Source organism: Coregonus clupeaformis, unplaced genomic scaffold (assembly GCF_020615455.1).
Source record: "Coregonus clupeaformis isolate EN_2021a unplaced genomic scaffold, ASM2061545v1 scaf0907, whole genome shotgun sequence".
Taxonomy (NCBI): Eukaryota; Metazoa; Chordata; class Actinopteri; order Salmoniformes; family Salmonidae; genus Coregonus; species Coregonus clupeaformis.
This window is the reverse complement of record NW_025534361.1, coordinates 52174-124262: the sequence shown is the minus strand read 5'-3', so window position 1 is coordinate 124262 and position 72089 is coordinate 52174. Positions and strand designations below refer to the sequence as shown.

At 46.6% G+C, this 72089-nt stretch overlaps 1 protein-coding gene across 1 annotated transcript; it reads right to left on the bottom strand.

Moving 5' to 3' along the window:
* Positions 1-29523: 29523 nt before the first annotated feature.
* LOC121562017 (WD repeat-containing protein 93-like) lies at positions 29524-66209 on the bottom strand. Its single transcript, XM_045217076.1, has 9 exons — positions 65949-66209; positions 65564-65753; positions 55041-55105; positions 52412-52490; positions 51848-51997; positions 50057-50243; positions 42125-42195; positions 30535-30624; positions 29524-30239 (listed from the first exon to the last, which is right to left on the bottom strand). The coding sequence occupies exons 1-9, from the start codon at positions 66207-66209 to the stop codon at positions 30067-30069; spliced, it is 1266 nt and encodes a 421-aa protein (XP_045073011.1). The 3' UTR covers positions 29524-30066.
* Between the last annotated feature and the right edge of the window lie 5880 nt (positions 66210-72089).

Sequence of the window (72089 nt, the reverse complement as noted above, 5' to 3'; positions counted from 1 at the left end):
GCTGATGGTCTGACAGATAGAAGACAGGAGAGACAGGAAGTTATGGAGGGAGGGGAACACCCTGGAGCTGATGGTCTGACAGATAGAAGACAGGAGAGACAGGAAGTTATGGAGGGAGGGGAACACCCTGGAGCTGATGGTCTGACAGATAGAGACAGGAGAGACAGGAAGTTATGGAGGGAGGGGAACACCCTGGAGCTGATGGTCTGACAGATAGAAGACAGGAGAGACAGGAAGTTATGGAGGGAGGGGAACACCCTGGAGCTGATGGTCCGACAGATAGAAGACAGGAGAGACAGGAAGTTATGGAGGGAGGGGAACACCCTGGAGCTGATGGTCTGACAGATAGAAGACAGGAGAGACAGGAAGTTATGGAGGAGGGGAACACCCTGGATCTGATGGTCTGACAGATAGGAGACAGGAGAGACAGGAAGTTATGGAGGGAGGGGAACACCCTGGAGCTGATGGTCTGACAGATAGAAGACAGGAGAGACAGGAAGTTATGGAGGGAGGGGAACACCCTGGAGCTGATGGTCTGACAGATAGAAGACAGGAGAGACAGAAGTTATGGAGGGAGGGGAACACCCTGGAGCTGATGGTCTGACAGATAGAAGACAGGAGAGACAGGAAGTTATGGAGGGAGGGGAACACCCTGGAGCTGATGGTCTGACAGATAGAAGACAGGAGAGACAGGAAGTTATGGAGGGAGGGGAACACCCTGGAGCTGATGGTCTGACAGATAGAAGACAGGAGAGACAGGAAGTTATGGAGGGAGGGGAACACCCTGGAGCTGATGGTCTGACAGATAGAAGACAGGAGAGACAGGAAGTTATGGAGGGAGGGGAACACCCTGGAGCTGATGGTCTGACAGATAGAAGACAGGAGAGACAGGAAGTTATGGAGGGAGGGGAAACAGCCTGGAGCTGATGGTCTGACAGATAGAAGACAGGAGAGACAGGAAGTTATGGAGGGAGGGGAACACCCTGGAGCTGATGGTCTGACAGATAGAAGACAGGAGAGACAGGAAGTTATGGAGGGAGGGGAACACCCTGGAGCTGATGGTCTGACAGATAGAAGACAGGAGAGACAGGAAGTTATGGAGGGAGGGGAACACCCTGGAGCTGATGGTCTGACAGATAGAAGACAGGAGAGACAGGAAGTTATGGAGGGAGGGGAACACCCTGGAGCTGATGGTCTGACAGATAGAAGACAGGAGAGACAGGAAGTTATGGAGGGAGGGGAACACCCTGGAGCTGATGGTCTGACAGATAGAAGACAGGAGAGACAGGAAGTTATGGAGGGAGGGGAACACCCTGGAGCTGATGGTCTGACAGATAGAAGACAGGAGAGACAGGAAGTTATGGAGGGAGGGGAACACCCTGGAGCTGATGGTCTGACAGATAGGAGACAGGAGAGACAGAGTTATGGAGGGAGGGGAACACCCTGGAGCTGATGGTCTGACAGATAGGAGACAGGAGAGACAGGAAGTTATGGAGGGAGGGAAACACCCTGGAGCTGATGGTCTGACAGATAGAAGACAGGAGAGACAGGAAGTTATGGAGGGAGGGGAACACCCTGGAGCTGATGGTCTGACAGATAGGAGACAGAGAGACAGGAAGTTATGGAGGAGGGGAACACCCTGGAGCTGATGGTCTGACAGATAGAAGACAGGAGAGACAGGAAGTTATGGAGGGAGGGAACACCCTGGAGCTGATGGTCTGACAGATAGAAGACAGGAGAGACAGGAAGTTATGGAGGGAGGGGAACACCCTGGAGCTGATGGTCTGACAGATAGAAGACAGGGAGACAGGAAGTTATGGAGGGAGGGGAAACACCCTGGAGCTGATGGTCTGACAGATAGGAGACAGGAGAGACAGGAAGTTATGGAGGGAGGGGAACACCCTGGAGCTGATGGTCTGACAGATAGAAGACAGGAGAGACAGGAAGTTATGGAGGGAGGGGAACACCCTGGAGCTGATGGTCTGACAGATAGAAGACAGGAGAGACAGGAAGTTATGGAGGGAGGGGAACACCCTGGAGCTGATGGTCTGACAGATAGGAGACAGGAGAGACAGGAAGTTATGGAGGGAGGGGAACACCCTGGAGCTGATGGTCTGACAGATAGAAGACAGGAGAGACAGGAAGTTATGGAGGGAGGGGAACACCCTGGAGCTGATGGTCTGACAGATAGAAGACAGGAGAGACAGGAGATTATGGAGGGAGGGGAACACCCTGGAGCTGATGGTCTGACAGATAGAGACAGGAGAGACAGGAAGTTATGGAGGGAGGGAAACACCCTGGAGCTGATGGTCTGACAGATAGAAGACAGGAGAGACAGGAAGTTATGGAGGGAGGGGAACACCCTGGAGCTGATGGTCTGACAGATAGGAGACAGGAGAGACAGGAAGTTATGGAGGGAGGGGAACACCCTGGAGCTGATGGTCTGACAGATAGGAGACAGGAGAGACAGGAAGTTATGGAGGGAGGGGAACACCCTGGAGCTGATGGTCTGACAGATAGAAGACAGGAGAGACAGGAAGTTATGGAGGGAGGGGAACACCCTGGAGCTGATGGTCTGACAGATAGAAGACAGGACAGGAAGTTATGGAGGGAGGGGAACACCCTGGAGCTGATGGTCTGACAGATAGGAGACAGGAGAGACAGGAAGTTATGGAGGGAGGGGAACACCCTGGAGCTGATGGTCTGACAGATAGAAGACAGGAGAGACAGGGAAGTTATGGAGGGAGGGAAACACCCTGGAGCTGATGGTCTGACAGATAGAAGACAGGACAAGTTATGGAGGGAGGGGAACACCCTGGAGCTGATGGTCTGACAGATAGGAGACAGGAGAGACAGGAAGTTATGGAGGGAGGGGAACACCCTGGAGCTGATGGTCTGACAGATAGGAGACAGGAGAGACAGGAAGTTATGGAGGGAGGGGAACACCCTGGAGCTGATGGTCTGACAGATAGAAGACAGGAGAGACAGGAAGTTATGGAGGGAGGGGAACACCCTGGAGCTGATGGTCTGACAGATAGGAGACAGGAGAGACAGGAAGTTATGGAGGGAGGGGAACACCCTGGAGCTGATGGTCTGACAGATAGGAGACAGGAGAGACAGGAAGTTATGGAGGGAGGGGAACACCCTGGAGCTGATGGTCTGACAGATAGAAGACAGGAGAGACAGGAAGTTATGGAGGAGGGGAACACCCTGGAGCTGATGGTCTGACAGATAGAAGACAGGAGAGACAGGAAGTTATGGAGGGAGGGGAACACCCTGGAGCTGATGGTCTGACAGATAGAAGACAGGAGAGACAGGAAGTTATGGAGGGAGGGGAACACCCTGGAGCTGATGGTCTGACAGATAGAAGACAGGAGAGACAGGAAGTTATGGAGGGAGGGGAACACCCTGGAGCTGATGGTCTGACAGATAGAAGACAGGAGAGACAGGAAGTTATGGAGGAGGGGAAACACCCTGGAGCTGATGGTCTGACAGATAGGAGACAGGAGAGACAGGAAGTTATGGAGGGAGGGGAACACCCTGGAGCTGATGGTCTGACAGATAGAAGACAGGAGAGACAGGAAGTTATGGAGGGAGGGGAACACCCTGGAGCTGATGGTCTGACAGATAGAGACAGGAGAGACAGGAAGTTATGGAGGGAGGGGAACACCCTGGAGCTGATGGTCTGACAGATAGAAGACAGGAGAGACAGGAAGTTATGGAGGGAGGGGAAACACCCTGGAGCTGATGGTCTGACAGATAGAAGACAGGAGAGACAGGAAGTTATGGAGGGAGGGGAACACCCTGGAGCTGATGGTCTGACAGATAGAAGACAGGAGAGACAGGAAGTTATGGAGGGAGGGGAACACCCTGGAGCTGATGGTCTGACAGATAGAAGACAGGAGAGACAGGAAGTTATGGAGGGAGGGGAACACCCTGGAGCTGATGGTCTGACAGATAGAAGACAGGAGAGACAGGAAGTTATGGAGGGAGGGGAACACCCTGGAGCTGATGGTCTGACAGATAGAAGACAGGAGAGACAGGAAGTTATGGAGGGAGGGGAACACCCTGGAGCTGATGGTCTGACAGATAGAAGAAAGAGACAGGAAGTTATGGAGGGAGGGGAACACCCTGGAGCTGATGGTCTGACAGATAGAAGACAGGAGAGACAGGAAGTTATGGAGGGAGGGGAACACCCTGGAGCTGATGGTCTGACAGATAGAAGACAGGAGAGAGGAAGTTATGGAGGAGGGGAAACACCCTGGAGCTGATGGTCTGACAGATAGGAGACAGGAGAGACAGGAAGTTATGGAGGGAGGGGAACACACCTGGAGCTGATGGTCTGACAGATAGAAGACAGGAGAGACAGGAAGTTATGGAGGGAGGGGAACACCCTGGAGCTGATGGTCTGACAGATAGAAACAGGAGAGACAGGAAGTTATGGAGGGAGGGGAACACCCTGGAGCTGATGGTCTGACAGATAGAAGACAGGAGAGACAGGAAGTTATGGAGGGAGGGGAACACCCTGGAGCTGATGGTCTGACAGATAGAAGACAGGAGAGCAGGAAGTTATGGAGGGAGGGGAACACCCTGGAGCTGATGGTCTGACAGATAGAAGACAGGAGAGACAGGAAGTTATGGAGGGAGGGGAACACCCTGGAGCTGATGGTCTGACAGATAGAAGACAGGAGAGACAGGAAGTTATGGAGGGAGGGGAACACCCTGGAGCTGATGGTCTGACAGATAGAAGACAGAGAGACAGGAAGTTATGGAAGGGAGGGGAAACACCCTGGAGCTGATGGTCTGACAGATAGGAGACAGGAGAGACAGGAAGTTATGGAGGGAGGGGAAACACCCTGGAGCTGATGGTCTGACAGATAGAAGACAGGAGAGACAGGAAGTTATGGAGGGAGGGGAACACCCTGGAGCTGATGGTCTGACAGATAGAGACAGGAGAGACAGGAAGTTATGGAGGGAGGGGAACACCCTGGAGCTGATGGTCTGACAGATAGAAGACAGGAGAGACAGGAAGTTATGGAGGGAGGGGAAACACCCTGGAGCTGATGGTCTGACAGATAGGAGACAGGAGAGACAGGAAGTTATGGAGGGAGGGGAACACCCTGGAGCTGATGGTCTGACAGATAGAAGACAGGAGAGACAGGAAGTTATGGAGGAGGGGAACACCCTGGAGCTGATGGTCTGACAGATAGAAGACAGGAGAGACAGGAAGTTATGGAGGGAGGAAACACCCTGGAGCTGATGGTCTGACAGATAGAAGACAGGAGAGACAGGAAGTTATGGAGGGAGGGGAACACCCTGGAGCTGATGGTCTGACAGATAGAAGACAGGAGAGACAGGAAGTTATGGAGGGAGGGGAAACACCCTGGAGCTGATGGTCTGACAGATAGAAGACAGGAGAGACAGGAAGTTATGGAGGGAGGGGAACACCCTGGAGCTGATGGTCTGACAGATAGAAGACAGGAGAGACAGGAAGTTATGGAGGGAGGGGAACACCCTGGAGCTGATGGTCTGACAGATAGAAGACAGGAGAGACAGGAAGTTATGGAGGGAGGGGAAACACCCTGGAGCTGATGGTCTGACAGATAGGAGACAGGAGAGACAGGAAGTTATGGAGGGAGGGGAACACCCTGGAGCTGATGGTCTGACAGATAGAAGACAGGAGAGACAGGAAGTTATGGAGGGAGGGGAACACCCTGGAGCTGATGGTCTGACAGATAGGAGACAGAGAGACAGGAAGTTATGGAGGGAGGGGAACACCCTGGAGCTGATGGTCTGACAGATAGAAGACAGGAGAGACAGGAAGTTATGGAGGGAGGGGAACACCCTGGAGCTGATGGTCTGACAGATAGAAGACAGGAGAGACAGGAAGTTATGGAGGGAGGGGAACACCCTGGATCTGATGGTCTGACAGATAGAAGACAGGAGAGACAGGAAGTTATGGAGGGAGGGGAACACCCTGGAGCTGATGGTCTGACAGATAGAAGACAGGAGAGCAGGAAGTTATGGAGGGAGGGGAACACCCTGGAGCTGATGGTCTGACAGATAGAGACAGGAGAGCAGGAAGTTATGGAGGGAGGGGAACACCCTGGAGCTGATGGTCTGACAGATAGAAGACAGGAGAGACAGGAAGTTATGGAGGGAGGGGAACACCCTGGAGCTGATGGTCTGACAGATAGAAGACAGGAGAGACAGGAAGTTATGGAGGGAGGGGAACACCCTGGATCTGATGGTCTGACAGATAGAAGACAGGAGAGACAGGAAGTTATGGAGGGAGGGGGAACACCCTGGAGCTGATGGTCGACAGATAGAAGACAGGAGAGACAGGAAGTTATGGAGGGAGGGGAACACCCTGGAGCTGATGGTCTGACAGATAGAAGACAGGAGAGACAGGAAGTTATGGAGGGAGGGGAACACCCTGGAGCTGATGGTCTGACAGATAGAAGACAGGAGAGCAGGAAGTTATGGAGGGAGGGGAAACACCCTGGAGCTGATGGTCTGACAGATAGAAGACAGGAGAGACAGGAAGTTATGGAGGGAGGGGGAACACCCTGGAGCTGATGGTCTGACAGATAGAAGACAGGAGAGACAGGAAGTTATGGAGGGAGGGGAAACACCCTGGAGCTGATGGTCTGACAGATAGAAGACAGGAGAGACAGGAAGTTATGGAGGGAGGGGAAACACCCTGGAGCTGATGGTCTGACAGATAGGAGACAGGAAGTTATGGAGGGAGGGGAACACCCTGGAGCTGATGGTCTGACAGATAGAAGACAGGAGAGACAGGAAGTTATGGAGGGAGGGGAACACCCTGGAGCTGATGGTCTGACAGATAGAAGACAGGAGAGACAGGAAGTTATGGAGGGAGGGGAACACCCTGGAGCTGATGGTCTGACAGATAGAAGACAGGAGAGACAGGAAGTTATGGAGGGAGGGGAACACCCTGGATCTGATGGTCTGACAGATAGAAGACAGGAGAGACAGGAAGTTATGGAGGGAGGGGAACACCCTGGAGCTGATGGTCTGACAGATAGAAGACAGGAGAGACAGGAAGTTATGGAGGGAGGGGAACACCCTGGAGCTGATGGTCTGACAGATAGAAGACAGGAGAGACAGGAAGTTATGGAGGGAGGGGAACACCCTGGAGCTGATGGTCTGACAGATAGGAGACAGGAGAGACAGGAAGTTATGGAGGGAGGGGAACACCCTGGAGCTGATGGTCTGACAGATAGAAGACAGGAGAGACAGGAAGTTATGGAGGGAGGGGAACACCCTGGATCTGATGGTCTGACAGATAGGAGACAGGAGAGACAGGAAGTTATGGAGGGAGGGGGAACACCCTGGAGCTGATGGTCTGACAGATAGAAGACAGGAGAGACAGGAAGTTATGGAGGGAGGGGAACACCCTGGATCTGATGGTCTGACAGATAGAGACAGGAGAGACAGGAAGTTATGGAGGGAGGGGAACACCCTGGAGCTGATGGTCTGACAGATAGAAGACAGGAGAGACAGGAAGTTATGGAGGGAGGGGAACACCCTGGATCTGATGGTCTGACAGATAGGAGACAGGAGAGACAGGAAGTTATGGAGGGAGGGGAACACCCTGGAGCTGATGGTCTGACAGATAGAGACAGGAGAGACAGGAAGTTATGGAGGGAGGGGAACACCCTGGAGCTGATGGTCTGACAGATAGGAGACAGGAGAGACAGGAAGTTATGGAGGGAGGGGAACACCCTGGAGCTGATGGTCTGACAGATAGAAGACAGGAGAGACAGGAAGTTATGGAGGGAGGGGAACACCCTGGAGCTGATGGTCTGACAGATAGAAGACAGGAGAGACAGGAAGTTATGGAGGGAGGGGAACACCCTGGATCTGATGGTCTGACAGATAGGAGACAGGAGAGACAGGAAGTTATGGAGGGAGGGAACACCCTGGATCTGATGGTCTGACAGATAGAAGACAGGAGAGACAGGAAGTTATGGAGGGAGGGGAACACCCTGGAGCTGATGGTCTGACAGATAGAAGACAGGAGAGACAGGAAGTTATGGAGGGAGGGGAACACCCTGGATCTGATGGTCTGACAGATAGAAGACAGGAGAGACAGGAAGTTATGGAGGGAGGGGAACACCCTGGAGCTGATGGTCTGACAGATAGAAGACAGGAGAGACAGGAAGTTATGGAGGGAGGGGAACACCCCTGGAGCTGATGGTCTGACAGATAGAAGACAGGAGAGACAGGAAGTTATGGAGGGAGGGGAACACCCTGGAGCTGATGGTCTGACAGATAGAAGACAGGAGAGACAGGAAGTTATGGAGGGAGGGGAACACCCTGGAGCTGATGGTCTGACAGATAGAAGACAGGAGAGACAGGAAGTTATGGAGGGAGGGGAACAGCCTGGATCTGATGGTCTGACAGATAGAAGACAGGAGAGACAGGAAGTTATGGAGGGAGGGGAAACACCCTGGAGCTGATGGTCTGACAGATAGGAGACAGGAGAGACAGGAAGTTATGGAGGGAGGGGAACACCCTGGAGCTGATGGTCTGACAGATAGGAGACAGGAGAGACAGGAAGTTATGGAGGGAGGGGAACACCCTGGAGCTGATGGTCTGACAGATAGAAGACAGGAGAGACAGGAAGTTATGGAGGGAGGGGAACACCCTGGAGCTGATGGTCTGACAGATAGAAGACAGGAGAGACAGGAAGTTATGGAGGGAGGGGAACACCCTGGAGCTGATGGTCTGACAGATAGAAGACAGGAGAGACAGGAAGTTATGGAGGGAGGGGAACACCCTGGAGCCGATGGTCTGACAGATAGAAGACAGGAGAGACAGGAAGTTATGGAGGGAGGGAGAACACCCTGGAGCTGATGGTCTGACAGATAGAAGACAGGAGAGACAGGAAGTTATGGAGGGAGGGAAACACCCTGGATCTGATGGTCTGACAGATAGAAGACAGGAGAGACAGGAAGTTATGGAGGGAGGGGAACACCCTGGAGCTGATGGTCTGACAGATAGAAGACAGGAGAGACAGGAAGTTATGGAGGGAGGGGAACACCCTGGAGCTGATGGTCTGACAGATAGAAGACAGGAGAGACAGGAAGTTATGGAGGGAGGGGAACACCCTGGAGCTGATGGTCTGACAGATAGAAGACAGGAGAGACAGGAAGTTATGGAGGGAGGGGAACACCCTGGAGCTGATGGTCTGACAGATAGAAGACAGGAGAACAGGAAGTTATGGAGGGAGGGAGAACACCCTGGAGCTGATGGTCTGACAGATAGGAGACAGGAGAGACAGGAAGTTATGGAGGAGGGGAACACCCTGGAGCTGATGGTCTGACAGATAGAAGACAGGAGAGACAGGAAGTTATGGAGGGAGGGGAACACCCTGGAGCTGATGGTCTGACAGATAGAAGACAGGAGAGACAGGAAGTTATGGAGGGAGGGGGAACACCCTGGAGCTGATGGTCTGACAGATAGAAGACAGGAGAGACAGGAAGTTATGGAGGAGGGGAACACCCTGGAGCTGATGGTCTGACAGATAGAAGACAGGAGAGACAGGAAGTTATGGAGGGAGGGGAACACCCTGGAGCTGATGGTCTGACAGATAGAAGACAGGAGAGACAGGAAGTTATGGAGGGAGGGGGAACACCCTGGATCTGATGGTCTGACAGATAGAAGACAGGAGAGACAGGAAGTTATGGAGGGAGGGGAAACACCCTGGAGCTGATGGTCTGACAGATAGAAGACAGGAGAGACAGGAAGTTATGGAGGGAGGGAAACACCCTGGATCTGATGGTCTGACAGATAGAAGACAGGAGAGACAGGAAGTTATGGAGGGAGGGGAAACACCCTGGAGCTGATGGTCTGACAGATAGAAGACAGGAGAGACAGGAAGTTATGGAGGGAGGGGAACACCCTGGAGCTGATGGTCTGACAGATAGGAGACAGGAGAGACAGGAAGTTATGGAGGGAGGGGAACACCCTGGAGCTGATGGTCTGACAGATAGAAGACAGGAGAGACAGGAAGTTATGGAGGGAGGGGAACACCCTGGAGCTGATGGTCTGACAGATAGAAGACAGGAGAGACAGGAAGTTATGGAGGGAGGGGAAACACCCCTGGAGCTGATGGTCTGACAGATAGAAGACAGGAGAGACAGGAAGTTATGGAGGAGGGGAACACCCTGGAGCTGATGGTCTGACAGATAGGAGACAGGAGAGACAGGAAGTTATGGAGGGAGGGGAACACCCTGGAGCTGATGGTCTGACAGATAGAAGACAGGAGAGACAGGAAGTTATGGAGGGAGGGGAACACCCTGGAGCTGATGGTCTGACAGATAGGAGACAGGAGAGACAGGAAGTTATGGAGGGAGGGGAACACCCTGGATCTGATGGTCTGACAGATAGAAGACAGGAGAGACAGGAAGTTATGGAGGGAGGGGAACACCCTGGAGCTGATGGTCTGACAGATAGGAGACAGGAGAGACAGGAAGTTATGGAGGGAGGGGAACACCCCTGGAGCTGATGGTCTGACAGATAGAAGACAGGAGAGACAGGAAGTTATGGAGGGAGGGGAACACCCTGGAGCTGATGGTCTGACAGATAGAAGACAGGAGAGACAGGAAGTTATGGAGGGAGGGGAACACCCTGGAGCTGATGGTCTGACAGATAGAAGACAGGAGAGACAGGAAGTTATGGAGGGAGGGGAACACCCTGGAGCTGATGGTCTGACAGATAGAAGACAGGAGAGACAGGAAGTTATGGAGGGAGGGGAACACCCTGGAGCTGATGGTCTGACAGATAGAGACAGGAGAGACAGGAAGTTATGGAGGGAGGGGAACACCCTGGAGCTGATGGTCTGACAGATAGAAGACAGGAGAGACAGGAAGTTATGGAGGAGGGGAACACCCTGGAGCTGATGGTCTGACAGATAGAAGACAGGAGAGACAGGAAGTTATGGAGGGAGGGGAACACCCTGGAGCTGATGGTCTGACAGATAGGAGACAGGAGAGACAGGAAGTTATGGAGGGAGGGGAAACACCCTGGAGCTGATGGTCTGACAGATAGAAGACAGGAGAGACAGGAAGTTATGGAAGGAGGGGAGACACCCTGGAGCTGATGGTCTGACAGATAGAAGACAGAGACAGAAGTTATGGAGGGAGGGGAACACCCTGGATCTGATGGTCTGACAGATAGGAGACAGGAGAGACAGGAAGTTATGGAGGGAGGGGAACACCCTGGAGCTGATGGTCTGACAGATAGGAGACAGGAGAGACAGGAAGTTATGGAGGAGGGGAACACCCTGGAGCTGATGGTCTGACAGATAGAAGACAGGAGAGACAGGAAGTTATGGAGGGAGGGGAACACCCTGGATCTGATGGTCTGACAGATAGGAGACAGGAGAGACAGGAAGTTATGGAGGGAGGGGAACACCCTGGAGCTGATGGTCTGACAGATAGAAGACAGGAGAGACAGGAAGTTATGGAGGGAGGGGAACACCCTGGATCTGATGGTCTGACAGATAGGAGACAGGAGAGACAGGAAGTTATGGAGGGAGGGAACACCCTGGAGCTGATGGTCTGACAGATAGAAGACAGGAGAGACAGGAAGTTATGGAGGGAGGGGAACACCCTGGAGCTGATGGTCTGACAGATAGAAGACAGGAGAGACAGGAAGTTATGGAGGGAGGGGAACACCCTGGAGCTGATGGTCTGACAGATAGAGACAGGAGAGACAGGAAGTTATGGAGGGAGGGGAACACCCTGGAGCTGATGGTCTGACAGATAGAAGACAGGAGAGACAGGAAGTTATGGAGGGAGGGGAACACCCTGGAGCTGATGGTCTGACAGATAGAAGACAGGAGAGACAGGAAGTTATGGAGGGAGGGGAAACACCCTGGATCTGATGGTCTGACAGATAGAAGACAGGAGAGACAGGAAGTTATGGAGGGAGGGGAACACCCTGGAGCTGATGGTCTGACAGATAGAAGACAGGAGAGACAGGAAGTTATGGAGGGAGGGGAACACCCTGGATCTGATGGTCTGACAGATAGAAGACAGGAGAGACAGGAAGTTATGGAGGGAGGGGAACACCCTGGATCTGATGGTCTGACAGATAGAAGACAGGAGAGACAGGAAGTTATGGAGGGAGGGAAACACCCTGGAGCTGATGGTCTGACAGATAGGAGACAGAGAGACAGGAAGTTATGGAGGGAGGGGAACACCCTGGAGCTGATGGTCTGACAGATAGGAGACAGGAGAGACAGGAAGTTATGGAGGAGGGGAACACCCTGGAGCTGATGGTCTGACAGATAGAAGACAGGAGAGACAGGAAGTTATGGAGGGAGGGGAACACCCTGGATCTGATGGTCTGACAGATAGAAGACAGGAGAGACAGGAAGTTATGGAGGGAGGGAAACACCCTGGATCTGATGGTCTGACAGATAGAAGACAGGAGAGACAGGAAGTTATGGAGGGAGGGGAACACCCTGGAGCTGATGGTCTGACAGATAGGAGACAGGAGAGACAGGAAGTTATGGAGGGAGGGGAACACCCTGGATCTGATGGTCTGACAGATAGAAGACAGGAGAGACAGGAAGTTATGGAGGGAGGGGAACACCCTGGAGCTGATGGTCTGACAGATAGAAGACAGGAGAGACAGGAAGTTATGGAGGGAGGGGAACACCCTGGAGCTGATGGTCTGACAGATAGAGACAGGAGAGACAGGAAGTTATGGAGGGAGGGGAACACCCTGGAGCTGATGGTCTGACAGATAGGAGACAGGAGAGACAGGAAGTTATGGAGGAGGGGAACACCCTGGAGCTGATGGTCTGACAGATAGGAGACAGGAGAGACAGGAAGTTATGGAGGGAGGGGAACACCCTGGAGCTGATGGTCTGACAGATAGAAGACAGGAGAGACAGGAAGTTATGGAGGGAGGGAAACACCCTGGAGCTGATGGTCTGACAGATAGGAGACAGGAGAGACAGGAAGTTATGGAGGGAGGGGAACACCCTGGAGCTGATGGTCTGACAGATAGAGACAGGAGAGACAGGAAGTTATGGAGGAGGGGAACACCCTGGAGCTGATGGTCTGACAGATAGAAGACAGGAGAGATAGGAAGTTATGGAGGGAGGGAACACCCTGGAGCTGATGGTCTGACAGATAGAAGACAGGAGAGATAGGAAGTTATGGAGGGAGGGAACACCCTGGAGCTGATGGTCTGACAGATAGAAGACAGGAGAGACAGGAAGTTATGGAGGGAGGGGAACACCCTGGAGCTGATGGTCTGACAGATAGGAGACAGGAGAGACAGGAAGTTATGGAGGGAGGGGAAACACCCTGGAGCTGATGGTCTGACAGATAGAAGACAGGAGAGACAGGGAAGTTATGGAGGGAGGGGAACAGCCTGGAGCTGATGGTCTGACAGATAGAAGACAGGAAGTTATGGAGGGAGGGGAAACACCCTGGAGCTGATGGTCTGACAGATAGAAGACAGGAGAGACAGGAAGTTATGGAGGGAGGGGAGACAGCCTGGAGCTGATGGTCTGACAGATAGGAGACAGGAAGTTATGGAGCTCTATATCATGTTTCTATCAATGATTATGTAATGTAACTTGGTATGGGTTACTCAAGTTAACCTTCTGATAGATTGTGTAGAATAGAATAGAATACTGTAAACCTTTCTGATAGTTGTGTGACATCATGAGAGTTCAGTCCTCTTCCTGCGTAGACTAGATGACCTGCTCCACTCTTCCAGGTGACCAGTATATGGACCTGTGTGCTGGTGTGGGTAGCACCCTGGCTGTGTAGGGCATCCTCAGCAGCAGTACGAGGCCAGTCATCCACAAACATAATTGATTCCAAGATGGCGAAGTAGTGCAGTTGTGTTTTTATCGTCTGTCTGTAAATAGCCTGTAAATACCCTATTTTCGTACATTTTTCGTACATATTTCCCTATCAGACTTTTCATCCTTCTACAAGATATACTTTCCTGCAACCCGCCTCACTCAATGTGGAACGGATTCTATTATTGACTTACCTTTATCTAGAATCTAGAATCACCAGTTGAAACTAGCTAGCCAGCTAACTAGCTACTTGCTATTTGCTATTAGCCACAGCTACGGTGTTTTCATCCAGAACATTGGATTTTTTTCCGCGGGATTAATTTTAATCACTGGACATTGATCACCGGATATTCGGCCAGTCTGCACAGCGCGTTATCGACCCAGAACATATCAGTTTTTCCGCGGAATCACTGATTCACTGGAACCAGCTGGCTACAACAAAACGGACGCTGTGGTCTGGCTAATCAACCTGAGCTAGGCCCATCGCCCATCTCCCGGCTATCTACCTCTCTATCAACGGGACGGAACCACATAGTATTGACACGGAGCCCCGCCCGATCCTACCACGACTGGTCTGCGACGAAATGCGTCTGATGTGGTTACGACGTAACCACGAAGATTCCATCCATCTGCTAGCCCTGGCCCGTTAGCACACGCGTACTCACTAAACTGAACTAGCTACTGGACTAGCTACTTGCTATTAGCCACAGGTAGCAGTGTTTCACGCAGAACATTTGATTTTTTTCCCGCGGGATTAAAAAAGGATTAATTTTAATCACTGGACTTTGATCACCGGATATTCGGCCAGTAGCCTCTTACTCACTAGCACTTCACCACCGGACCTTATGATAACTCAGCTATACAGCTGATATCTGCTGGACTGTTCCTTTTTACGGTACTACATCCTGTTTATGTTTAGCCTCAGCCCAAACATGGTTAGTTTATTGTTGTTCGGTTATTTCTAATTGTACTATATCACTGTAGACCCCCAGCCCTAGCTAAACCTGCCTTAGTTAGCTCTTTTGTCCCCTCCACCCATACACTCAGAAACCGACTCAATTGATGCCTCTAGAGATACTATCTCTTTCAGTGTTACCCAACGCTTAGGTTTGCCTCCACTTTACTCATATCCTTCCATATCCTTGTCTGTACACAATGCCCTGAATCTTTTCTATAACACCCGGAAATCTGCCCCCTTTATTCTATGTACCCAACCCACTAGGAAGACCAGTTCTTAAAGCCTTTAGCCGATCCTTATTCTAGTCCTCCTCTGTTCCTCTGGTGATGTAGAGGCTAACCCAGGCCCTGTAGTCCCCAGTATCACTCCTACTCCCCCAGGAGCTATCATTTGTTGACTTCTGTAATCGCAAAAGTCTTGGTTTCTTGCACATAAATATCAGAAGTCTACTTCCTAAGTTTGAGTTATTCACTGCGTTGCTTTCACTCTGCCAACCCTGATGTTCTAGCAGTGTCTGAATCCTGACTCAGGGAAGGCCACCAAAAATTCTGAAATTTCCATCCCCAACTATAACATTTTCCGTCTAGATAGAACTGCCAAAGGGGGTGGAGTTGCAATCTACTGTAGAGATAGCCTACAGAGCTCTATCATACTATCCAGGTCTGTGCCCAAACAGTTTGAGCTTCTACTTCTAAAAATCCACCTTTCCAGAAATAAGTCTCTCTACTGTTGCCGGCTTGCTACAGACCCCCCTCAGCCCCAGCTGTGCCCTGGACACCATATGTGAACTGATTGCCCCCATTTATCCTCTGAGTTTGTACTGCTTGGTGACCTAAATTGGGATATGCTTAACACCCCAGCCATCCTACAATCCAAGCTAGATGCCCTCAACCTCACGCAAATTATCAACGAACCTACCAGGTACAACCCTAAATCCTTAAACATGGGTACCCTCATAGATATCATCCTGACTAACATACCCTCTAAATACACCTCAGCTGTCTTCAACCAGGATCTCAGCGATCACTGCCTTATTGCCTGCGTCCGTACGGGTCCGCGGTCAAACAACCACCTCATCACTGTCAAACGCTCCCTAAAACACTTTAGCGAGGAGGCCTTCCCCTAATTGACCTGGCCCAGGTATCCTGGATGGATATAGATCTCATTCCTGTCAGTAGAGGATGCCTGGTTGTTCCTTAAAAGTAATTTCCTCTCAATCTTAAATAAACATGCCCCATTCAAAAATACAGAACTAAGAACCGATATAGCCCCTGGTTCTCCTCAGACTTGACTGCCCTTGACCAGCACAAAAACATCCTGTGGCGTACAGCATTAGCATCAAATAGCCCCCGCGATATGCAACTTTTCAGGGAAGTTAGGAACCAATATACACAAGCAGTCAGAAAGCAAAGGCTAACTTTTTCAAACAGAAATTTGCATCCTGTAGCACTAACTCCAAAAAGTTTTGGGACACTGTAAAGTCCATGGAGAATAAGAGCACTTCCTCCCAGCTGCCCACTGCACTGAGGCTAGGAAACACTATCACCACCGATAAATCTACAATAATCGAGAATTTCAACAAGCATTTTGCTACAGCTGGCCATACTTTCCATCTGGCTACCACTAACCCGGCCACCAACTCTGCACCCTCTGCTGCAACTTGCCCATGCCCCCGCTTCTCCTTCACACAAATTCAGACAGCTGATGTTTTGAAAGCGCTGCAAAATCTGGACCCCTACAAATCAGCTGGGCTAGACAATCTGGACCCTTTCTTCCTAAAACTAGCCACAAATTGTCGCAACCCCTATTACTAGTCTGTTCAACCTCTCTTTCCTGCGTCTGAGATCCCCCAGAGATTGGAAAGCTGCCGCGGTCATCCCCCTCTTCAAAGGGGGTGACACTCTGGATCCAAACTGCTGCAGACCTATATCCATCCCTGCCCTGCCTTTCCGAAAGTATCCGAAAGCCAAGTTAATAAACAGATCATCGACCATTTCAATACCACCGTACCTTCTCCGCTATGCAATCTGGTTTCCGAGCTGGTCACGGGTGCACTTCAGCCACAACTCAAGGTCCACGATATTATAACGCGATTGATAATAGACAGTACTGTGCAGCCGTCTTCACTCGACCTGGCCAAGGCTTTCGACTCTGCTCAACCACCGCATTCTTATTGGCAGACTAAATAGCCTTGGTTTCTCAAATGACTGCCTCGCCTGGTTCACCAACTACTTCTCAGATAGAGTTCAGTGTGTCAAATCGGAGGGCCTGTTGTCTGGACCTATGGCAGTCTCTATGGGGGTGCCACAGGGTTCAATTCTTGGGCCGAACACTTTTCTCCGTGTATATCAATGATGTCGCTCTTGCTGCTGGTGACTCTCAGATCCACCTCTACGCAGACGACACCATTTTGTATACATCTGGCCCTTCATTGAGACACTGTGTTAACAAACCTCAAACGAGCTTCAATGCCATACAACAATCCTTCAGTAGCCTTCAACTGCTCTTAAACACTAGTAAAACTAAATGCATGCTTTTCAATCGAACGCTGCTAGCACCCGCCCACCCGACTAGAATCACCACTCTCGGGTCTGACCTAGAGTATGTGGACAACTACAAATATCTAGGTGTCTGGTTAGACTGTAAACTCAACTTCCAGACTCACATAAAGAATCTCCAATCCAAAGTTAAATCTAGAATCGGCTTCCTATTTCGCAACAAAGCCTCCTTCACTCATGCTGCCAAACATGCCCTCGTAAAACTGACTATCCTACCGATCCTTGACTTGCGATGTCATTTATAAAATAGCCTCCAACACTCTACTCAGCAAATTGGATGTAGTCTATCACAGTGCCATCCGTTTTGTCTCCAAAGCCCCATACACTACCCACCACTGCACCTGTACGCTCTTGTTGGCTGGTCCTCACACATGTTCGTCGTCAAACCCACTGGCTCCAGGCCATCTATAAATCACTGCTAGGCAAATCCCGCCTTATCTTAGCTCATTGGTCACCATAGCAGCACCCACCCGTAGTCTGCGCTCCAGCAGGTATATCTCACTGGTCATTCCCAAAGCCAACACCTCCTTTGGCCGCCATTCCTTCCAGTTCTCTGCCCCTGCCAATGACTGGAACGAATTGCAAAAATCTCTGAAGCTGGAGACTCTTATCTCCCTCAATAACTTTAAGCATCAGTTGTCAGAGCACCTTACCGATCACTGCACCTGTACACAGCCCATCTGAAATTAGCCCACCCAACTACCTCATCCCTATATTGTTATTTAATTTGCTCTTTTGCAGTCAGTATCTCTATTTGCACTAATCTCTTGCACATCTAGCATTCCAGTGTTAATACTATTGTAATTATTCTGCACTATAGCCTATTTATTGCCTTACCTCCATAACTTGCTACATTTGCACACACTGTATATATATTTTCTGTTGTATCTCTGACTTTATGTTTTTTTTACCCCATATGTAACTCTGTGTTGTTTTTGTTGCACTACTTTGCTTTGTCTTGGCCAGGTCGCAGTTGTAAATGAGAACCTGTTCTCAACTGGCTTACCTGGTTAAATAAAGGTGAAATAAATAAAATAAAAAAAAATAATGCTGCTGAACACACTGTCTGCTGCCAGTGAGACAACAGACAGAGGAAGACCTACACAATGGAGGAGAGAGATAAGAGGCTTCCTGCAGTCATATTCATTTCATCCATTTAGGAAATAAATACCTACAGCGCATCTCTTCTAGGTTCTTATACAGATAAGAAATAGGCTCGAGGGTCTGGTCATATGAAACAGCAACTTAACAACCGAGGTAAACAAAACAAAGAAATAAGAAAACATTTACTTAGAAATATTATGGTGTTGTGTGCTTTTCACCAGTGGCCTCATTTACAAACGTTGCATATGCATAAAGATATACCCCAAAACATGCATTCGCCAGTTCAGGCAAAAGTTGGCATTTATCAAATCTGACCTTGATGTGAGAATGTGCTTATCCTCACGCAAACTTTAGACCAGTGGTCACCAACCGGTCAATCGACTGGTGGATCTTCAAGGCATTACTAGTGGATCACCAACCGGTCAATCGACTGGTGGATCTTCAAGGCATTACTAGTGGATCACCAACCGGTCAATCGACTGGTGGATCTTCAAGGCATTACTAGTGGATCACCAACCGGTCAATCGACTGGTGGATCTTCAAGGCATTACTAGTGGATCACCAACCGGTCAATCGACTGGTGGATCTTCAAGGCATTACTAGTGGATCACCAACCGGTAAATCGACTGGTGGATCTTCAAGGCATTACTAGTGGATCACCAACCGGTCAATCGACTGGTGGATCTTCAAGGCATTACTAGTGGATCACCAACCGGTCAATCGACTGGTGGATCTTCAAGGCATTACTAGTGGGTCACCAACCGGTCAATCGACTGGTGGATCTTCAAGGCATTACTAGTGGGTCACCAACCGGTCAATCGACTGGTGGATCTTCAAGGCATTACTAGTGGATCACCAACCGGTCAATCGACTGGTGGATCTTCAAGGCATTACTAGTGGATCACCAACCGGTCAATCGACTGGTGGATCTTCAAGGCATTACTAGTGGATCACCAACCGTCAATCGACTGGTGGATCTTCAAGGCATTACTAGTGGATCACCAACCGGTCAATCGACTGGTGGATCTTCAAGGCATTACTAGTGGATCACCAACCGGTCAATCGACTGGTGGATCTTCAAGGCATTACTAGTGGATCACCAACCGGTCAATCGACTGGTGGATCTTCAAGGCATTACTAGTGGATCACCAACCGGTCAATCGACTGGTGGATCTTCAAGGCATTACTAGTGGATCACCAACCGGTCAATCGACTGGTGGATCTTCAAGGCATTACTAGTGGGTCACCAACCGGTCAATCGACTGGTGGATCTTCAAGGCATTACTAGTGGGTCACCAACCGGTCAATCGACTGGTGGATCTTCAAGGCATTACTAGTGGATCACCAACAGGTCAATCGACTGGTGGATCTTCAAGGCATTACTAGTCGATCACCAAACGTTTGTGTAGAAAAGCCAATGATAAAGACTTGCACTCCTTTTTGTTTTATTGGTGTTGTGCTGTTGGCGGTAGGTGCATTTGATTCAGAAGCCCTGTTGGTGGTAGGTGCATTTGATTCAGAAGCCCTGTTGGCGGTAGGTGCATTTGATTCAGAAGCCCTGTTGGCGGTAGGTGCATTTGATTCAGAAGCCCTGTTGGCGGTAGGTGCATTTGATTCAGAAGCCCTGTTGGCGGTAGGTGCATTTGATTCAGAAGCCCTGTTGGCGGTAGGTGCAGTTGATTCAGAAGCCCTGTTGGCGGTAGGTGCATTTGATTCAGAAGCCCTGTTGGCGGTAGGTGCATTTGATTCAGAAGCCCTGTTGGCGGTAGGTGCATTTGATTCAGAAGCCCTGTTGGCGGTAGGTGCATTTGATTCAGAAGCCCTGTTGGCGGTAGGTGCATTTGATTCAGAAGCCCTGTTGGCGGTAGGTGCATTTGATTCAGAAGCCCTGTTGGCGGTAGGTGCATTTGATTCAGAAGCCCTGTTGGCGGTAGGTGCATTTGATTCAGAAGCCCTGTGCACTGGGTAGGCTAATTGTTCCTATTTGTAACCCTTTAATTTGTCTGAAAAGACAATCTCTGCCTACCCGGAAGACCGGGAGATCTGTGGCTAAATTGAGTGCTGCTGGCCAATCGGATAGTTCAAATCACTGTGTCTACAGCTTCTACGACCCCCGGCCACAGCAAAGTTTGATACTCGCCTACGTAAGATTTCATAACTTTTAAAACCATGACCAAAGAAAGAATACAGCACAGAGCTGCTGTTTTTATGAGTGAATTCATGTTTAAGTTTTTATTCAGTACTGTCAACACTGTTTTTATTTAGTACTGTCAACACTGTTTTTATTCAGACCTGTCAGCACTGTTTTTATTCAGTACTGTCAACACTGTTTTTATTCAGACCTGTCAGCACTGTTTTTATTCAGTACTGTCAACACTGTTTTTATTCAGTACTGTCAACACTGTTTTTATTCAGTACTGTCAACACTGTTTTTATTCAGTACTGTCAACACTGTTTTTATTCAGTACTGTCAACACTGTTTTTATTCAGTACTGTCAACACTGTTTTTATTCAGTTCTGTCAACACTGTTTTTATTCAGTACTGTCAACACTGTTTTTATTCAGTACTGTCAACACTGTTTTTATTCAGTACTGTCAACACTGTTTTTATTCAGTACTGTCAACACTGTTTTTATTCAGTACTGTCAACACTGTTTTTATTCAGTAATGTCAACACTGTTTTTATTCAGTTCTGTCAACACTGTTTTTATTCAGTACTGTCAACACTGTTTTTATTCAGTACTGTCAACACTGTTTTTATTCAGTACTGTCAACACTGTTTTTATTCAACTCTATTACAAAACATAAAACGTGCTTCTCTCTACTTCCACTCTCGCTGCAGCTGCAATGAATGAGCAGCAAAGTGTATCGATAGCCCTGCATTTGGACTATTACTAACAACTAGTGGTGTGTATTCATGGATGCCAAGGGAAGCCAGGCTTCCCCCCAAAACATTTACCAATAAAAAAATGGCAGCTGGGACCATAGTCACCAAGAAAACAATTGGTAACACACTATGCCGTGAAGGACTGAAATCCTGCAGCGCCCGCAAGGTCCCCCTGCTCAAGAAAGCACATATACAGGGCCGTCTGAAGTTTGCCAATGAACATCTGAATGATTCAGAGGAGAACTGGGTGAAAGTGTTGTGGTCAGATGAGACCAAAATGGAGCTCTTTGGCATCAACTCAACTCGCCGTGTTTGGAGGAGGAGGAATGCTGCCTATGACCCCAAGAACACCATCCCCACCGTCAAACATGGAGGTGGAAACATTATGCTTTGGGGGTGTTTTTCTGCTAAGGGGACAGGACAACTTCACCGCATCAAAGGGACGATGGACGGGGCCATGTACCGTCAAATCTTGGGTGAGAACCTCCTACCCTCAGCCAGGGCATTGAAAATGGGTCGTGGATGGGTATTCCAGCATGACAATGACCCAAAGCACACGGCCAAGGCAACAAAGGAGTGGCTCAAGAAGAAGCACATTAAGGTCCTGGAGTGGCCTAGCCAGTCTCCAGACCTTAATCCCATAGAAAATCTGTGGAGGGAGCTGAAGGTTTGAGTTGCCAAACGTCAAGCTCGAAACCTTAATGACTTGGAGAAGATCTGCAAAGAGGAGTGGGACAAAATCCCTCCTGAGATATGTGCAAACCTGGTGGCCAACTACAAGAAACGTCTGACCTCTGTGATTGCCAACAAGGGTTTTGCCACCAAGTACTAAGTCATGTTTTGCAGAGGGGTCAAATACTTATTTCCCTCATTAAAATGCAAATCAATTTATAACATTTTTTACATGCGTTTTTCTGGATTTTTTTGTTGTTATTCTGTCTCTTACTGTTCAAATAAACCTACCATTAAAATTATAGACTGATCATGTCTTTGTCAGTGGGCAAACGTACAAAATCAGCAGGGGATCAAATACTTTTTTCCCTCACTGTATGTGTTGTGTTAATTGCTTTGTTTGCTCTATAACCTGTTAGTTCATATGCCTTGACACCGTGATATATAGGCCTAAGGCCGAGACAATAAGAAGACATAGTGGGTGGAAGAAGGTGTCCCCTCTCTATGGCGGACCCTCTGCTGCTCTCTCCCTCCCTCTGCTGCTCTCTCCCTCCCTCCGCTGAGACTAACACCGTGTTCAAAACAACTGGGAACTCGGAAATCTCCGACTTGCGACTTCAGTGCGTTCAAGACAACTGGTAACTCTGGAGAAAAAAAACTAGATCCGACTGGGAAAAATAGTTTTGAACAGTTATCCAACTCAGAATTCCAAGTCGGAAACTCAGGCATCTTTCTAGAGCTCTGACTTTCCGACCTGTAGATCACTGGGCGGTGCACAATTGGCCCAGTGTCGTCCGGGTTTGGCCGGTGTAGGCCGTCATTGTAAATAAGAATTTGTTCTTAACTGACTTGCCTAGTAAAATAAATAAGGACTGAGGTTTTCCGTCGTCGAAGGAGGAGGTCGTCGGGTAAGCTTGGCGTCGGGTAAGCTTGGCTTTATACATAACTTGGGCTTTGTCGAGTAAGGCTTAAACTATGTATTTAGATTGTAGTTAGGTATTGTAGGTAGTTATCGTGGGTTGTTGTATGTAATTATTGTAGGTTAGTATTGTATTCGCCTGTGCCGGGTGTAGCACGAAGCTAGCTAGCTAGCTAACTCACCACCTGGACTAGCTGGCGAGTAGCTATTAGCAACGGTATAGTTGTTTCACGCCTGAGAGTGCCTGTAATTACGCCAGCTGGCTGCCTACAATAATTACATACAATAATTGCCTACCATTCAGCTGTTTTCTAACATCATTGTCTGAACCGTTAACGTTAGGTAGCAAGAGGCTACTGTGCTTGAAATTTAGCTAGCTTGTTGCTACCTAAACAATAGCTGGAACGACCGAGCGAACAGACGCGAACTGGCTGAGTCAATTCAGTGGCTAGCTTTGCACTTGGCTAGCTAACAGTAGCTGCTAGGGGTAAGTCATAACCTACACTTGTGTTTTGTTTTTTACATATTGATAGCCCGAGTCGTTCAAGGAATTCTGGACATGGGTGACTAGTTAACGTTAGTTTGGCTCTCTCTGTGTGTTCGTGCCGTGTCTGAAAGCTTTAGTTTAGTTTTCTAACTATTCTAGCTAACTAACTGGCTGAATAAGTTGACGACGGACTCGCTCAAGCTGTCGGGACTAACCCACAACGTTAGACACGGACACGAACGATCTGCTTGCGTGTTGATACACTGGTGGTTTGTTGTGGCCGAGTATTGGCGCTAAACCGTGTTGTTGGAGACCGGCATGCTAGCTGGCTGTGGCGTCTTATGACGAGGTGCCCGGACGTTTTTCACGGAATAATACTGCACCTAGTTAGCTAGCTGAATAAACTAAGTTAGTCTATTCCTAGAAAACATTGAACCGCTGTAGTTTACAACAATTATCGTTTCTGAGGTGGAAGTTGGGAGAGTTATATTTGGGAGTTGTGGTGAGGGAGGCCCCGCTCTCTCCTTTCCCAGATGTTTAGTTCATTTCATTCCGATCTCCTCTGCATTATTGCTAGCCATCTGCTGCAGCCTGTCAACTATGCCTCTGCCTATCCCTGTTCTCTCCTCTCTGCACAGGCTACACAAACGCCTCACACCGCGTGGCTGCTGCCTCTCTAACCTGGTGGTCCCTGCACGCACGACCCACGTGGAGTTCCAGGTCTCAGGCAGCCTCTGGAACTGCCGTTCTGCTGCCAACAAGGCAGAGTTCATCTCAGCCTATGCTACCCTCCAGTCCCTCGACTTCTTGGCGCTGACGGAAACATGGATTACCACTGAAAACACTGCTACTCCTGCTGCTCTCTCCTCGTCTGACCATGTGTTCTCGCATACCCCGAGAGCATCTGGTCAGCGGGGTGGTGGCACAGGAATCCTCATCTCTCCCAAGTGGACATTCTCAATTTTTCCCCTGACCCATCTGTCTATCTCCTCATTTGAATTCCATGCTGTCACAGTCACTAGCCCATTTAAGCTTAATATCCTTGTCATCTATCGCCCTCCAGGTTCCCTTGGAGAGTTCATCAATGAGCTTGACGCCTTGATAAGTTCCTTTCCTGAGGATGGCTCACCCTCACAGTTCTGGGGGATTTCAACCTCCCTACGTCTACATTTGACTCATTTCTCTCTGCCTCCTTCTTTCCACTCCTCTCCTCTTTTGACCTCACCCTCTCACCGTCGCCCCCTACTCACAAGGCAGGCAATACGCTTGACCTCATCTTTACTAGATGCTGTTGTTCTACTAATCTCACTGCAACTCCCTCCAAGTCTCCGACCACTACTTTGTATCCTTTTCTCTCTCCCTCTCCTCCAACACTACTCACTCTGCCCCTACACAGATGGTAATGCGCCGCCGCAACCTTCGCTCTCTCTCTCCCGCTACTCTCTCCTCTTCCATCCTATCATCTCTTCCCTCTGCTCAATTCTTCTCCCTCCAATCTCCCTGATTCTGCCTCCTCAACCCTCCTCTCCTCCCTTTCTGCATCCTTTGACTCTCTATGTCCCCCTATCCTCCCGGCCGGCTCGGTCCTCCCCTCCAGCTCCGTGGCTTGATGACTCATTGCGAGCTCACAGAACAGAGCTCCGGGCAGCTGAGCGGAAATGGAAGAAAACTAGACTCCCTGCGGACCTGGCATCTTTTCACTCCCTCCTCTCTACATTTTCTTCATCTGTTTCTGCTGCTAAGGCCACTTTCTACCACTCTAAATTCCAAGCATCTGCCTCTAACCCTAGGAAGCTCTTTGCCACATTCTCCTCCCTGCACGTGGTGCTGTCTCCGCACCACGTGCTCTCACCACTGGTGTCCCCCAGGGCTCAGTTCTAGGCCCTCTCCTATTCTCGCTATACACCAAGTCACTTGGCTCTGTCATATCCTCACATGGCCTCTCCTATCATTGCTACGCTGACGATACACAACTAATCTTCTCCTTTCCCCCTTCTGATAACCAGGTGGCGAATCGCATCTCTGCATGTCTGGCAGACATATCAGTATGGATGATGGATCACCACCTCAAGCTGAACCTTGGCAAGACGGAGCTGCTCTTCCTCCCGGGGAAGGACTGCCTGTTCCATGATCTCGCCATCACGGTTGACAACTCCGTTGTGTCCTCCTCCCAGAGTGCGAAGAGCCTTGGCGTGACCCTGGACAACACACTGTCGTTCTCCGCTAACATCAAGGCGGTGACCCGATCCTGTAGGTTCATGCTCTACAACATTCGGAGAGTACGACCCTGCCTTACACAGGAAGCGGCACAGGTCCTAATCCAGGCACTTGTCATCTCCCGTCTGGATTACTGCAACTCGCTGTTGGCTGGGCTCCCTGCCTGTGCCATTAAACCCCTACAACTCATCCAGAATGCCGCAGCCCGTCTGGTGTTCAACCTTCCCAAGTTCTCTCACGTCACCCCGCTCCTCCGCACACTCCACTGGCTTCCAGTTGAAGCTCGCATCTGCTACAAGACCATGGTGCTTGCCTACGGAGCTGTGAGGGGAACGGCACCTCCGTACCTTCAGGCTCTGATCAGTCCCTACACCCAAACGAGGGCACTGCGTTCATCCACCTCTGGCCTGCTGGCTCCCTACCTCTGCGGAAGCATAGTTCCCGCTCAGCCCAGTCAAAACTGTTCGCTGCTCTGGCACCCCAATGGTGGAACAAGCTCCCTCACGACGCCAGGACAGCGGAGTCACTCACCACCTTCCGGAGACATTTGAAACCCCACCTCTGTAAGGAATACCTGGGATAGGATAAAGTAATCCTTCTACCCCCCCTTACTCCAACCCCCCCCCCCAAAAAAAAACAAAAAAACATTGTAAAGTGGTTATCCCACTGGCTATAAGGTGCACCTATTTGTAAGTCGCTCTGGATAAGAGTGTCTGCTAAATGACGTAAATGTAAATGTAAATGTAATGATTTGACTTCGTTTTCCCAGCGTTTCCAGTTGTCTTGAATGCACCATGACCATCACATGCAGGTACCATCAGTCCAGTCAAATTAAAAAGCTAATTATTTGAAAATTATTTCAAATTATGCTCAACTGTGCCACGCAAGTGCTACACCAACTGATCTATTTTGTTATCAAAGCTTTTGAAATATAAATGGTCTGAGAATAACAATATTTGCAGACCAGGCATATAGCCAATATGCTGTGATAATGTATTAGGGCTACTGCACAAACCTAATTCTTACAGAACTGTTTTTATTAGGTTCATGTTACATTTTTTCAGTGGTGTAAATTACTTCAGTAAAAATACTTTAAAGTACTACTTAAGTCGTTTTTTGGGGTATCTGTACTTTACTTTACTATTTATATTTTTGACAACTTTTATTTTTACTTCACTACATTCCCAAAAAAATCAATGTACTTTGTGCTCCATACAGTACTCGTTACATTTACATTTACGTCATTTAGCAGACGGTCTTATCCAGAGCCACTTACACATTGGTGCATTCACCTTATAGCCAGTGGGATTTTGAATGCTTAGCAGGAGAATAAATGGTCCAATTCGCACACTTATCAAGAGAACATCCCTGGTCATCCCTACTGCCTCTGATCTGGCGGACTCACTAAACACAAATGCTTTGCTTTTAAATGATGTCTGAATGTTGGAGTGTGACCCTGGCTATCCGTAAATTAAAAAAACAAGAAGATTGTGCCATCTGGTTTGCTTAATATAAGGAATTTTTTTATTATTCGTACTTTTACTTTTGATAGATACTTAACTATATTTAAAACCAAATACTTTTAGACTTTTACTCCAGTAGTATTTTACTAAGTGACTTTCACTTTTACTTGAGTCATTTTCTATTAAGGTCTCTTTACTTTTACTCAATTATGAGAATTGAGGGGCCTAGCCCGAACCATGAAAAACAGCCCCAGAACATTATTCCTCCTCCACCAAACGTTACAGTTGGCACTATGCATTCGGGCAGGTAGCGTTCTCCTGGCATCCGCCAAACCTAGATTCGTCCGTTGTGTGCGGCTGCTCGGCCATGGAAACCCATTTCATGAAGCTCCCTACGAGCAGTTCTTGTGCTGACGTTGCTTCCAGAGGCAGTTTGGAAATCGGTAGTGAGTGTTGCAACCGAGGACAGATTATTTTTACGTGCTACGCGCTTCAGCACTTGGCGGTCCCGTTCTGTCAGCTTGTGTGGCCTACCACTTCATGGCTGAGCCGCTGTTGCTCCTAGACGTTTCCACTTCACAATAAAATCACTTACAGTTCACCGGGTCAGCTCTAGCAGGGCAGAAATGTGAAGAACTGACTTGTTGGAAAGGTGGCATCCTATGACGGTGCCACGTTGAAAGTCACTGAGCTCTTCAGTAAGGCCATTCTACTGCCAATGTTTGTCTATGGATATTGCTTGGCTGTGTGCTCGATTTTATACACCTGTCAGCAACGGGTGTGGCTGAAATAGCCGAATCCACTCATTTGAAGGGGTGTCCACATACTGCTGTATATATAGTGTATTTCCAGTATTTTTCTCTATTTAATCCAATCCCAAACTCAGTTTAACGGTAGCACAGACAGCTCACCTTTTCCATCGATGTTTGTAGGCCAGTAGCCTATATCTGAATACTGTAATGTCACATTTCTCCAGTAGATTATATTTCATTTAGAAACATAATACATAAAACTTAACAAAAAAAGAAACCCTGTCTTTCAAAGATAATTCGTAAAATTCCAAATAACTTCACAGATCTTCATTGTAAAGGGTTTAAACACTGTTTCACATGCTTGTTCAATGAAACTTAAACAATTAATGAACATGCACCTGTGGAACGGTCGTTAAGACACTAACAGCTTACAGACGGTAGGCAATTAAGGTCACAGTTATGAAAACTTAGGACAGTAAAGAGGCCTTTCTACTGACTCTGAAAAACACCAAAAGACAGATGCCCAGGGTCCCTGCTCATCTGCGTGAACGTGCCTTAGGCATGCTGCAAGGAGGCATGAGGACTGCAGATGTGGCCAGGGCAATAAATTGCAATGTCCATACTGTGAGACGCCTAAGACAGCGCTACAGGGAGACAGGACGGACAGCTGATCGTCCTCGCAGTGGCAGACCACGTGTAACAACACCTGCACAGGATCGGTACATCCGAACATCACACCTGCGGGACAGGTACAGGATGGCAACATCAACTGCCCGAGTTACACCAGGAACGCACAATCCCTCCATCAGTGCTCAGACTGTCCGCAATAGGCCTGTTGTAGGCCGTTGCCTATGGGCACAAACCCACCGTCGCTGGACCAGACAGGACTGGCAAAAAGTGCTCTTCACTGACGAGTCGCGGTTTTGTCTCACCAGGGGTGATGGTTGGATTCGCGTTTATCGTCGAACTAATGAGCATTACACCGAGGCCTATCATTGCAGGCAATCTCAACGCTGTGCGTTACAGGGAAGACATCCTCTTCCCTCATGTGGTACCCTTCCTGCAGGCTCATCCTGACATGACCCTCCAGCATGACAATGCCACCAGCCATACTGCTCGTTCTGTGCGTGATTTCCTGCAAGACAGGAATGTCAGTGTTCTGCCATGGCCAGCGAAGAGCAAGGATCTCAATCTGGGCACGTCTGGGACCTGTTGGATCGGAGGGTGAGGGCTAGGGCCATTCCCCCCAGAAATGTCCAGGAACTTGCAGGTGCCTTGGTGGAAGAGTGGGGTAACATCTCCCAGCAAGAACTGGCAAATCTGGTGCAGTCCATGAGGAGGAGATGCACTGCAGTACTTAATGCAGCTGGTTACTTTTGATTTTGACCCCCCCTTTGTTCATTTATGTTAGTCACATGTCTGTGGAACTTGTTCAGTTTATGTCTCAGTTGTTGAATCTTGTTATGTTCATACAAATATTTACACATGTTAAGTTTGCTGAAAATAAACGCAGTTGACAGTGAGAGGACGTTTTTTTTTTGCTGAGTTTATATCATATATCATAACCATTTTCAGAATGAATTCCGCACCTTTTCTGGCCGTGATGGTTGATATTCCCCAAGTAGCCATACAACAGATGACCATGCACATCTCTCCTTGGGCCTATTAGATATTATAACTAAATGTTTTTGCATCCGAAAGGGAGCGCGGTTTATAACATACAGTAGAATTTAACAGTTGAACAGGTAGGCTAGCGCTGTACTGTAGTTTTTCATTTTTTTCAATGTTTCAGAATTTGCGGGCAGTACAGCATAGCCTATTTAGGTTTGGGAAAAAGTAAATACAAAACATTCTTGAATTCAAACGGTCTGTTTACAGGTCCACAACAATGTGCAATTATTTTTGTCTTTCAGAAACGGACAGATAATCTACAGCAAATGTCACAGCAAAAGAAAACATTCTGCCAACCCCTCCAAAGACATCTGCATTGATATTTCCTTAGAAACTGTCTTGGCCTAATTCCAATACTTCCAAAGTATACAGCAAATTAGAGTGTTATTGTCACTATAAAAGGTGAATGGAGGCGTTTTCCAGGCGGAGTTATAATGCTCGTTCACGTGCACAGTTTTACGACACGTCTGATTTATAACTGGAAACTTTATCAATCTCAATATTATTGTGCGTGCGATATTTAGTGTAACATTGAGGCCCCAGAACCAGTGTGGACAGTGAACTGACCTAAGTGTCTGTCCCAGACAGTGACCAGTTCAGTAACCAGGCCCAGAGTTATGTGTCTAGTACAGCTGCTAACAGCAGAACACAGGATCTCCTGGGCGTTGGGCCACAAGGCATCAGGCTCCGGGTCTGGAACACAGAGACATGATGAGCTGCAACACTGCTGGCCATGAACCGTTCCTACACCCAGAACACTCAGGTAATATACTGACATACACTAGAAGGGCCTGTATTCATAAAGCCTCAGAGTGGGAGTGCTGATCTGGGATCAGGTCCCCTCTGTCCATGGAATCATCTAAATGGTCAAACTGATCCTAGATCAGACACTTGAATACAGACCCAGGATCTTATTTAACATCAACACAGATCCTATTGTAATCTCATAGTACGCGTGACTAAAGAACCCCCAACCTAATCAACCTACCTGGTTTGTCTCTGGGAGCTTTCCACAGTAAGTACTGCAGCAGATTGTGGCTGCCACTCCACCACAGACACACAGCTACAGACACTCCTCCTGGAGAGAGAGACAGGCAGGGGGAGAGAGACAGGCAGGGGGAGAGACAGGCAGGGGGAGAGAGACAGACAGGGGGAGAGAGAGACAGACAGGGGGAGAGAGAGACAGTCAGGGGGAGAGAGAGACAGACAGGGGGAGAGAGAGACAGACAGGGGGGAGAGACAGGCAGGGGGAGAGAGACAGGCAGGGGGAGAGAGACAGGCAGGGGGAGAGAGACAGACAGGGGGAGAGAGAGACAGGCAGGGGGAGAGAGAGACAGTCAGGGGGAGAGAGACAGACAGGGGGAGAGAGAGACAGTCAGGGGGAGAGAGAGACAGACAGGGGAGAGAGGCAGACAGGGGAGAGAGGCAGACAGGGGGAGAGAGAGACAGACAGGGGGAGAGACAGGCAGGGGAGAGAGAGCAGGCAGGGGGAGAGAGAGACAGACAGGGGAGAGAGACAGGCAGGGGGAGAGAGAGACAGGCAGGGGGAGAGAGACAGGCAGGGGGAGAGAGAGACAGACAGGGGGAGAGAGACAGGCAGGGGGAGAGAGACAGGCAGGGGGAGAGAGAGACAGACAGGGGGAGAGAGAGACAGTCAGGGGGAGAGAGAGACAGACAGGGGGAGAGAGGCAGACAGGGGGAGAGAGAGACAGACAGGGGGAGAGACAGGCAGGGGGAGAGAGACAGGCAGGGGGAGAGAGACAGACAGGGGGAGAGAGACAGGCAGGGGGAGAGAGAGACAGGCAGGGGGAGAGAGAGACAGTCAGGGGGAGAGAGAGACAGACAGGGGGAGAGAGAGACAGTCAGGGGGAGAGAGAGGCAGACAGGGGGAGAGAGGCAGACAGGGGGAGAGAGGCAGACAGGGGGAGAGAGAGACAGACAGGGGGAGAGACAGGCAGGGGGAGAGAGACAGACAGGGGGAGAGAGAGACAGACAGGGGGAGAGAGACAGGCAGGGGGAGAGAGAGACAGGCAGGGGAGAGAGACAGACAGGGGGAGAGAGACAGACAGGGGGAGAGAGACAGGCAGGGGGAGAGAGACAGGCAGGGGGAGAGAGAGACAGACAGGGGGAGAGAGAGACAGACAGGGGAGAGAGACAGACAGGGGAGAGAGAGACAGAGAGGGGAGAGAGAGACAGACAGGGGGAGAGAGAGACAGACAGGGGGAGAGAGACAGACAGGGGGAGAGAGAGACAGACAGGGGGGAGAGAGAGACAGACAGGGGGAGAGAGAGACAGACAGGGGGAGAGAGAGACAGACAGGGGGAGAGAGAGACAGACAGGGGGAGAGAGAGACAGACAGGGGGAGAGAGAGACAGACAGGGGAGAGAGAGACAGACAGGGGAGAGAGAGACAGGGGGGAGAGACAGACAGGGGGAGAGAGAGACAGTCAGGGGGAGAGAGAGACAGACAGGGGGAGAGAGAGACAGGGGAGAGAGAGACAGACAGGGGGAGAGAGAGACAGACAGGGGGAGAGAGAGACAGACAGGGGGAGAGAGAGACAGACAGGGGGAAGAGAGACAGACAGGGGGGAGAGAGACAGACAGGGGGAGAGAGAGACAGACAGGGGGAGAGAGAGACAGACAGGGGAGAGAGACAGACGGGGAGAGAGAGACAGACAGGGGGGAGAGAGACAGACAGGGGAGAGAGAGACAGACAGGGGGAGAGAGAGACAGACAGGGGGGAGAGAGACAGACAGGGGGAGAGAGACAGACAGGGGGAGAGAGACAGACAGGGGAGAGAGACAGACAGGGGGAGAGAGAGACAGACAGGGGAGAGAGAGAGACAGACAGGGGGAGAGAGAGACAGACAGGGGGAGAGAGACAGACAGGGGGAGAGAGAGACAGACAGGGGGAGAGAGAGACAGACAGGGAGAGAGAGAGACAGACAGGGGGAGAGAGAGACAGACAGGGGGAGAGAGACAGACAGTGGGACATGGAATCTGCGTATTTCTCCAAAGCTCAGTTGTCCTGAGTCTGCACAGAACTGCCAGGACCTCGGATCAATAGAGACACTTAAGTCTTTTCATGAAAATAGTAATGGCCTCTAAACCTTCCATCTGCATACTGGACCCTATTCCAACTAAACTACTGAAAGAGCTACTTCCTGTGCTTGGCCCTCCTATGTTGAACATAATAAACAGCTCCCTATCCACTGGATGTGAACCAAACTCACTAAAAGTGGCAGTAATAAAGCCTCTCTTGAAAAAGCCAAACCTTGACCCAGAAAATATAAAAAAACTATCGGCCTATATCGAATCTCCAATTCCTCTCAAAGAAAATTTAAAAAGCTGTTGCACAGCAATTCACTGCCTCCAGCCTGGCTTTAGACCCCATCATAGCACTGAGACTGCCTCCAGTCTGGCTTTAGACCCCATCATAGCACTGAGACTGCCTCCAGTCTGGCTTTAGACCCCATCATAGCACTGAGACTGCCTCCAGTCTGGCTTTAGACCCCATCATAGCACTGAGACTGCCTCCAGTCTGGCTTTAGACCCCATCATAGCACTGAGACTGCCTCCAGTCTGGCTTTAGACCCCATCATAGCACTGCCTCCAGTCTGGCTTTAGACCCCATCATAGCACTGAGACTGCCTCCAGTCTGGCTTTAGACCCCATCATAGCACTGAGACTGCCTCCAGTCTGGCTTTAGACCCCATCATAGCACTGAGACTGCCTCCCAGTCTGGCTTTAGACCCCATCATAGCACTGAGACTGCCTCCAGTCTGGCTTTAGACCCCATCATAGCACTGAGACTGCCTCCAGTCTGGCTTTAGACCCCCATCATAGCACTGAGACTGCCTCCAGTCTGGCTTTAGACCCCCATCATAGCACTGAGACTGCCTCCAGTCTGGCTTTGGACCCCATCATAGCACTGAGACTGCCTCCAGTCTGGCTTTAGACCCCATCATAGCACTGAGACTGCCTCCCAGTCTGGCTTTAGACCCCATCATAGCACTGAGACTGCCTCCAGTCTGGCTTTAGACCCCATCATAGCACTGAGACTGCCTCCAGTCTGGCTTTAGACCCCATCATAGCACTGAGACTGCCTCCAGTCTGGCTTTAGACCCCATCATAGCACTGAGACTGCCTCCAGTCTGGCTTTAGACCCCATCATAGCACTGAGACTGCCTCCAGTCTGGCTTTAGACCCCCATCATAGCACTGAGACTGCCTCCAGTCTGGCTTTAGACCCCATCATAGCACTGAGACTGCCTCCAGTCTGGCTTTAGACCCCATCATAGCACTGAGACTGCCTCCAGTCTGGCTTTAGACCCCATCATAGCACTGAGACTGCCTCCAGTCTGGCTTTAGACCCCATCATAGCACTGAGACTGCCTCCAGTCTGGCTTTTAGACCCCATCATAGCACTGAGACTGCCTCCAGTCTGGCTTAGACCCCATCATAGCACTGAGACTGCCTCCAGTCTGGCTTTAGACCCCATCATAGCACTGAGACTGCCTCCAGTCTGGCTTTAGACCCCATCATAGCACTGAGACTGCCTCCAGTCTGGCTTTAGACCCCATCATAGCACTGAGACTGCCTCCAGTCTGGCTTTAGACCCCATCATAGCACTGAGACTGCCTCCAGTCTGGCTTTAGACCCCATCATAGCACTGAGACTGCCTCCAGTCTGGCTTTAGACCCCATCATAGCACTGAGACTGCCTCCAGTCTGGCTTTAGACCCCATCATAGCACTGAGACTGCCTCCAGTCTGGCTTTAGACCCCATCATAGCACTGAGACTGCCTCCAGTCTGGCTTTAGACCCCATCATAGCACTGAGACTGCCTCCAGTCTGGCTTTAGACCCCCATCATAGCACTGAGACTGCCTCCAGTCTGGCTTTAGACCCCATCATAGCACTGAGACTGCCTCCAGTCTGGCTTTAGACCCCATCATAGCACTGAGACTGCCTCCAGTCTGGCTTTAGACCCCATCATAGCACTGAGACTGCCTCCAGTCTGGCTTTAGACCCCCATCATAGCACTGAGACTGCCTCCAGTCTGGCTTTAGACCCCATCATAGCACTGAGACTGCCTCCAGTCTGGCTTTAGACCCCATCATAGCACTGAGACTGCCTCCAGTCTGGCTTTAGACCCCATCATAGCACTGAGACTGCCTCCAGTCTGGCTTTAGACCCCATCATAGCACTGAGACTGCCTCCAGTCTGGCTTTAGACCCCCATCATAGCACTGAGACTGCCTCCAGTCTGGCTTTAGACCCCATCATAGCACTGAGACTGCCTCCAGTCTGGCTTTAGACCCCATCATAGCACTGAGACTGCCTCCAGTCTGGCTTTAGACCCCATCATAGCACTGAGACTGCCTCCAGTCTGGCTTTAGACCCCCATCATAGCACTGAGACTGCCTCCAGTCTGGCTTTTAGACCCCATCATAGCACTGAGACTGCCTCCAGTCTGGCTTTAGACCCCATCATAGCACTGAGACTGCCTCCAGTCTGGCTTTAGACCCCATCATAGCACTGAGACTGCCTCCAGTCTGGCTTTAGACCCCATCATAGCACTGAGACTGCCTCCAGTCTGGCTTTAGACCCCATCATAGCACTGAGACTGCCTCCAGTCTGGCTTTAGACCCCATCATAGCACTGAGACTGCCTCCAGTCTGGCTTTAGACCCCATCATAGCACTGAGACTGCCTCCAGTCTGGCTTTAGACCCCATCATAGCACTGAGACTGCCTCCAGTCTGGCTTTAGACCCCATCATAGCACTGAGACTGCCTCCAGTCTGGCTTTAGAACCCCATCATAGCACTGAGACTGCCTCCAGTCTGGCTTTAGACCCCATCATAGCACTGAGACTGCCTCCAGTCTGGCTTTCTTTAGACCCCATCATAGCACTGAGACTGCCTCCAGTCTGGCTTTAGACCCCATCATAGCACTGAGACTGCCTCCAGTCTGGCTTTAGACCCCATCATAGCACTGAGACTGCCTCCAGTCTGGCTTTAGACCCCATCATAGCACTGAGACTGCCTCCAGTCTGGCTTTAGACCCCATCATAGCACTGAGACTGCCTCCAGTCTGGCTTTAGACCCCATCATAGCACTGAGACTGCCTCCAGTCTGGCTTTAGACCCCATCATAGCACTGAGACTGCCTCCAGTCTGGCTTTAGACCCCCATCATAGCACTGAGACTGCCTCCAGTCTGGCTTTAGGACCCCATCATAGCACTGAGACTGCCTCCAGTCTGGCTTTAGACCCCATCATAGCACTGAGACTGCCTCCAGTCTGGCTTTAGACCCCATCATAGCACTGAGACTGCCTCCAGTCTGGCTTTAGACCCCCATCATAGCACTGAGACTGCCTCCAGTCTGGCTTTAGACCCCATCATAGCACTGAGACTGCCTCCAGTCTGGCTTTGAGACCCCATCATAGCACTGAGACTGCCTCCAGTCTGGCTTTAGACCCCATCATAGCACTGAGACTGCCTCCAGTCTGGCTTTAGACCCCATCATAGCACTGAGACTGCCTCCAGTCTGGCTTTAGACCCCCATCATAGCACTGAGACTGCCTCCAGTCTGGCTTTAGACCCCATCATAGCACTGAGACTGCCTCCAGTCTGGCTTTAGACCCCATCATAGCACTGAGACTGCCTCCAGTCTGGCTTTAGACCCCATCATAGCACTGAGACTGCCTCCAGTCTGGCTTTAGACCCCATCATAGCACTGAGACTGCCTCCAGTCTGGCTTTAGACCCCATCATAGCACTGAGACTGCCTCCAGTCTGGCTTTAGACCCCATCATAGCACTGAGACTGCCTCCAGTCTGGCTTTAGACCCCATCATAGCACTGAGACTGCCTCCAGTCTGGCTTTAGACCCCATCATAGCACTGAGACTGCCTCCAGTCTGGCTTTAGACCCCATCATAGCACTGAGACTGCCTCCAGTCTGGCTTTAGACCCCATCATAGCACTGAGACTGCCTCCAGTCTGGCTTTAGACCCCATCATAGCACTGAGACTGCCTCCCAGTCTGGCTTTAGACCCCATCATAGCACTGAGACTGCCTCCAGTCTGGCTTTAGACCCCATCATAGCACTGAGACTGCCTCCAGTCTGGCTTTAGACCCCATCATAGCACTGAGACTGCCTCCAGTCTGGCTTTAGACCCCATCATAGCACTGAGACTGCCTCCAGTCTGGCTTTAGACCCCATCATAGCACTGAGACTGCCTCCAGTCTGGCTTTAGACCCCATCATAGCACTGAGACTGCCTCAGTCTGGCTTTAGACCCCATCATAGCACTGAGACTGCCTCCAGTCTGGCTTTAGACCCCATCATAGCACTGAGACTGCCTCCAGTCTGGCTTTAGACCCCCATCATAGCACTGAGACTGCCTCCAGTCTGGCTTTAGACCCCATCATAGCACTGAGACTGCCTCCAGTCTGGCTTTAGACCCCATCATAGCACTGAGACTGCCTCCCAGTCTGGCTTTAGACCCCATCATAGCACTGAGACTGCCTCCAGTCTGGCTTTAGACCCCATCATAGCACTGAGACTGCCTCCAGTCTGGCTTTAGACCCCATCATAGCACTGAGACTGCCTCCAGTCTGGCTTTAGACCCCATCATAGCACTGAGACTGCCTCCAGTCTGGCTTTAGACCCCATCATAGCACTGAGACTGCCTCCAGTCTGGCTTTAGACCCCATCATAGCACTGAGACTGCCTCCAGTCTGGCTTTAGACCCCATCATAGCACTGAGACTGCCTCCAGTCTGGCTTTAGACCCCATCATAGCACTGAGACTGCCTCCAGTCTGGCTTTAGACCCCATCATAGCACTGAGACTGCCTCCAGTCTGGCTTTAGACCCCATCATAGCACTGAGACTGCCTCCAGTCTGGCTTTAGACCCCATCATAGCACTGAGACTGCCTCCAGTCTGGCTTTAGACCCCATCATAGCACTGAGACTGCCTCCAGTCTGGCTTTAGACCCCATCATAGCACTGAGACTGCCTCCAGTCTGGCTTTAGACCCCATCATAGCACTGAGACTGCCTCCAGTCTGGCTTTGTAGACCCCATCATAGCACTGAGACTGCCTCCAGTCTGGCTTTAGACCCCATCATAGCACTGAGACTGCCTCCAGTCTGGCTTTAGACCCCATCATAGCACTGAGACTGCACTCGTGGAGGTGGTAAATTACCTTTTAATCTGTCCTCGTGCTCCTAGACCTTAGTGCTGCTTTTGACACCATCGATCACCACATTCTTTTGGAGAGATTGGAAACCCTAATTGGTCGACAAGGACAAGTTCTTGCCTGGTTTAGATATTATCTGTCTGAAAGATATCAGTTCGTCTCTGTGGATGGTTTGTCCTCTGACAAATCAATGGTAAGTTTCTGCGTTCCTCAAGGTTCCGTTTTAGGACCACTGTTGTTTTCACTATATACAGTGGGGAAAAAAGTATTTAGTCAGCCACCAATTGTGCAAGTTCTCCCACTTAAAAAGATGAGAGAGGCCTGTAATTTTCATCATAGGTACACGTCAACTATGACAGACAAATTTAGAAAACAAAATCCAGAAAATCACATTGTAGGATTTTTTATGAATTTATTTGCAAATGATGGTGGAAAATAAGTATTTGGTCACCTACAAACAAGCAAGATTTCTGGCTCTCACAGACCTGTAACTTCTTCTTTAAGAGGCTCCTCTGTCCTCCACTCGTTACCTGTATTAATGGCACCTGTTTGAACTTGTTATCAGTATAAAAGACACCTGTCCACAACCTCAAACAGTCACATTCCAAACTCCACTATGGCCAAGACCAAAGAGCTGTCAAAGGACACCAGAAACAAAATTGTAGACCTGCAACAGGCTGGGAAGACTGAATCTGCAATAGGTAAGCAGCTTGGTTTGAAGAAATCAACTGTGGGAGCAATTATTAGGAAATGGAAGACATACAAGACCACTGATAATCTCCCTCGATCTGAGGCTCCACGCAAGATCTCACCTTGTGGGGTCAAAATGATCACAAGAACGGTGAGCAAAAATCCCAGAACCACACAGGGGGACCTAGTGAATGACCTGCAGAGAGCTGGGACAAAAGTAACAAAGCCTACCATCAGTAACACACTACGCCGCCAGGGACTCAAATCCTGCTGCGCCAGACGTGTCCCCCTGCTTAAGCCAGTACATGTCCAGGCCCGTCTGAAGTGTGCTAGAGTGCATTTGGATGATCCAGAAGAGGATTGGGAGAATGTCATATGGTCAGATGAAACCAAAATAGAACTTTTTGGTAAAAAACTCAACTCGTCGTGTTTGGAGGACAAAGAATGCTGAGTTGCATCCAAAGAACACCATACCTACTGTGAAGCATGGGCGTGGAAACATCATGCTTTGGGGCTGTTTTTTCTGCAAAGGGACCAGGACGACTGATCCGTGTAAAGGAAAGAATGAATGGGGCCATGTATCGTGAATTTTTAAGTGAAAACCTCCTTCCATCAGCAAGGGCATTGAAGATGAAACGTGGCTGGGTCTTTCAGCATGACAACGATCCCAAACACACCGCCCGGGCAACGAAGGAGTGGCTTCGTAAGAAGCATTTCAAGGTCCTGGAGTGGCCTAGCCAGTCTCCAGATCTCAACCCCATAGAAAATCTTTGGAGGGAGTTGAAAGTCCGTGTTGCCCAGCGACAGCCCCAAAACATCACTGCTCTAGAGGAGATCTGCATGGAGGAATGGGCCAAAATTGGGCCAGCAACAGTGTGTGAAAACCTTGTGAAGACTTACAGAAAACGTTTGACCTGTGTCATTGCCAACAAAGGGTATATAACAAAGTATTGAGAAACTTTTGTTATTGACCAAATACTTATTTTCCACCATAATTTGCAAATAAATTCATTAAAAATCCTACAATGTGATTTTCTGGATTATTTTTTCTCATTTTGTCTGTCATAGTTGACGTGTACCTATGATGAAAATTACAGGCCTCTCTCATCTTTTTAAGTGGGAGAACTTGCACAATTGGTGGCTGACTAAATACTTTTTTTCCCCACTGTATTCTACCTCTTGGTGATGTCATTCGGAAACACAATGTAAACTTTCACTGCTATGCGGACGACACACAGCTGTACATTTCGATGAAACATGGTGAAGCCCCAAAATTGCCTACCCTGGAAGCCTGTGTTTCAGACATAAGGAAGTGGATGGCGGCAAATGTTTTACTTTTAAACTTGGACAAAACAGAGATTCTAGTTCTAGGTCCCAAGAAACCAAGAGATCTGCTGTTGGATCTGACAGTTAGTTCTAGGTCCCAAGAAACAAAGAGATCTGCTGTTGGATCTGACAGTTAGTTCCAGGTCCCAAGAAACAGAGATCTGCTGTTGGATCTGACAGTTAGTTCTAGGTCCCAAGAAACAAAGAGATCTGCTGTTGGATCTGACAGTTAGTTATAGGTCCCAAGAAACAAAGAGATCTGCTGTTGGATCTGACAGTTAGTTCCAGGTCCCAAGAAACAGAGAGATCTGCTGTTGGATCTGACAGTTAGTTCTAGGTCCCAAGAAACAAAGAGATCTGCTGTTGGATCTGACAGTTAGTTATAGGTCCCAAGAAACAGAGAGATCTGCTGTTGGATCTGACAGTTAGTTCTAGGTCCCAAGAAACAGAGAGATCTGCTGTTGAATCTGACAGTTAGTTCTAGGTCCCAAGAAACAAAGAGATCTGCTGTTGGATCTGACAATTAATCCTGATGGTTGTACAGTCGTCTCAAAACTGTGAAGGACCTCGGCGTTACTCTGGACCCTGATCTCTCTTTTGACGAACATATCAAGAATATTTCAAGGGCAGCTTTTTTCCATCTTCGTAACATTGCAAAAATCAGAAACTTTTAGTCCAAAAATGATGCAGCTAATCCATGCTTTTGCCACTTCTAGATTAGACTACTGCAATGCTCTACTCTCCGGCTAAAGCACTAAATAAACTTCAGTTAGTGCTAAACACGGCTGCTAGAATCTTCACTAGAACCAAGAAATGTGATCACTTGGCCTTAATGGCCATGTACTCTTATAATATCCACCCTGCACAGCCAGAAGACGACTGGCCACCCCTCAGAGCCTGGTTCCTCTCTACCCAGTACAGCCAGTAGAGGACTGGTCACCCCCTCAGAGCCTGGTTCCTCTCTACCCAGTACAGCCAGAAGAGGACTGGCCACCCCTCAGAGCCTGGTTCCTCTCTACCCAGTACAGCCAGAAGTGGCCTGGTTCCTCTCTACCCAGTACAGCCAGGAAGAGGACTGGCCACCCTCAGAGCCTGGTTCCTCTCTACCCAGTACAGCCAGTAGAGGACTGGCCACCCCTCAGAGCCTGGTTCCTCTCTACCCAGTACAGCCGAAGAGGACTGGCCACCCCTCAGAGCCTGGTTCCTCTCTCCAGTACAGCCAGAAGTGGCCTGGTTTCCTCTCTACCCAGTACAGCCAGAAGAGGACTGGCCACCCCTCAGAGCCTGGTTCCTCTCTGCAGTACAGCCAGAAGTGGCCTGGTTCCTCTCTACCCAGTACAGCCAGAAGAGGACTGGCCACCCCTCAGAGCCTGGTTCCTCTCTACCCAGTACAGCCAGTAGAGGACTGGCCACCCCTCAGAGCCTGGTTCCTCTCTACCCAGTACAGCCAGAAGAGGACTGGCCACCCCTCAGAGCCTGGTTCCTCTCTAGGTTTCTTCCTAGGTTCCTGCCTTTCTAGGGAGTTTGTCCTAGCCACCGTGCTTCTACATCTGCATTGCTTGCTGTTTGGGGTTTTAATGCTGGGTTTCTGTATAGCACTTTGTGACATCTGCTGATGTAAGATACATCTGATTTTGATTTGATAAAGGGGATATATTTTATTACAAATAGAAGGGTTAGGGTTAGGGCTCCTAAGAAGAGAGTAAGATAAATACATCTGATTTAAGAGTTGATAAAATGTATATTTTATGGGTTGTCAATCTCAATCTGCATCAGAACCCATGGCATTAATTAAATACTTAAATATAGAACCCATGGCATTAATTAAATACTTAAATATAGAACCCATGGCATTAATTAAATACTTAAATATAGAACCCATGGCATCAATTAAATACTTAAATATAGAACCCATGGCATCAATTAAATACTTAAATATAGAACCCATGGCATCAATTAAACACTTAAATATAGAACCCATGGCATTAATTAAAGATTTAAATACAGAACCCATGGCATTAATTAAAGATTTAAATACAGAACCCATGGCATCAATTAAAGATTTAAATACAGAACCCATGGCATCAATTACAGATTTAAATACAGAACCCATGGCATCAATTAAAGACTTAAATATAGAACCCATGGCATTAATTAAAGATTTAAATACAGAACCCATGGCATTAATTAAATACTTAAATATAGAACCCATGGCATTAATTAAAGATTTAAATACAGCAGAACCCATGGCATTAATTAAATACTTAAATACAGAACCCATGGCATCAATAAAAGATTTAAAAACAGATTCATGATATTCAAATGTAATGAAAATACATATTTGGTCAATTGTCTTAACCCACCTGTCTGAGGCTTAACTCCTTCCAGGACAGGAAACACACCTCCAGGAAACAGGAAATGACTGGTCACACAGCTTAAAACAACACAGCATCTCCATGGTTACAACACTAACACGTTATCTCCACGGTTACAACACTAACATGTCATCTCCACGGTTACAACACTAGTGCACCTTTCATGTCCAAGTCTAAAGGCTATGTCAACATGAACTCACGAGTGATTGAAGTCCAAAAGCTAGCAATGGGCGGATTCTATTATACTGAGCCGCGGGGCACCGGTCTATGCCCCGTGACGTGAACTGGAAAAGCTGTGAGGGAGGAGAGCCCTTCTCAAATCCAACAGTAATCTGCGTCGCTCGGTCATGTTGTCAACAAGGCAGCATGGTGCATCATCCAGAAACATACAACATCTCTTTTGTATAAGATATATGTTTGAATTTTATAACTAGTTTTCAGTGGGAAGGCAGATAAGGTGTTTTTATCAAAAGCAATCACTTTTGCGTGTGAAAACACAGAATCCTATTAATTACTCCACATGCTTAATTACGTCACTTATGTTTTGATCCGACTTCGCGTCGGACAGAGCGGGGCACCTGGCTGAAGCCCGGGAGGCAGCCCGGTTCCAAAACCAATGCAATCAACTTTCACCAGGTGCAAAACAAGTTTACCCGGCAGCCCAGGCCAGATTAATCGAATCCCCTCATTAGCAATCAACAATTTCCTTATCAGCCCTTTGTGAAACAGAAGCTTCTCTTTTTCTCTTTTTCCCAACCCCCTGGACACCACACAGATAAGGGAGGCTGGTTAGGGTTAGACCCCCCCTGGACACCACACTGATACGAGAGGCTGGTTAGGGTTAGACCCCCCCTGGACACCACACTGATACGAGAGGCTGGTTAGGGTTAGACCCCCCCCTGGACACCACACTGATACGAGAGGCTGGTTAGGGTTAGACCCCCCCTGGACACCACACTGATACGAGAGGCTGGAAACACAAGAGGCTGGTTAGGGTTAGACCCCCCCTGGACACCACACTGATACGAGAGGCTGGTTAGGGTTAGACCCCCCTGGACACCACACTGATACGAGAGGCTGGTTAGGGTTAGACCCCCCTGGACACCACACTGATACGAGAGGCTGGTTAGGGTTAGACCCCCCCTGGACACCACACTGATACGAGAGGCTGGTTAGGGTTAGACTCCCCCTGGACACCACACTGATACGAGAGGCTGGTTAGGGTTAGACCCCCCCTGGACACCACACTGATACGAGAGGCTGGTTAGGGTTAGACCCCCCCTGGACACCACACTGATACGAGAGGCTGGTTAGGGTTAGACCCCCCCTGGACACCACACTGATACGAGAGGCTGGTTAGGGTTAGACCCCCCCTGGACACCACACTGATACGAGTCTGGGTAAAGTCTGATTCAGACTGAGGACCCAGGGCCCTATCAGGTCATCAGTAGCTGTCTGGGTAAAGTCTGATTCAGACTGAGGACCCAGAGCCCCATCAGGTCATCAGTAGCTGTCTGGGTAAAGTCTGATTCAGACTGAGGACCCCTATCAGGTCATCAGTAGCTGTCTGGGTAAAGTCTGATTCAGACTGAGGACCCAGGGCCCTATCAGGTCATCAGTAGCTGTCTGGGTAAAGTCTGATTCAGACTGAGGACCCAGGGCCCTATCAGGTCATCAGTAGCTGTCTGGGTAAAGTCTGATTCAGACTGAGGACCCAGGGCCCTATCAGGTCATCAGTAGCTGTCTGGGTAAAGTCTGATTCAGACTGAGGACCCAGAGCCCTATCAGGTCATCAGTAGCTGTCTGGGTAAAGTCTGATTCAGACTGAGGACCCAGAGCCCTATCAGGTCATCAGTAGCTGTCTGGGTAAAGTCTGATTCAGACTGAGGACCCAGAGCCCTATCAGGTCATCAGTAGCTGTCTGGGTAAAGTCTGATTCAGACTGAGGACCCAGGGCCCCATCAGGTCAACAGTAGCTGTCTGGGTAAAGTCTGATTCAGACTGAGGACCCAGGGCCCCATCAGGTCATCAGTAGCTGTCTGGGTAAAGTCTGATTCAGACTGAGGACCCAGGGCCCCAACAGGTCATCAGTAGCTGTCTGGGTAAAGTCTGATTCAGACTGAGGACCCAGGGCCCTATCAGGTCATCAGTAGCTGTCTGGGTAAAGTCTGATTCAGACTGAGGACCCAGAGCCCCATCAGGTCATCAGTAGCTGTCTGGGTAAAGTCTGATTCAGACTGAGGACCCAGGGCCCCATCAGGTCATCAGTAGCTGTCTGGGTAAAGTCTGATTCAGACTGAGGACCCAGAGCCCCATCAGGTCATCAGTAGCTGTCTGGGTAAAGTCTGATTCAGACTGAGGACCCAGAGCCCTATCAGGTCATCAGTAGCTGTCTGGGTAAAGTCTGATTCAGACTGAGGACCCAGAGCCCCATCAGGTCATCAGTAGCTGTCTGGGTAAAGTCTGATTCAGACTGAGGACCCAGGGCCCCATCAGGTCATCAGTAGCTGTCTGGGTAAAGTCTGATTCAGACTGAGGACCCAGAGCCCCATCAGGTCATCAGTAGCTGTCTGGGTAAAGTCTGATTCAGACTGAGGACCCAGAGTCCCATCAGGTCATCAGTAGCTGTCTGGGTAAAGTCTGATTCAGACTGAGGACCCAGAGCCCCATCAGGTCATCAGTAGCTGTCTGGGTAAAGTCTGATTCAGACTGAGGACCCAGAGCCCTATCAGGTCATCAGTAGCTGTCTGGGTAAAGTCTGATTCAGACTGAGGACCCAGAGCCCCATCAGGTCATCAGTAGCTGTCTGGGTAAAGTCTGATTCAGACTGAGGACCCAGAGTCCCATCAGGTCATCAGTAGCTGTCTGGGTAAAGTCTGATTCAGACTGAGGACCCCTATCAGGTCATCAGTAGCTGTCTGGGTAAAGTCTGATTCAGACTGAGGACCCAGAGCCCCATCAGGTCATCAGTAGCTGTCTGGGTAAAGTCTGATTCAGACTGAGGACCCCTATCAGGTCATCAGTAGCTGTCTGGGTAAAGTCTGATTCAGACTGAGGACCCAGGGCCCTATCAGGTCATCAGTAGCTGTCTCCAGACTGAGGACCCAGGGCCCTATCAGGTCATCAGTAGCTGTCTCCAGACTGAGGACCCAGGGCCCCATCAGGTCATCAGTAGCTGTCTGGGTAAAGTCTGATTCAGACTGAGGACCCAGGGCCCTATCAGGTCATCAGTAGCTGTCTGGGTAAAGTCTGATTCAGACTGAGGACCCAGGGCCCCATCAGGTCATCAGTAGCTGTCTGGGTAAAGTCTGATTCAGACTGAGGACCCCTATCAGGTCATCAGTAGCTGTCTGGGTAAAGTCTGATTCAGACTGAGGACCCCTATCAGGTCATCAGTAGCTGTCTGGGTAAAGTCTGATTCAGACTGAGGACCCAGAGCCCCATCAGGTCATCAGTATCTGTCTGGGTAAAGTCTGATTCAGACTGAGGACCCAGGGCCCCATCAGGTCATCAGTAGCTGTCTGGGTAAAGTTTGATTCAGACTGAGGACCCAGGGCCCTATCAGGTCATCAGTAGCTGTCTGGGTAAAGTCTGATTCAGACTGAGGACCCAGGGCCCTATCAGGTCATCAGTAGCTGTCTGGGTAAAGTCTGATTCAGACTGAGGACCCAGAGCCCCATCAGGTCATCAGTAGCTGTCTGGGTAAAGTCTGATTCAGACTGAGGACCCCTATCAGGTCATCAGTATCTGTCTGGGTAAAGTCTGATTCAGACTGAGGACCCAGGGCCCTATCAGGTCATCAGTAGCTGTCTGGGTAAAGTCTGATTCAGACTGAGGACCCAGGGCCCTATCAGGTCATCAGTAGCTGTCTGGGTAAAGTCTGATTCAGACTGAGGACCCAGGGCCCTATCAGGTCATCAGTAGCTGTCTCCAGACTGAGGACCCAGGGCCCTATCAGGTCATCAGTAGCTGTCTCCAGACTGAGGACCCAGGGCCCCATCAGGTCATCAGTAGCTGTCTGGGTAAAGTCTGATTCAGACTGAGGACCCAGGGCCCTATCAGGTCATCAGTAGCTGTCTGGGTAAAGTCTGATTCAGACTGAGGACCCCTATCAGGTCATCAGTAGCTGTCTGGGTAAAGTCTGATTCAGACTGAGGACCCAGAGCCCCATCAGGTCTTATTTTCTGTCATCATTACAATCTGAGGATATTAAGACCAACCACTCCCATCCAACTGTAGTGTTTACCTGGGTCTGTCATCATTACAATCTGAGGATATTAAGACCAACCACTCCCATCCAACTGTAGTGTTTACCTGGGTCTGTCATCATTACAATCTGAGGATATTAAGACCAACCACTCCCATCCAACTGTAGTGTTTACCTGGGTCTGTCATCATTACAATCTGAGGATATTAAGACCAACCACTCCCATCCAACTGTAGTGTTTACCTGGGTCTGTCATCATTACAATCTGAGGATATTAAGACCAACCACTCTCATCCAACTGTAGTGTTTACCTGGGTCTGTCATCATTACAATCTGAGGATATTAAGACCAACCACTCCCATCCAACTGTAGTGTTTACCTGGGTCTGTCATCATTACAATCTGAGGATATTAAGACCAACCACTCTCATCCAACTGTAGTGTTTACCTGGGTCTGTCATCATTACAATCTGAGGATATTAAGACCAACCACTCCCATCCAACTGTAGTGTTTACCTGGGTCTGTCATCATTACAATCTGAGGATATTAAGACCAACCACTCCCATCCAACTGTAGTGTTTACCTGGGTCTGTCATCATTACAATCTGAGGATATTAAGACCAACCACTCCCATCCAACTGTAGTGTTTACCTGGGTCTGTCATCATTACAATCTGAGGATATTAAGACCAACCACTCCCATCCAACTGTAGTGTTTACCTGGGTCTGTCATCATTACAATCTGAGGATATTAAGACCAACCACTCCCATCCAACTGTAGTGTTTACCTGGGTCTGTCATCATTACAATCTGAGGATATTAAGACCAACCACTCCCATCCAACTGTAGTGTTTACCTGGGTCTGTCATCATTACAATCTGAGGATATTAAGACCAACCACTCCCATCCAACTGTAGTGTTTACCTGGGTCTGTCATCATTACAATCTGAGGATATTAAGACCAACCACTCTCATCCAACTGTAGTGTTTACCTGGGTCTGTCATCATTACAATCTGAGGATATTAAGACCAACCACTCCCATCCAACTGTAGTGTTTACCTGGGTCTGTCATCATTACAATCTGAGGATATTAAGACCAACCACTCCCATCCAACTGTAGTGTTTACCTGGGTCTGTCATCATTACAATCTGAGGATATTAAGACCAACCACTCCCATCCAACTGTAGTGTTTACCTGGGTCTGTCATCATTACAATCTGAGGATATTAAGACCAACCACTCCCATCCAACTGTAGTGTTTACCTGGGTCTGTCATCATTACAATCTGAGGATATTAAGACCAACCACTCCCATCCAACTGTAGTGTTTACCTGGGTCTGTCATCATTACAATCTGAGGATATTAAGACCAACCACTCCCATCCAACTGTAGTGTTTACCTGGGTCTGTCATCATTACAATCTGAGGATATTAAGACCAACCACTCCCATCCAACTGTAGTGTTTACCTGGGTCTGTCATCATTACAATCTGAGGATATTAAGACCAACCACTCCCATCCAACTGTAGTGTTTACCTGGGTCTGTCATCATTACAATCTGAGGATATTAAGACCAACCACTCCCATCCAACTGTAGTGTTTACCTGGGTCTGTCATCATTACAATCTGAGGATATTAAGACCAACCACTCCCATCCAACTGTAGTGTTTACCTGGGTCTGTCTTCATTACAATCTGAGGATATTAAGACCAACCACTCCCATCCAACTGTAGTGTTTACCTGGGTCTGTCATCATTACAATCTGAGGATATTAAGACCAACCACTCCCATCCAACTGTAGTGTTTACCTGGGTCTGTCATCATTACAATCTGAGGATATTAAGACCAACCACTCCCATCCAACTGTAGTGTTTACCTGGGTCTGTCATCATTACAATCTGAGGATATTAAGACCAACCACTCCCATCCAACTGTAGTGTTTACCTGGGTCTGTCATCATTACAATCTGAGGATATTAAGACCAACCACTCCCATCCAACTGTAGTGTTTACCTGGGTCTGTCATCATTACAATCTGAGGATATTAAGACCAACCACTCCCCATCCAACTGTAGTGTTTACCTGGGTCTGTCATCATTACAATCTGAGGATATTAAGACCAACCACTCCCCATCCAACTGTAGTGTTTACCTGGGTCTGTCATCATTACAATCTGAGGATATTAAGACCAACCACTCCCATCCAACTGTAGTGTTTACCTGGGTCTGTCATCATTACAATCTGAGGATATTAAGACCAACCACTCCCATCCAACTGTAGTGTTTACCTGGGTCTGTCATCATTACAATCTGAGGATATTAAGACCAACCACTCCCATCCAACTGTAGTGTTTACCTGGGTCTGTCATCATTACAATCTGAGGATATTAAGACCAACCACTCCCATCCAACTGTAGTGTTTACCTGGGTCTGTCATCATTACAATCTGAGGATATTAAGACCAACCACTCCCATCCAACTGTAGTGTTTACCTGGGTCTGTCTTCATTACAATCTGAGGATATTAAGACCAACCACTCCCATCCAACTGTAGTGTTTACCTGGGTCTGTCATCATTACAATCTGAGGATATTAAGACTAACCACTCCCATCCAACTGTAGTGTTTACCTGGGTCTGTCATCATTACAATCTGAGGATATTAAGACCAACCACTCCCATCCAACTGTAGTGTTTACCTGGGTCTGTCTTCATTACAATCTGAGGATATTAAGACCAACCACTCCCATCCAACTGTAGTGTTTACCTGGGTCTGTCTTCATTACAATCTGAGGATATTAAGACCAACCACTCCCATCCAACTGTAGTGTTTACCTGGGTCTGTCATCATTACAATCTGAGGATATTAAGACCAACCACTCCCATCCAACTGTAGTGTTTACCTGGGTCTGTCTTCATTACAATCTGAGGATATTAAGACCAACCACTCCCATCCAACTGTAGTGTTTACCTGGGTCTGTCATCATTACAATCTGAGGATATTAAGACCAACCACTCCCATCCAACTGTAGTGTTTACCTGGGTCTGTCATCATTACAATCTGAGGATATTAAGACCAACCACTCCCATCCAACTGTAGTGTTTACCTGGGTCTGTCATCATTACAATCTGAGGATATTAAGACCAACCACTCCCATCCAACTGTAGTGTTTACCTGGGTCTGTCATCATTACAATCTGAGGATATTAAGACCAACCACTCCCATCCAACTGTAGTGTTTACCTGGGTCTGTCATCATTACAATCTGAGGATATTGAGACTAACCACTCCCATCCAACTGTAGTGTTTACCTGGGTCTGTCTTCATTACAATCTGAGGATATTAAGACCAACCACTCCCATCCAACTGTAGTGTTTACCTGGGTCTGTCTTCATTACAATCTGAGGATATTAAGACCAACCACTCCCATCCAACTGTAGTGTTTACCTGGGTCTGTCTTCATTACAATCTGAGGATATTAAGACCAACCACTCCCATCCAACTGTAGTGTTTACCTGGGTCTGTCATCATTACAATCTGAGGATATTAAGACCAACCACTCCCATCCAACTGTAGTGTTTACCTGGGTCTGTCATCATTACAATCTGAGGATATTAAGACCAACCACTCCCATCCAACTGTAGTGTTTACCTGGGTCTGTCATCATTACAATCTGAGGATATTAAGACCAACCACTCCCATCCAACTGTAGTGTTTACCTGGGTCTGTCTTCTGGGTATGTAGTGTTGCTGGGGTTAGTAACCATGTACTTCCTGTATACAGACTTAAACACAGCGTCCTGGTCCTCCCATTGGCGACTGCTGATCAGGTGGTTCTGTCCTGAGCCAATCACATTGCCGTCCTCGGTCTTCTGCAACACCTCAAATGGACTCTTCATGGTAGATCCTGTCAAATACGACAGATACAATGTCTTCCTGTTATTCTCATGTTGATACAATGTCTTCCTGTTATTCTCATGTTGATACAATGCCTCCCCTCCTTGTTCGGGCAGGATTCGGCGTTCGTCGTCACCGGAGTACTATCCACTGCCGCCCCAATCATCATCACAATTGTCTTGTCTTGTCAATCACACACACCTGGTTCTAATCCCCTCATTAGTCTGTGTATAAGTGTTCCCTCTGGCCCCTTGTCCTTGTGGGTGATTGTTTATTGTGGAGGTTAGTGAAGCTCGGTGGAGCTCGTGTATTTTGTTCGACGGGAGAATTTTCCCGTGTGCCTTGTATTTTCCAGTGCGCCTGTTTTGTGCCCTGGAGTGTGTTTGACGCATTTCTGCGTAACCCTGTATTTTTGCGGATTAAAGCCTGTTATTCTGTGATTTACCCTCCTGCGCCTGACTCCTTCAACACCACCTTATCACAGTTTCAAATGCTAACTTCTTAGCATTTGTGGCACAAATTCAATGCAAGTCAATGGTACTTATAATAGCATTTTCACGCTTCATGTTCAAATCATCCTAAAGTATAAAAAAATTGATTGTGTAACTGTATTATCTTACTTCGATTATTTGGATATGAAGTGTGAAAATGCTAATATAGGTACCGTTGACTTGCATGGAATTTGTGCCACAAATGCTAAAAAGTTAGCATTTGAAACAGTGGCCAGGTAAACAAAACCAACGCAAGGGTTGCCGTCATACCTTGTCCATAGACTGCTTGGAAACCAATATGTCATTTTGTAATTTGGGTGAATTATCCCTTTAATATTGAGGGGGGGTCTTTAAAAAGTCAGAACCTGGTAATATTAAGATGTAGGATGGGACATAAATCTAACATTTACAATGACACATTTTTCACACACAAAAAAAGAAAACACACACAATTCACTGACAATATATTATATAGGACAAAGAAACAATACTCCAAGCAGCAGCTCCATACTACTTGTCAGACATACATTTACATTTTAGTCATTTAGCAGACGCTCTTATCCAGAGCGACTTACAGTTAGTGAGTGCATACATTTTCATACATAGAGAACTGATACTATATATTCGTTGTTGGGGTGGGATTGGCGTGGGGTGTGGGGGTCTGTGGATGGCTTTTGACAATTTCTTTGGATTCCTCATATCTTACTCATTGTTAGAAAAAAGGTTTGGTCCAAATTGGATGTTAGGTACTATATTTATTGAATATTACATGAATCCTATAAATTAAAATGGCCAATTTGGGTGCAATCAATTAGCTTAATTTCTCAGAGATCTAATTATCTTTCAACAAAATAATGTTTCAGGAATGCTAATCTGATCTGTTTCTAACAACAGAAAGGATTTCAGAACAATCTGAGATGGTGGGTGTCATGGCTGGCTGAATGACCTGGAACGACTCTGCCGTGATCTGTTAAAGTTTGGTACGACAGAATGTCATGAGAAGGACCTGTTAAAGTTTGGTACGATAGGATGTCATGAGAAGGACCTGTTAAAGTTTGGTACGACAGAATGTCATGAGAAGGACCTGTTAAAGTTTGGTACGACAGAATGTCATGAGAAGTACCTGTGAGAGGTTTAGGTGGTTTGATCTTCATCAGCATGGCGACAGGAGACAGTTTCCCTGTATCTCCTACTCCAGGTGCATGCTGGGACAGCTCTTTCAGCCAGGAGTCTTTAGGGAAGCTGTACACCTCTAAACACTGACAACCATGACCTGGTGGGAGAAATGAAAATAATATGAGGATTGAATGAAATATTCTACATGCATGCAGACTTAGGACTGGACTAAACAGATGAAAAGGTCCTTTTGTTTTGCAATCCTCTCATTTCAGTTGGGCGATCTGATTGAGCTGATCCGCCCGGCTCTCCCACACAGATCCCAGGCGGTCACTTCCGTCACTCGTCAATCTTTTGAACTGATGTGAAGCCAGGTGCCAGGACACTTGACTTGTAGCTAACCTCCACTAGAAACAATATTGTTTACACTCATACCACAGACAGACAACACATTGATTCATTGTTAAAGTGAACCACTGACATTTAGGTCAGTTTAATATTCAGGATGACGTGTTCAGCATTATGCAGTGATGAGATGTGACCTTGATCTGTGTTGTGTAATAAACCTTACAGCTGATGGTAGCAGCTCCATAGTCTCCTCCTCTGGACAGTTCAAACTTCACACAGACACTTCTCTGGTTGAGGTCATCCTGGTCACATCAAAGGGTAATGATAAGATATAGTTACATGATATAATATAATGATAACTGAGATGAAACCAGCTAGCCAAACTATGGACAAGCATGTCTATGGCCTTCCACCAAGGACTCTGCAATCACCCTCCAACCACTCACAGGGTCCTTGCTATCCGGAATCCTTGGGACTTCCCTACCTCATTGAAGTTAACATTTACGTAATTTAGCAGACGCTCTTATCCAGAGTGGCTTACAGGAGCAATTAGGGTTAAGTGCCTTGCTCAATGGCACTTCGACAGATTTTTTTTTTTACCTAGTCAGCTTGGGTGTTCGAACTAGCAATGTTTCGGTTACTGTCCCACCTCTAGGCTACCAGCCACCCCCGTTTAAATGTAGTTACTGTCCCAACGCTCTTCACCTCTATGCTACCAGCCACCCCCGTTTAAATGTAGTTACTGTCCCAACGCTCTTCACCTCTATGCTACCTGCCACCCCCGTTTAAATGTCAAATGGTTAGGTAAGGGTAAGGGTTGAGATTTAGGGTAGGGACGTCCCAAGTAGGGCTGTTGTGGTGACTGTATTACGGCCACACCGGCAGTCATGAGTCATGACCACAGTCCCATTCCACATGACCGTTGAGTCACCGAAATCTCCTCCTATGAGCTCTACACTGGAATGGCGCTGATGCTTTGGTAGAACCCAACATGCTACTTTTTTATTTATTTTATTTTATTTCACCTTTATTTAACCAGATAAACCAGTTGAGAACAAGTTCTCATTTACAACTGCGACCTGGCCAAGATAAAGCAAAGCAGTGCGATAAAAACAACACAGAGTTACATATGGGGTAAAACAAAACATAAAGTCAAAAATACAACAGAAAAAATATATACAGTGTGTGCAAATGTAGCAAGTTATGGAGGTAAGGCAATAAATAGGCTATAGTGCAAAATAATTACAATTAGTATTAACACTGGAATGCTAGATGTGCAAGAGATTATGTGCAAATAGAGATACTGGGGTGCAAATGAGCAAAATAAATAACAATATAGGGATGAGGTAGTTGGGTGGGCTAATTTCAGATGGGCTGTGTACAGGTGCAGTGATCGGTAAGGTGCTCTGACAACTGATGCTTAAAGTTAGTGAGGGAGATAAGAGTCTCCAGCTTCAGAGATTTTTGCAGTTCGTTCCAGTCATTGGCAGCAGAGAACTGGAAGGAATGGCGGCCAAAGGAGGTGTTGGCTTTGGGAATGACCAGTGAGATATACCTGCTGGAGCGCAGACTACGAGTGGGTGCTGCTATGGTGACCAATGAGCTAAGATAAGGCGGGGATTTGCCTAGCAGTGATTTGTAGATGACCTGGAGCCAGTGGGTTTGACGACGAACATGTAGTGAGGACCAGCCAACAAGAGCGTACAGGTCACAGTGGTGGGTAGTGTATGGGGCTTTGGAGACAAAAGGGATGGCACTGTGATAGACTACATCCAATTTGCTGAGTAGAGTGTTGGAGGCTATTTTGTAAATGACATCGCCGAAGTCAAGGTGCTAAATGACAGTCAGGTCCTAACTGCCTGGTACTCAGCACTCTATTGTCCCTCTAATCACTCTGACATCAATGCAAATGTCATCGAAAATCGCATCAAAACCTTATCATCAAAACAGTATCATACTTTTAAAATTAAATTAGGCTACATTGTTTGACCTCACTGTGATCGATTAATTTGAAGAAAGAAGTTCAACAACAGATTGAAACTGAGAGGAAAACATGGTCTTTGGATGTTGTTCCAAAGGCAAACACAACTAAATGGACAGCGCTTTCTAAGGTGATGATTCATTCAGAGGATTGAAGATGTCGAATGTAGAACACCAATATGCATATTAGAGCTCATGGCTATTCATGAGCTGTTTACAATAGTCCAATAGCCTACCGCATATTACGTATGGCAGAAAAACATTAAAATGCTATTCTGTTCTTCTGAAATACATTTTCTTCATATCATAATGTTTCCTTAGACCTGTCTAAAATAAATTATGGATTTATTGTGATGGTGTATATTACATGGATTTATTAGGCTTTTCTGAAAAGGTGCACCTCAATGTGTTTATGTTAATTATGTGTTAATTACCGTAAGACCGGCAGTTATTTGCATGACAGTTACCGGCTGACAAAATGTAATGACTTCCACAGCGCTAGTCCAAGGATTCCGGATAGCACTAAACCTCACTCACGCCTGTGAGCAATCACTCACTTAACTAGCCTTGATGGTGCTCAAAGTACCTGGCTTCTGAATGCTGCCCCCTAATGGTGGGATGTTCTATTGGAAAACGGACTAACGGAATTCCTAACAATAACATATTGGGATAAAAACAAAACTGAATCAAAATGGTCATTAAATATATATATCTTTTTCACTTAACCATTATTTTACAAGGTAAGCTGACTGAGAACACATTGTGATTTCCAGCAAGGACCTGGGGAATAGTTCCAGGAGAGAGGAGGAGGAGGGATGAATGAGCCAATGGAAATAATATAGACCTCAGAGATGCAAAGCAACAATACTTACTGTTTCATTCATGACTTTTATCAGATGGAGGGTTTCTGAGTAATAAGCAAAGAGTCTGGCAACACCTACAGTCAGATGAGGAGGAGGAGGAGGTGGAGGAGGAGGAGGAGGAGGAAGAGGGGGAGAGGAGGTGGAGGGGGAGGAGAAGGAGGAGGAGGGAGGAGGTGGAGAAGGAGGTGAGGAGGTGGTAGAGGAGGGTGAGGAGGAGGATGTGTAAAAGGAAGAGGTGGAGGAGGAGGAGAAGGAGGTGGAGGAGAGGAGGAGGAGGAGGAGATAGTGGAGGAGGAGGTGAGGAGTTGGAGGAGGAGGGAGAGGAGAAGGAGATAGTGGAGGAGGAGGTGAGGAGTTGGAGGAGGTGGTAGAGGACGGTGAGGAGGAGGATGTGTAAAAGGAAGAGGTGGAGGAGGAGGAGAAGGAGGTGGAGAGAGTAGGAGGGTGAGGAGTTGGAGGAGGAGGGAGAGGAGGGTGAGGAGAAGGAGATAGAGGAGGAGGAGGTGAGGAGTTGGAGGAGGAGGGAGGGAGGGGAGGGTGAGGAGGAGGATGTGTAAAAGGAAGAGGTAGAGGAGGGAGAGGAGGTTGTGGTGGAGGAGGTGAGGAGGTGGTGGAGGGGAAGGTGAGGAGGTGGAGGAGGATGAGGTGGTGGAGGAGGAGGAGGAGGAGGAGGAGGAGGGAGAGGAGAAGAGAAGGAGGAGGGAGAGATAGAAAGAAGAACTAGAATAGTGTTCATAGTGTACATAGTTTTAATAGTGTTAATAGTGTTCACAGTTTTAATAGTGTTCATTTCCATCACTGGGCGTCAAACGTTAACAGCAACCTGACAGCTTATATGAGTTGGTGTTACCCATAGATATATTATATAATAGTGTAATTATGTGGTGTTACCCATAGACATGATATAATAGTGTAATTATGTGGTGTTACCCATAGATATATTATATAATAGTGTAATTATGTGGTGTTACCCATAGACATATGATATAATAGTGTAATTATGTGGTGTTACCCATAGACATGATATAATAGTGTAATTATGTGGTGTTACCCATAGACATGATATAATAGTGTAATTATGTGGTGTTACCCATAGACATGATATAATAGTGTAATTATGTGGTGTTACCCATAGACATGATATAATAGTGTAATTATGTGGTGTTACCCATAGACATTATATAATAGTGTAATTATGTGGTGTTACCCATAGACATGATATAATAGTGTAATTATGTGGTGTTACCCATAGACATGATATAATAGTGTAATTATGTGGTGTTACCCATAGACATATGATATAATAGTGTAATTATGTGGTGTTACCCAAAGACATGATATAATAGTGTAATTATGTGGTGTTACCCATAGACATGATATAATAGTGTAATTATGTGGTGTTACCCATAGACATGATATAATAGTGTAATTATGTGGTGTTACCCATAGACATGATATAATAGTGTAATTATGTGGTGTTACCCAAAGACATGATATAATAGTGTAATTATGTGGTGTTACCCATAGACATGATATAATAGTGTAATTATGTGGTGTTACCCATAGACATGATATAATAGTGTAATTATGTGGTGTTACCCATAGACATGATATAATAGTGTAATTATGTGGTGTTACCCATAGACATGATATAATAGTGTAATTATGTGGTGTTACCCATAGACATGATATAATAGTGTAATTATGTGGTGTTACCCATAGACATATGATATAATAGTGTAATTATGTGGTGTTACCCATAGACATGATATAATAGTGTAATTATGTGGTGTTCCCCATAGACATGATATAATAGTGTAATTATGTGGTGTTACCCATAGACATGATATAATAGTGTAATTATGTGGTGTTACCCAAAGACATGATATAATAGTGTAATTATGTGGTGTTACCCATAGACATGATATAATAGTGTAATTATGTGGTGTTACCCATAGACATGATATAATAGTGTAATTATGTGGTGTTACCCATAGACATGATATAATAGTGTAATTATGTGGTGTTACCCATAGACATGATATAATAGTGTAATTATGTGGTGTTACCCATAGACATGATATAATAGTGTAATTATGTGGTGTTACCCATAGACATGATATAATAGTATAATTATGTGGTGTTACCCATAGACATTATATAATAGTGTAATTATGTGGTGTTACCCATAGACATGATATAATAGTGTAATTATGTGGTGTTACCCATAGACATGATATAATAGTGTAATTATGTGGTGTTACCCATAGACATGATATAATAGTGTAATTATGTGGTGTTACCCATAGACATGATATAATAGTGTAATTATGTGGTGTTACCCATAGACATGATATAATAGTGTAATTATGTGGTGTTACCCATAGACATGATATAATAGTGTAATTATGTCGTGTTACCCATAGACATGATATAATAGTGTCATTATGTGGTGTTACCCATAGACATGATATAATAGTGTATTTATGTGGTGTTACCCATAGACATGATATAATAGTGTATTTATGTGGTGTTACCCATAGACATGATATAATAGTGTAATTATGTGGTGTTACCCATAGACATGATATAATAGTGTAATTATGTGGTGTTACCCATAGACATGATATAATAGAGTAATTATGTGGTGTTACCCATAGACATTGATATAATAGTGTAATTATGTGGTGTTACCCATAGACATGATATAATAGTGTAATTATGTGGTGTTACCCATAGACATGATATAATAGTGTAATTATGTGGTGTTACCCATAGACATGATATAATAGTGTAATTATGTGGTGTTACCCATAGACATGATATAATAGTGTAATTATGTGGTGTTACCCATAGACATGATATAATAGTGTAATTATGTGGTGTTACCCATAGACATGATATAATAGTGTAATTATGTGGTGTTACCCATAGACATGATATAATAGTGTAATTATGTGGTGTTACCCATAGACATGATATAATAGTGTAATTATGTGGTGTTACCCATAGACATGATATAATAGTGTAATTATGTGGTGTTACCCATAGACATATGATATAATAGTGTAATTATGTGGTGTTACCCATAGACATGATATAATAGTGTAATTATGTGGTGTTACCCATATACATGATATAATAGTGTAATTATGTGGTGTTACCCATAGACATATGATATAATAGTGTAATTATGTGGTGTTACCCATAGACATGATATAATAGTGTAATTATGTGGTGTTACCCATAGACATGATATAATAGTGTAATTATGTGGTGTTACCCATAGACATGATATAATAGTGTAATTATGTGGTGTTACCCATAGACATGATATAATAGTGTAATTATGTGGTGTTACCCATAGATATATTATATAATAGTGTAATTATGTGGTGTTACCCATAGACATGATATAATAGTGTAATTATGTGGTGTTACCCATAGACATGATATAATAGTGTAATTATGTGGTGTTACCCATAGACATATGATATAATAGTGTAATTATGTGTTGTTACCCATAGACATGATATAATAGTGTAATTATGTGGTGTTACCCATAGACATGATATAATAGTGTAATTATGTGGTGTTACCCATAGACATATGATATAATAGTGTAATTATGTGTTGTTACCCATAGACATGATATAATAGTGTAATTATGTGGTGTTACCCATAGATATATTATATAATAGTGTAATTATGTGGTGTTACCCATAGACATGATATAATAGTGTAATTATGTGGTGTTACCCATAGATATATTATATAATAGTGTAATTATGTGGTGTTACCCATAGACATGATATAATAGTGTAATTATGTGGTGTTACCCATAGACATATGATATAATAGTGTAATTATGTGGTGTTACCCATAGACATGATATAATAGTGTAATTATGTGGTGTTACCCATAGACATGATATAATAGTGTAATTATGTAGTGTTACCCATAGACATGATATAATAGTGTAATTATGTGGTGTTACCCATAGACATATGATATAATAGTGTTCTGTTTAAATCAGTGGTGTTACCCATAGACATATTACATTTACATTTTAGTCATTTAGCAGACGCTCTTATCCAGAGCGACTTACAGTTAGTGAGTGCATACATTTTTATTTATTTTTTTCATACTGGCCCCCCGTGGGAATCGAACCCACAACCCTGGTGTTGCAAACGCCATGCTCTACCAACTGAGTTGGGATTCTGGTTCATTGTTTAGCTAGCTAGCTACATGTCTAAACAAAAGAATCCACTATGTTGGGATTCTGGTTCATTGTTTAGCTAGCTAGCTACATGTCTAAACAAAAGACTCCACTATGTTGGGATTCTGGTTCATTGTTTAGCTAGCTAGCTACATGTCTAAACAAAAGACTCCACTATGTTGGGATTCTGGTTCATTGTTTAGCTAGCTAGCTACATGTCTAAACAAAAGACTCCACTATGTTGGGATTCTGGTTCATTGTTTAGCTAGCTAGCTACATGTCTAAACAATAGACTCCACTATGTTGGGATTCTGGTTCATTGTTTAGCTAGCTAGCTACATGTCTAAACAATAGATTCCACTATGTTGGGATTCTGGTCCATTGTTTAGCTAGCTAGCTACATGTCTAAACAAAAGACTCCACTATGTTGGGATTCTGGTCCATTGTTTAGCTAGCTAGCTACATGTCTAAACAATAGACTCCACTATGTTGGGATTCTGGTTCATTGTTTAGCTAGCTAGCTACATGTCTAAACAAAAGACTCCACTATGTTGGGATTCTGGTTCATTGTTTAGCTAGCTAGCTACATGTCTAAACAAAAGACTCCACTATGTTGGGATTCTGGTTCATTGTTTAGCTAGCTAGCTACATGTCTAATGAAAAGACTCCACTATGTTGGGATTCTGGTTCATTGTTTAGCTAGCTAGCTACATGTCTAAACAAAAGACTCCACTATGTTGGGATTCTGGTTCATTGTTTAGCTAGCTAGCTACATGTCTAAACAAAAGACTCCACTATGTTGGGATTCTGGTTCATTGTTTAGCTAGCTAGCTACATGTCTAAACAATAGACTCCACTATGTTGGGATTCTGGTTCATTGTTTAGCTAGCTAGCTAGCTACATGTCTAAACAATAGACTCCACTATGTTGGGATTCTGGTTCATTGTTTAGCTAGCTAGCTACATGTCTAAACAATAGACTCCACTATGTTGGGATTCTGGTTCATTGTTTAGCTAGCTAGCTAGATGTCTAAACAAAAGACTCCACTATGTTGGGATTCTGGTTCATTGTTTAGCTAGCTAGCTACATGTCTAAACAAAAGACTCCACTATGTTGGGATTCTGGTTCATTGTTGAGCTAGCTAGCTACATGTCTAAACAATAGACTCCACTATGTTGGATTCTGGTTCATTGTTTAGCTAGCTAGCTACATGTCTAAACAAAAGAATCCACTATGTTGGGATTCTGGTTCATTGTTTAGCTAGCTAGCTACATGTCTAAACAATAGACTCCACTATGTTTTTGGGATTCTGGTTCATTGTTTAGCTAGCTAGCTAGCTACATGTCTAAACAAAAGACTCCACTATGTTGGGATTCTGGTTCATTGTTTAGCTAGCTAGCTACCATGTCTAAACAAAAGACTCCACTATGTTGGGATTCTGGTTCATTGTTTAGCTAGCTAGCTACCATGTCTAAACAATAGACTCCACTATGTTGGGATTCTGGTTCATTGTTTAGCTAGCTAGCTACATGTCTAAACAATAGACTCCACTATGTTGGGATTCTGGTTCATTGTTTAGCTAGCTAGCTAGCTACATGTCTAAACAAAAGACTCCACTATGTTGGGATTCTGGTTCATTGTTTAGCTAGCTAGCTACATGTCTAAACAATAGACTCCACTATGTTGGGATTCTGGTTCATTGTTTAGCTAGCTAGCTAGATGTCTAAACAAAAGACTCCACTATGTTGGGATTCTGGTTCATTGTTTAGCTAGCTAGCTACATGTCTAAACAATAGACTCCACTATGTTGGGATTCTGGTTCATTGTTTAGCTAGCTAGCTACATGTCTAAACAATAGACTCCACTATGTTGGGATTCTGGTTCATTGTTTAGCTAGCTAGCTACATGTCTAAACAAAAGAATCCACTATGTTGGGATTCTGGTTCATTGTTTAGCTAGCTAGCTACATGTCTAAACAATAGACTCCACTATGTTATGTTGGGATTCTGGTTCATTGTTTAGCTAGCTAGCTAGCTACATGTCTAAACAAAAGACTCCACTATGTTGGGATTCTGGTTCATTGTTTAGCTAGCTAGCTACATGTCTAAACAATAGACTCCACTATGTTGGGATTCTGGTTCATTGTTTAGCTAGCTAGCTAGCTACATGTCTAAACAATAGACTCCACTATGTTGGGATTCTGGTTCATTGTTTAGCTAGCTAGCTACATGTCTAAACAATAGACTCCACTATGTTGGGATTCTGGTTCATTGTTTAGCTAGCTAGCTAGCTACATGTCTAAACAAAAGACTCCACTATGTTGGGATTCTGGTTCATTGTTTAGCTAGCTAGCTACATGTCTAAACAATAGACTCCACTATGTTGGGATTCTGGTTCATTGTTTAGCTAGCTAGCTAGCTACATGTCTAAACAAAAGACTCCACTATGTTGGGATTCTGGTTCATTGTTTAGCTAGCTAGCTACATGTCTAAACAATAGACTCCACTATGTTGGGATTCTGGTTCATTGTTTAGCTAGCTAGCTACATGTCTAAACAATAGACTCCACTATGTTGGGATTCTGGTTCATTGTTTAGCTAGCTAGCTACATGTCTAAACAATAGACTCCACTATGTTGGGATTCTGGTTCATTGTTTAGCTAGCTAGCTACATGTCTAAACAATAGACTCCACTATGTTATGTTGGGATTCTGGTTCATTGTTTAGCTAGCTAGCTAGCTACATGTCTAAACAAAAGACTCCACTATGTTGGGATTCTGGTTCATTGTTTAGCTAGCTAGCTACATGTCTAAACAATAGACTCCACTATGTTGGGATTCTGGTTCATTGTTTAGCTAGCTAGCTAGCTACATGTCTAAACAAAAGACTCCACTATGTTGGGATTCTGGTTCATTGTTTAGCTAGCTAGCTACATGTCTAAACAATAGACTCCACTATGTTATGTTGGGATTCTGGTTCATTGTTTAGCTAGCTAGCTAGCTACATGTCTAAACAAAAGACTCCACTATGTTGGGATTCTGGTTCATTGTTTAGCTAGATAGCTACATGTCTAAACAATAGACTCCACTATGTTGGGATTCTGGTTCATTGTTTAGCTAGCTAGCTACATGTCTAAACAATAGACTCCACTATGTTGGGATTCTGGTTCATTGTTTAGCTAGCTAGCTACATGTCTAAACAATAGACTCCACTATGTTGGGATTCTGGTTCATTGTTTAGCTAGCTAGCTACATGTCTAAACAATAGACTCCACTATATTATGTTGGGATTCTGGTTCATTGTTTAGCTAGCTAGCTAGCTACATGTCTAAACAATAGACTCCACTATGTTGGGATTCTGGTTCATTGTTTAGCTAGCTAGCTACATGTCTAAACAATAGACTCCACTATGTTGGGATTCTGGTTCATTGTTTAGCTAGCTAGCTACATGTCTAAACAAAAGACTCCACTATGTTGGGATTCTGGTTCATTGTTTAGCTAGCTAGCTACATGTCTAAACAATAGACTCCACTATGTTGGGATTCTGGTTCATTGTTTAGCTAGCTAGCTACATGTCTAAACAATAGACTCCACTATGTTGGGATTCTGGTTCATTGTTTAGCTAGCTAGCTAGCTACATGTCTAAACAAAAGACTCCACTATGTTGGGATTCTGGTTCATTGTTTAGCTAGCTAGCTACATGTCTAAACAATAGACTCCACTATGTTGGGATTCTGGTTCATTGTTTAGCTAGCTAGCTACATGTCTAAACAATAGACTCCACTATGTTGGGATTCTGGTTCATTGTTTAGCTAGCTAGCTACATGTCTAAACAAAAGACTCCACTATGTTGGGATTCTGGTTCATTGTTTAGCTAGCTAGCTACATGTCTAAACAATAGACTCCACTATGTTATGTTGGGATTCTGGTTCATTGTTTAGCTAGCTAGCTACATGTCTAAACAATAGACTCCACTATGTTGGGATTCTGGTTCATTGTTTAGCTAGCTAGCTACATGTCTAAACAATAGACTCCACTATGTTGGGATTCTGGTTCATTGTTTAGCTAGCTAGCTACATGTCTAAACAATAGACTCCACTATGTTGGGATTCTGGTCCATTGTTTAGCTAGCTAGCTACATGTCTAAACAAAAGACTCCACTATGCTGGGATTCTGGTCCATTGTTTAGCTAGCTAGCTACATGTCTAAACAATAGACTCCACTATGTTGGGATTCTGGTTCATTGTTTAGCTAGCTAGCTACATGTCTAAACAATAGACTCCACTATGTTGGGATTCTGGTTCATTGTTTAGCTAGCTAGCTACATGTCTAAACAAAAGACTCCACTATGTTGGGATTCTGGTTCATTGTTTAGCTAGCTAGCTACATGTCTAAACAATAGACTCCACTATGTTGGGATTCTGGTTCATTGTTTAGCTAGCTAGCTACATGTCTAAACAATAGACTCCACTATGTTGGGATTCTGGTTCATTGTTTAGCTAGCTAGCTAGCTACATGTCTAAACAATAGACTCCACTATGTTGGGATTCTGGTTCATTGTTTAGCTAGCTAGCTACATGTCTAAACAATAGACTCCACTATGTTGGGATTCTGGTTCATTGTTTAGCTAGCTAGCTACATGTCTAAACAAAAGACTCCACTATGTTGGGATTCTGGTTCATTGTTTAGCTAGCTAGCTACATGTCTAAACAATAGACTCCACTATGTTGGGATTCTGGTTCATTGTTTAGCTAGCTAGCTACATGTCTAAACAATAGACTCCACTATGTTGGGATTCTGGTTCATTGTTTGGCTAGCTAGCTAGCTACATGTCCTAAACAATAGACTCCACTATGTTGGGATTCTGGTTCATTGTTTAGCTAGCTAGCTACATGTCTAAACAATAGACTCCACTATGTTGGGATTCTGGTTCATTGTTTAGCTAGCTAGCTACATGTCTAAACAATAGACTCCACTATGCAAGTAACCATTTCAATAGAATGTTCATGATGTCATTGCGACAACTGTCGATAGACGTAGCTGGTAAATTCGCTCTGTCTTTCTAGACAGAGGGGCTAAGGGGGCTGAGGCTTTAGAGGGTGTGAACAATACTGAATGGGTGGAGACAAAGAAGAGCTCTCCAGTAGGTGTACCAAAACATTCAAGGCCATTTTCTCAAAAGTGAGGTTACAAGTTTATCAACTTTCAAAGCAGAATTACTTTCCCATTGTTCCTCAACTGTAGTGTATGATATACCATTTTGTAGCTCTGAGTCTCTACTTTTATCCAATGTAAAAAACACCATTTCAAATGTTGCTACATAAGACCGAATCGAGTCGGTCGGTCACAAATAGTGTTCTGTTTAATTCTGTGGTGTTACCCATAGACATTCTCTATGATATAATAGTGTAATTATGTGGTGTTACCCATAGACTTATGATAAAATAGTGTTCTGTTTAATTCTGTGGTGTTACCCATAGACATATTATATAATAGCGTTTGTTTAATTATGTGGTGTTAGATCTATGATATAATAGTGTAATTATGTGGTGTTACTCATAGACTTATGATAAAATAGTGTTCTGTTTAATTCTGTGGTGTTACCCATATATAATAGTGTTTGTTTAATTCTGTGGTGTTAGATCTATGATATAATAGTGTAACTCTGTGGTGTTACCCATAGACATATTATATAATAGCGTTTGTTTAATTCTGTGGTGTTAGATCTATGATATAATAGTGTAATTCTGTGGTGTTACCCATATATAATAGTGTTTGTTTAATTCTGTGGTGTTAGATCTATGATATAATAGTGTAATTCTGTGGTGTTAGATCTATGATATAATAGTGTAATTCTGTGGTGTTAGATCTATGATATAATAGTGTAACTCTGTGGTGTTACCCATAGACATATTATATAATAGTGTAATTCTGTGGTGTTAGATCTATGATATAATGTGTACTCTGTTTTAGATCTATGATATAATGTCTCTGTGGTGTTAGATCTATGATATAATAGTTACTCTGTGTGTTAGATTAGTGTAACTCTGTGGTGTTACCCATAGACATATTATATAATAGTGTAATTCTGTGGTGTTAGATCTATGATATAATAGTGTAACTCTGTGGTGTTACCCATAGACATATTATATAATAGTGTAATTCTGTGGTGTTAGATCTATGATATAATAGTGTAACTCTGTGGTGTTAGATCTATGATATAATAGTGTAACTCTGTGGTGTTAGATCTATGATATAATAGTGTAACTCTGTGGTGTTAGATCTATGATATAATAGTGTAACTCTGTGGTGTTACCCATATCATCCAGGGATGCCAGCAGGTAGACCATCTCCCCCAGACAGGTGATGTGAAGAGAGGTGATCTCTACCCGATCCTCCTGCCATACTGGCACACAGTAGGGAGAGGAAGAGGAGGAGGTGGTGGTATCCTGGGGCTGGGGCTGAGCCATAACAGACAGGCCGTGGGGTGACCCAGGAAGATGTACCTGCCGTCCTCAGAGCAGGCCACACAGTTGGTCCTCACAGGGAGCTGGGAACAAACACAGGACATGTGTTGGACTATCATGTAGTGGACACATTTAGACTGGGTTTTATGCATCAACTTTCATCATTTCAACTACAGAACAGCACAGTTTTATAAGGCTAAAAGAAGATAGATGAGAAAATCTATGGGTTAGTACCTTTACGTCCCCTGAGACCTCCATAATGGGTATAGTTTTCTTAGCTTGCTCTGCGATCCTGACCGTTTCTCTCTGTGAGATGAAGTCCCATGCCCTGTCTACCAGTCTGTCTAGGACCTTGTCTATCATTCTGAACGGCTGGGGGAGCTGGTCCTGGAGTTGATCCGGGTCCCTCAAAAACAACTCTTCCTCATCATCACCCTGGCTGCTGTCGGAGGGCTCGGGGATATCAGCAGGCCCTTTTCTGATGTACACTGGCATCCTGCTGAGAAAACTGATATGTTGTAACGTCATCAATACCAGGGAAGGTTAAATACTGATGTCATCATACCCTTTTTGCTCAATCAACCAACCAATCAAGAGTTTTCCGCCTGAACAACACTGATTGGAGTTGCTAGCTAGTGTCGTTTGTCTGCTTTTTAGCTAACGTTACGCGTTAGCATCACTGGCATTAGAAACAAACATTGTGAAGCTTTGCACACAGACTTCTCTCAAAACTCTTCTGACAAGAGACACAGAACTACTAGCTAGTTAATATACTGTAGACACAAAAGAAAATGACATTTGGCTTCATTGCTCACTTTGAAGTTACTATTACCTTTCACGTCAGAAGTTGGCTACCCAAAGCAAAATCCCGTCGTTGACATATGATCCCTGCTAACTTTGATCCTTGGGACGTCCCCACCACTTTGAAGTTGAAATTGACAAGGATCCCGTATAGCACTGACCCTTCACACACATTGTCTTCCGGTGAGTTGTGTAGCGTCGTCATGACAACAAAGCCTCTCGAGTGGTCCCTTCCCTCTGCTCCTCCCCTTCCCTCTGCTCCTCCCCTTCCCTCTGCTCCTCCCCTTCCTCTGCTCCTCCCCTTCCCTCTGCTCCTCCCCCTTCCCTCTGCTCCTCCCCTTCCCTCTGCTACTTGCAACCCTTTGAGTCAAATATCTAACAATGTGCATGAAAGATCTGGTCGAATCAACATTTAATGGACGATAATGGCAATGTTCTATTGTATAACGATTTCATTCAAAAATATGATCTTGTTTGCACCAATAGGCAATACACTACTGTGGTTAAGGCAATTTCACAAGCAATAATAGTTTTTATCAAAGGAATGTTGACTTATTCTACTGTAGTACCACAGATGTTTCCTCTGGGTCTCTGTTGTTTAAAACACAAGTCCCTCTTTATTCAAGTTAACCGGAGACGTACAAGTATAGTGCATTGAGCTGGAATCTCCTGCTCTCCAACTGCTGTATTTGTATTTATTATGGATCCCCATTAGTTCCTGCCAAGGCAGCAGCTACTCTTCCTGGGGTTTATTATGGATCCCCATTAGTTCCTGCCAAGGCAGCAGCTACTCTTCCTGGGGTTTATTATGGATCCCCATTAGTTCCTGCCAAGGCAGCAGCTACTCTTCCTGGGGTCCAAACATATTAAAACACTTACATTACATATAAAACAAAATATAAAACAGTACATCATAAAAAATTATTACACCACTACCTATCTACAATACAAAATGTTTAATACCACCATACAACAATATCACAATGTGTGTGTATGCATGTGTCTGTACCTGTGTGTGTGTCTCTTCACAGTCCCCGCTGTTGCATAAGGTGTATTTTTACCAGTTTTTTAAATCTGATTCTACTGCTTGCGTCAGTTACCTGATGTGGAATAGAGTTCCATGTAGTCATGGCTCTATGTAGTACTGTGCGCCTCCCATAGTCTGTTCTGGACTTGGGGACTGTGAAGAGACCTCTGGTGGCATGTCTAGTGGGGTATGCATGGGTGTCCGAGCTGAGTGCCAGTATTCCAAACAGACAGCTCGTACATTCAGCTTGTCAACACCTCTTACAAAAACAAGCAGTGATGAAGTCAATCTCTCTTCCACTCTGAGCCAGGAGAGACTGACATGCATGTCATTAATGTTAGCGCTCCGTGTACTTTTAAGGGCCAGCCGTGCTGCCCTGTTCTGAGCCAACTGCAATTTTCCCAAGTCCCTCTTTGTGGCACCTGACCACACTACTGAACAGTAGTCCAGGTGCGACAAAACTAGGGCCTGTAGGACCTGCCTTGTTGATAGTGTTGTTAAGAAGGCAGAGCAGCGCTTAATTATGGACATACTTCTCCCCATCTTAGCTACTGTTGTATCAATTTCTCTCAGCCAATCATCAGTCATTTGTGTAAGTGCTGTGCTTGTTGAATGTCCTTCCCTATAAGCGTGCTGAAAGTCTGTTGTCAATAATTGCTGGAATGGAGTAAATGGAATGGTATCAAAAACATGGTTTTCATGTGTTTGATACAATTACATTCACTTCATTCCATCCATTATACTCCATTCCAGCCATTATTATGAGCCATCCTCCCCTCAGCAGCCTCCACTGGACCCTAGATACCAGGAAATGATATGGACATTTATATATATATATATATATATATATAATATATAAACATGTCTTTACCCTTCTATAACATGGCATTTATATGATAAATACAGATTAGTGTCCTAAATACTGAAATTGTCCTTCAACTGCTGTAATTTGATTTCCCAACTTGTGAATCAGATTGTTACTTAGTCCTGTCCGGACCAACCAAATATTGGGTTCTAGCTAAAGAGCCACATTGTAGTATTATCATTGTAGTATTATCATTGTAGTATTATCATTGTAGTATTATCATTGTAGTATTATCTTTGTAGTATTATCATTGTAGTATTATCATTGTAGTATTATCATTGTAGTATTATCATTGAATTTATTATCTTTTGCTTGTGAAGAAAATGTACAAATCACAGTCCAACCCTGTCTTTATTGGTTGAGTAACTTATCTGAAGCAGCGTTCGTCTTCCTGAGCATCTTCTGGAAATTTGGTGCAAGTTGGCAACACGAACCAAGGTTAAAAAAAACTCACACATACGTCATCTTACAAGCTGCAATCTCGTTATCATGGTGCAGGTCTGTAGTTCTCATGGTGCAGGTCTGTAGTTCTCAGGGTGCAGGTCTGTAGTTCTCATGGTGCAGGTCTGTAGTTCTCATGGTGCAGGTCTGTAGTTCTCATGGTGCAGGTCTGTAGTTCTCAGGGTGCAGGTCTGTAGTTCTCAGGGTGCAGGTCTGTAGTTCTCCGGGTGCAGGTCTGTAGTTCTCAGGGTGCAGGTCTGTAGTTCTCATGGTGCAGGTCTGTAGTTCTCATGGTGCAGGTCTGTAGTTCTCAGGGTGCAGGTCTGTAGTTATCATGGTGCAGGTCTGTAGTTATCATGGTGCAGGTCTGTAGTTCTCAGGGTGCAGGTCTGTAGTTCTCATGGTGCAGGTCTGTAGTTCTCAGGGTGCAGGTCTGTAGTTCTCAGGGTGCAGGTCTGTAGTTCTCAGGGTGCAGGTCTGTAGTTCTCCAGGGTGCAGGTCTGTAGTTCTCATGGTGCAGGTCTGTAGTTCTCAGGGGTGCAGGTCTGTAGTTATCATGGTGCAGGTCTGTAGTTCTCAGGGTGCAGGTCTGTAGTTCTCATGGTGCAGGTCTGTAGTTCTCATGGTGCAGGTCTGTAGTTCTCAGGGTGCAGGTCTGTAGTTCTCAGGGTGCAGGTCTGTAGTTCTCAGGGTGCAGGTCTGTAGTTATCATGGTGCAGGTCTGTAGTTCTCAGGGTGCAGGTCTGTAGTTCTCATGGTGCAGGTCTGTAGTTCTCATGGTGCAGGTCTGTAGTTATCATGGTGCAGGTCTGTAGTTCTCATGGTGCAGGTCTGTAGTTCTCAGGGTGCAGGTCTGTAGTTCTCAGGGTGCATGTCTGTAGATATTGTAGAAACAAAAAATGTGTAATTTGAAACTTCGCACATTCAAATAAAATAAAATAACATTTTATTTGCCACATGCGCCGAATACAACAGGTGTAGACCTTACAGTGAAATGCTTACTTACAAGCCCTTAACCAACAATGTAGTTTTAAGAAAATAAAAAAAAGTGTTAAGTAAAAAATTGATAAGTAAAAAATTAAAATAGTAAATAATTAAAGAGCAGCAGTAAAATAAAATAACAGTAGGGAGGCTATATCCAGGGGATACCTGTACAGAGTCAATGTGCGGGGGCACCGGTTAGTCGAGGTAATTGAGGTAATACGTACATGCGGGTAGAGTTATTAAAGTGACTATGCATAGATAATAAACAGAGTAGCAGCAGCGTAAAAGAGGGGGTGGGTAGTCCAGGTAGCCATGATTAGCTGTTCAGGAGTCTTATGGCTTGGGGGTAGAAGCTGTTGAGAAGCCTTTTGGACCTAGACTTGGGACTTGGGGCTCGGTACCGCTTGCCATGCGGTAGCAGAGAGAACAGTCTATGACTAGGGGTGGCTGGAGTCTTTGACAATTTTTAGGGCCTTCCTCTGACACCGCCTGGTATAGAGGTCCTGGATGGCAGGAAGATCAGCCCCAGTGATGTACTGGGCCATACACACTACCCTCTGTAGCACCTTACGGTCGGATGCCAAGCAGTTACCATACCAAGTTGAGTGAGTGTGTCACGACTTCGGCCGAGGCTGCCTCCCCTCCTTGTTCGGGTAGGCTTCGGCGTTCGTCGTCACCGGAGTACTAACTGCTGCCGCCCCAATCATCATCACAATTGTCTTGTCAATCACACACACCTGGTTCTAATCCCCTCATTAGTCTGTGTATAAGTGTTCCCTCTGGCCCCTTGTCCTTGTGGGTGATTGTTTGTTTGTGGAGGTTAGTGAAGCTCGGTGGAGCTCGTGTATTTTGTATCGATGGGAGTTTTCCCGTGTGCCTTGTATTTTCCAGTGCGCCTGTTTTGTGCCCTGGAGTGTGTTTGACGCAGATCTGTCCTGTAGCTCAGTTGGTAGAGCATGGTGCTTGCAACGCCAGGGTTGTGGGTTTGTTTCCCACGGGGGGGCCAGTATGAAAAATGTATGCACTCACTAACTGTAAGTTGCTCTGGATAAGAGCGTCTGCTAAATTACTAAAATGTAAAATGATATCTGCGTAAACCTGTATTTTTATGGATTAAAGCCTGTTATTCTGTGATTTACCCTCCTGCACCTGACTCCTTCAACACCACCTCATCACAGAATCACCCACCCGCTATGGAGTCAGCGGGAGAAGAGCGCATGCCTGGAGTCGTGGCAAGGGTCCAGGAGCATTCCACGATGCTGGCCAGCTTGGGGGAAGCGATGGATCTGGTTCTTCAGGTAGTCCAACACCTGGAGAGGAGAGAACCCAATCTGTCGAGACCAGCTGGTCAACCGGATCCAGCCACCTACACCCCAGCACCCGGAGGAAGCGTTTGACCACGGGCGTTTGATGGGACGACGGCGCTGTGCCAGGGATTCCTCCTCCAATTGGAGCTTTACTTCGCCAGTATCAGGCCGGAACCATCGGAGCGGGGAGAAGGTGTCCGTCCTCGTTTCCTGCCTCTGTGGGAAAGCCCTGGAGTGGGCCAACGCGGTGTGGAACGAAGGAGGAGCAGCGTTGGAGGACTACAGGGAGTCTTCGATCACCCGCCCGAGGGTCGAGAGGCGGGTGAGCGACTGGTCCACCTGAGGCAGGGGACGAGGACCGCACAGGACTTCGCCTTGGAGTTTCGGACGCTGGCAGCGGGGTCCGGGTGGAACGAGCGGGCCCTGATCGACCAATTCTGGTGCCATCTGCGGGAGGACGTCCGACGGGAGCTAGCCTGCCGGGACACCATGTTGTCCTTCAATAAACTGGTGGACATGGCCATTCGGTTGGACAACCTGCTGGCAGCCAGAGGGCGTCCTGGTAGGGGTCTGCCCGTTTCCACCCCGGACGACTCGGATCCCGCGCGGATGGAGCTGGGTGGAGCTGCCAGCCGAGAGAGTGGAGGAGGACAGCGACAGTGCCACTCTGGTGTCACGAAGGGACAGTACACCACACGTCGTAGTCAACGTTCTTTTGGGCCTGGAGGCGGCAGGCAGGGCACTCATGCATCACCCCAGGTATCGAACACTCACACTTGTTCAGAGCCCTCTGCTGCGCACTGTACCCTACCTATCTACTTTCCCGATCACATGGTAGTTCCCCAGTGAAAGGCGCTAGTCGATTCAGGCGCAGCTGGGAACTTTATAAACAGGGCATTCACACGCCGTCAAGGCATTTCATTGGTTCCCCTATCCATTCCACGCCCCAT

Excerpts from the sequence above, each read along its gene's own strand:
- LOC121562017 (XM_045217076.1), bottom strand. The coding sequence starts at position 66,209 with ATGCCAGTGTACATCAGAAAAGGGCCTGCTGATATCCCCGAGCCCTCC. Across the intron at positions 52,491-55,040 it reads TAAAAGTCATGAATGAAACA|GATGACCTCAACCAGAGAAG; the intron begins GTAAGTATTGTT and ends TGATGTGACCAG. Across the intron at positions 50,244-51,847 it reads ACCACCTAAACCTCTCACAG|GATCTACCATGAAGAGTCCA; the intron begins GTACTTCTCATG and ends CGTATTTGACAG.